This window comes from Lygodium microphyllum, chromosome 22 (assembly GCF_053477565.2).
Source record: "Lygodium microphyllum isolate KBCC chromosome 22, Lygodium_microphyllum_v1.1.10, whole genome shotgun sequence".
NCBI classification, from domain to species: Eukaryota; Viridiplantae; Streptophyta; class Polypodiopsida; order Schizaeales; family Lygodiaceae; genus Lygodium; species Lygodium microphyllum.
This window is the reverse complement of record NC_141156.1, coordinates 117,565,374-117,637,462: the sequence shown is the minus strand read 5'-3', so window position 1 is coordinate 117,637,462 and position 72,089 is coordinate 117,565,374. Positions and strand designations below refer to the sequence as shown.

At 41.8% G+C, this 72,089-nt stretch overlaps 1 protein-coding gene across 5 annotated transcripts; it reads right to left on the bottom strand.

The window, feature by feature from the left end:
* Positions 1–15,814: 15,814 nt before the first annotated feature.
* On the bottom strand, positions 15,815–70,754 carry LOC148017545 (B3 domain-containing protein Os07g0679700-like). 5 transcript variants are annotated; one of them, XM_087663490.1, is made up of 13 exons: positions 70,149–70,754; positions 69,806–70,018; positions 34,411–35,230; positions 34,093–34,189; positions 33,751–33,925; positions 33,435–33,511; positions 32,907–33,332; positions 19,688–19,737; positions 18,496–18,612; positions 18,102–18,169; positions 17,001–17,873; positions 16,356–16,439; positions 15,815–16,220 (listed from the first exon to the last, which is right to left on the bottom strand). In XM_087663490.1, exons 3-12 carry the CDS (start codon positions 35,166–35,168, stop codon positions 16,432–16,434), a joined length of 2,649 nt encoding a protein of 882 aa, XP_087519616.1. In that variant the 5' UTR covers positions 35,169–35,230; positions 69,806–70,018; positions 70,149–70,754; the 3' UTR covers positions 15,815–16,220; positions 16,356–16,431. The 5 variants fall into 5 exon arrangements, with proteins under 5 accessions (XP_087519616.1, XP_087519613.1, XP_087519614.1 ...); XM_087663487.1 differs by having other exon boundaries at positions 15,815–16,179; XM_087663488.1 differs by having other exon boundaries at positions 15,815–16,179; positions 69,806–69,902.
* Between the last annotated feature and the right edge of the window lie 1,335 nt (positions 70,755–72,089).

Below are 72,089 nucleotides of genomic sequence, written 5' to 3'. Positions count from 1 at the left end.
AGGATGCTTGAGCTCGGATCTCGAATCATGGAGCTACCGGTGTACTTGAGGGAGGAGGTAACTCATTCGGGCATCGAGGTAAGCTCACTACACCCAGGTAGGATCGAAGGTGTGTCGGCTAGGTGAGAGATAGCCATAGGTGTTCACTTGAAACGCTTGAACAATAAGCGGGTCTTGGTGGTTGAGCGTGTCAGCTCTACATTTGTGCTACATAGAGGCACGTTTGCTTCTTTTTCTACATGTTGAAGTAAACAAAAAAATATGTGCTTTTGAATGTACCGGTAACTCGGTCATAGGAAGTTTACAATACTCATTCTAAATAGGTGTAAACTTTAAGCTTTTTCCCAATCCTATATAGGTTTACTTAAAGGATAAATGCATCAAGTAGAGTTTTTTCATTTGCTAATTTTATATATATATATATATATTCAAATTCTTGTATTTGAATAAAAATAAGCTTTAACTTAAAGTTTCTTTTACTTAGAGTTAATATTTATAATATTTTTAATTAATTTAATTAAAGTTTATATTATTTATTTATTTAAAAATAGCTTTAAAATTATGCAATCATGATATTTTTAATAATTAAAATTAATTAATTAATATTAAATTATTTAATGAATTCAATTATCTATTAATTTATTTTTTTACATGTTTTATTAATTGTCTAAAAATTTAAAGCTTATTATCAACCTCATAAAAGGTCACTAAATTGAATCTTATAACTAATAGCACAAAACCTATTTTTAAAATTTCTTTCCCTTCGTCAGACATGACATGAATAGTAGAATCCCTATTTTTATAGGGGAATATTCTTTCGTATAAAAGAAGATATTTCCATACAAAAGACTTTTTTTTTCCAATTATCTTCTTAATCCAATATGGTAATCTTCATATTTGTTGATGTATCTTCATATCATATTTTATATTTTTAGGATCATTGTATAATAGTCTCATATTTTTCAAATGATGAAACTTCTATATTTGTAAAGCTAGGTTTTAATTGGGAAAAGAGAACTTGACTTGTTCAGAGATTCCTTCGCACAACCAGCTAAGACAGTGTGAGTGCATTTATGCCTGCTGAAGTTCTCTCTGACATGTATAGCTATGAACGAGATATTGGAAGGCTTCCTTCTCTTCTACATCTATTCATAGCTCCTTCATATACATATACATATACATATACATGTACATATACATATACATATACATATACATATATGTATGTGTCCATAGATAGATAGGTAGATAGATAGAGAAAGGGGGGCTTGGGGGGGGGGGATAAGGCCGTTGAAGGTTGTGGTAGGTGAGGAGGCACAAAATCACAATGAGGTATTATTATTCGTTTGAGCCAAATGGCATTGAAGTGCGAGTGTTGGTGTCGGTCGGCGCATAAGATGCAGGGCCTCGTCTGCTCGATCCCACATGCACAACGCCCGAACGCACCTGGTCGCGAGAGCTTTTTATCCCTTGCAGTTTCTTATAGCGGAGTCTACTCTTGTCAGCACCGCATCCGTAGCCGAATCAAATACCCCGTTATCCGGGTGGAGTGAGACATATGCCTTTGCATCCTCACCCCCAATCGACCAAATCCGTTGTCACTTTATGTATCTATCTAGTGGTCTAAACAAAGGCCCCTCAACACGCCTCCTTGGAAAATTAGCTACAAGTTTGGGTTTGGCTTAACAAGGGGCTTGTGCATTACTATTTCTTGACTTGGCATTTCAACACTTCTTCTTTTGTTGTAGCATCACAATCAATCGATATATGGGGACTACTACTACCATGGAACTCACACCATGCATCTAGTAGCCCCTATTTATCTGTTCATTGTGGCTTAGGCTACATGTTTTGAGCAAGAGACATGGGCTGTTGCTAGTTATTTGCACTATACTGGACAACACTTTATGCTACTTATTTGCACTATGATGGACAACACTTTATGCTTGTATAGCAATGCAAGCTTTATGGAAATGAACTCATGAGGGCATGTAGTGAGTTGCATGGTTTTGGTCTTTATCATTGTCTTATCAGGCTAGTTTCTTGGAAATTAGTTTTGCTTTACACTTTCTATCGCATCGGTGGTTTGTAGCTTGGAGGCTTTTGGAAATACACAATATCCTTGCACTTTGAGTAGGCCTTTGGATGCCCATCATGACAAGTTATGCCACCATTTTTTGTTTCTCTTTTGTTAGATGTCAATTTTCACTTGTGTTTCATAGCCTTAGGAGGTCGGGATTGTGATGGTCTTTGATCCTCCTTTTGGTTTCCATTACTATTTGATGGACTTTATTCTTTTGTTCACATGCTCGAACTTGCTTACCAACTATAACTAACTCTTGTGCATCAATCAACTTTCATAACAAGTTCTTACCTCCTTGCTAGTTGTTTTTGTAGTGTGTTGGGGTCGGGGTTTTTTCCTTCTTATTCATTTTCTCCGATTTAATAAAACTAAAGATAGATATAACTCTTGCTCTTAGAACTACCAAGTGAATGTATTTGTCAGCATAGTCAATGTTGCACCTAACTTGATCCTTGAAAGATTGTCCCAAGAGGATCTACTTCCTAAATTTTTTCTATTTGGGAGAACATAGAAGAGGACAGGGATTCTTTTAGTATCCACAATCATCATTAGCTAACTTTCCTAGACAGGTCTATGGAGTGCACCCACCATAGGGATTGAGCTTCATATATTTGGATACTGACTTAGGTTGTGTGACTTAGCCCAAAAAATAATAAGGTATTGTATTGAAGTCAAACCCTTTGTTAAGGTGAGATTCATAATTTACTTATGTCTTTGTAGTTATCCTAATTTAAAGGTATGTAGGTTGAATGACTTATTATTCTTAAGAGTCGAGATTGGTGATCGTAATTGTCCTACCGTAAAAGAACTCTAATTTGGGACTCATAGTCTAAATAACTCAGTCAAGTGTGTTGTGTGAGTTTAGCTTGTTATTTTGATTTCGCATACCAAGTTTGTTTCACTACTATAATGGAATTGTCTAGAATGTGAGGCTCATCCATAGGGGGTTCATGTTTGAAGTGCCCTAGGAAGTAATATTTCTTATTTTTGCTTCCATTGAAGTATCCAACACTTTCCCATTCTAAGGTTTGTAATTCCACTTGATAGTGCAGATGTGATATGGTCCAAGTCTTTGAATTTCATCTTTTGTTTTGTTGCAATGTGCAAGTTTACACCATCTTTAGTTATCTAACTCAAAGGTATGTAGGTTGAATGTTTTATTATTCGTGAGAGTCAAGATTTGGTGATTGTAATGACCCTATCATGAAGGTTTGATGCTCTAGTTTGGGACTCCGAGTCTCAATAACTTGGTCAAGTATGGTGGGTTTCAGCTTGTTCTTTAGATTTCTCATACCAAGCTTGTTCCACTTTTGTAATGGATTTGTCTAGAATGTGAGGCACATCCATAGAGGGTTCATGTTTGTTGAAGTGCCTTGGGGCATAATAGTTCTAGTTTTGCTTTCATTGAAGTATCCAATACTTTCCCCTTTTAATGACTATAATTTCACTTGATAGTGCAGATACGATAAGCTCTAAGGCATTTGAATTTCATCTTTTGTTTTGTTGAATACATAATCTTTAGTTGCATGTGAACAAGCCTTACTACCAATGCATTAATAACATAGGTCAAAGCAATAATAAGTTTGTGATGACATACGATCACAAGAAAGGTCAAATATGATATATGTAAGGTGTTTTGTTATGCATATGAATGAAAAATGAAAAGTATCCCTCCAGCTATGGAGATAATTGTGAGAGAATTTCAGGATCCATCTTTTCAAGTGGCATTTTTATAGAGTAGATTCTCTTAATCCATACATCAACTTGCCAAGCATTGAAACATGGAATGTTGTTCTCATTATGCACTATAATAGCACCAAAGGGCTCTTGAATATTTGATTTATACATAGAGATATCGGTTACCTACTAATAGAGCCACATGTGAAGTCTGCACAATTCCAAGACAACCACCTACTTGCACAAATCAAGGAGATGCACCCAAAATCAAGGCTTGGAGTGTAATAAAAATATGCTTATCATGACTAAGAAATGCATCTACCTTCAACAATCATCACCTTACGTGATTAATCAATACCTACAAATCCTTCATGCTTGTGAGCACCCATTCTCATCTATTGTGGAATTGAATAGACGCAAACTAGTATAGGACAAGGATCCCCAACAATCAAAAGAAGTAAATCAACAAATCGAGAGTAGAACCAAAATAAATATTTGGAGATAAAGAACCAAACTCACCATAAAATGAGTACGTCTAAGTCAAAGCCCCCAACCAGTATAAAGTCTACTTATGTTCACCACTCAATCTATAGAATGGTTGGAGAACTTGAAAAGAAAATAGAACTTAGTGTGACAAAATGCTTTACCCAACAACTTGATGCCACATTGCAACTCTAACAAGCCTACAAGTTGATTGATATGGGTATTGCAAATTACAATGTCATTGAGGTAATGTCTTGTTGGTCTACAACCTAGGAAGGCCATGAACTCATCTTTCTTAAAAGCATGCTAATCCAAGAGGAATTTCTATAGACCTTCATAAAGAAGGAGGCATGAACTTTTTAACTTATACCACTTATGCACCTATAACAAAGATTAAACATTAGTCTAAAATTGAGGGCCTCAAACATAAATCAAATTCAAAAAGTTCACTCCTAAGAGAATGTTATAGACATTGGGTAGAAATCACTTGTGCTGAAAAGAATAGAAGTGGATGTGCAACAGAAGGAGCTATGACACTAGATATGGAGGCTCAAGAATACATCATCAGCAATGAGAATGGTGTTACATTGTCATAGAGGCATATGAGCACGCTTGGTTTGCATTCCACTACTCTTCTTCAATGGAGAGGGATGATGTGACTCATTTTCCATATCCAAGGAAGCATCATTTTGGTTACAATCTATAAGAGGATGAGATATATAACTTAAAAAATCCCAATGTATGTGCCACAAAATCTAAAAAGATGTATTTATTCCAACTAGACAATCTAAAGGAATCCGCCAAGATCTAGTCTTCATCGCCACTTGCAACTAGTTGAGGCTTTTAACCAAGTTGTGAAGCCAACCATGTATAAAGAGATAGACAAACCACCAATGCTCTTCTTTGATATCAATGACAAGATCAACGAGCTGCAATTGCATGGCTCTATCTCTTCGAGCATTTCGATTCTTTTCATACTACCTAACACTGCTCAAATATGTTATCAATAGAAAGTTCACCTAATGTACATATCCGTTCTTTCAAAAGTCATCCCATTTTGATGTGGGAATTATACAATTAATACTTATTGAACTCAAATTTATTGACATAAACTTTGTAACCACTCTTTGAGATATAATTTCCACTTTTATTTATTTGAAAGAATAATGATGATGAGGAATAAATACAAAAAGTTAAATGATAAAAAGAGAGCAAAAGTTGCAACTAAGAACAAGTGCACCCATAACCATTGCATATATGGGTCCTCAATTTAGGGATGCCTAATGACTTAATCAGCTAGCTTCATCTCTAGCCCCCTAGCCCCATCCCCTCCCCCCCTATCCACACATTGCACAAATTCAAGGCACCTCAATGGCAATACATCTTAAGCTCATTTGATGGACATATTACCTTGGATTACACTAGTCGACCCACTCTTCCAGCACTTGGGTCCTCAACTATAAGACATATCCCAACGAGGTTTGACGACTTCATGTAAGAGACCCATCTCCTAGTTGCAGTTCCACATTCACCAATTCATTTCATGGTTAGGTTAATACTCTCGGCTCGCCTAGGTTAGTCCTGTCTCCCTAAGCCACTTGCACTTTTTTCCTTTCCACTCCATTTCATCATAGTGCCCGCAACTCAACTCCAACATAATGAAAAGGTTCTTCAATCTAGAAATCCCAATTGCATCAACTACCATGCGTGATTAATCCAACTGAGAACCATGCACTTCAAGAGCATATTGGATTGGACTCTCTAGCTCCTATCCCACTCTCATCATTGTTTTTCCATCCTCTTCATCAACAATCCCTTTTTCCTCAACAATGGCAATTCTTCCCATTCTCATCAGCTTAAGATTCCTTGCTTCATGTGCCAACATCATCAGAAGCACCCCTGAAACAAACTTCTAACTATGTATTAGACTATGTATGCACGTGCACTCATAGTATATTTGCACCATAACCTATTCGATTTTGGGTCCTCAAGTGTGGGACAACACTTCAAGCCTGGAGTTCAACCCATCTCCCCAACCAACAACATCATATGTCCTATACACGAACAGAAGACTAGCACTTTTCCTTAGGAAGTGATTCCACGTGAGGCTTTACTTTGCAAGTACAAAAGTTCATGGAGAATTACAAGCCATCACTTCTAGCTCAATATTAAATCTCCCATCTTCTGTAATATCCCAGTCATTTCCAATGACCATTCCAATTGTCTCCATCACCAGGATTAACCCTCAAGTGTATCTTCAGAATCACCAACTTCTATAGGGATTGTCATCAACAACAACATTAGTCACCATCTACTACTGTACCAGCAACATCATCTATCCCAACGACAATAGAAAGAATATCATGATCTTTCGCAACCAAATTTCTTCATTAGCAACCTTTGTACTCCTCCATCAGGACCACTACTTCTTCCCAAACTTCTCCCATCATTCTGCGTCTTCGGTGCAAGCTACCACATGCTACCTACAACATGAGTGCCATGGGATTGGCACTTGTCTAGATGGGAAATGATGTTAACGGTATTTTGAGAAGGCTGTAGAAAGCACAAGTGTCAGCTACTATTTTGGATTGTAGACATCATCATATTATCATGGATGTATTTCTTTGTGAGAGTTGAACTCACTCCCGTACATTGTATTTTTCTCGCGTAGTTGTATTTGTCGTACCCACAAGTGTTGCGTGGGGATTGCACACATGGCTTTGTAATTAGATTAGTATAGGCTTGGTCTATTTAGGCTAAGGTTGAAGCATGCAATGATGTTTGACCAACCTAAAACCCATTAAGTGGATAGGACGCCCAAGAGAGGATACAAACCCTAATTCACAGTTGTGGAAACCCTAAACAAAAAACACAAACCCTAACCCTAATCCTAATTCTTGGTCTATATAAGGGTGGAAGGTCTCAATTTTATTTACCCCTTTTGCCACATTCATGCTACGGAAGCTCTATTAGTGTGACTACTCAAGCTTTCTATTCTATCTTTCTATTCTATCATCTTGCTTCCATTGTGTTGAGAGTGATTGAGAGGGAGAGAGTAAGAGGTGGGTTGAGTAAGGGATTGAGGGAGGTGAAGGTCTTCGCCATCATCTTGCTTTTCTTGTTGTCTCTACTAGCTCTTCGACTCATTGGTGTGCTTGGTTGTGGATGTGAATAAGCAACAACATTGAATCGTGTTGATTGTGGTCGTAGAACCATCTTTCAACATTCGAGTCATTGTATTCAAGAAGGTAAGTTAAGTGAGTTCACTACAACTTGAGCTAGTCTTGTGTTCTTACTTCTTGGGATGGAGAGGAGGATGTTTGGATAATTAGAGCAGAGTGTTGAGAGACAATGTGAGAGATTGTGGTGGCCGACGTGAGTTGCAGCTTTTGAAACAATAGAAGTCCATCGAAAGTCCCGATTGTTGGTGTGTTTTGCTCGACATGAAAAAATCGTATATATTTATAACCCAAGATAACAAAAAACATGGAACTATAAGAGACATAATTGCTAGTTACTTTCTAAAAGAATGAATGATTCCCATAATTTCTTCCTCTAATATTTTGATTGAGTTAAAAAAAATTTCCAAACAAATATCCTTGCTCTTTGCTTAAACCCTATTGTGGATCCAATAGACTTTGTAACTTTAAATATATATATTTCAAACTCCATAAATAGATCCAATTTCAATCAAAGTAGTATATCAAAGTCTTTGTCATTGGAAGCTTTGTTATTCCTACTATTAACCAAACATGCCCTAAGTACAAAGCCTACGGCCAATTACAGATGGGAGGAAGACCATAGCTTTTATGTTTTGAAAGTATTTTGTAGCTTAATCTAGTAGGGTGGAAAGGCAAGATGCATTTATAAATCAAATCAAAACCTTGACCTTATATTTGCAAAATATCCAAGATATGAGTATCTTTTGTAAGGTCCATCTTGTAGAAGATTTTGACATAACACAAATCATGAACCAAGGTTTACGAATTAGTACTAGCATAAATGTTCTCTTCATGTTGTACTCTCTTACCATTCATTTTCCAATCAGATGAATTACAAGAGAGGACAAGATTTAGTTTTATTTTTTTAAACTCATCTTCTTAAAACTTGGTTTAAAAATGGAGTATGTATAAGTATCACCAAACATTTCGATCCACACTTAGAGAGGGACTAGAATTACAATGTATGCATTACCTTCTTATTGTCCACTCAAAAGTACGATCTTTTGGCAAGTCTTCTCTCACATAAAGAGTTGTATTTGAATATATTTCCATGTAAATCTTCAACACCAAGGGCATATTGTCATGATCAGAATCAAGAGGTTGAATTTGTAATACATTTTGCTGACATCATCTTTGCTATGTGATACATAATGGATGACATGCCTACAAGTATGAAACTACAATGATAGAGTACAAAGTGTTGAGTAGATCTAAGTTAGTCTAATAAAAAAAGTAAATTTAACTGAATCTAGTTAACTAGTATTAGGGAGGAGGGTATACTATTCGAGAGTGGTGAGATGGGCTCTCTTGTGGTAGTTAGAGTGAAGAGCTCACAATTAAATTAAGGTATAGAGGTATGGTGGCTAGCTCCTATGGCAAGTGGTAATGTCTTGGATTACTTAGAGACTCATAGACAAGGGCACTTGATACACTATATGTCTATAGCTTGATATGCTACCACCCTCCTCGATCAACTCTCATGTCTATGGAGTTAAATGAGGCCTATGTGGCTCTAGTTATGAAGAGGTGCTCACCGGTTTTGTACTCTTTATGGATTGTCGCACTATTTGCCTCAATAAGGATTCTCTATGTCTATGGAGCTCTAAAAGAAAGAGGCCAATTCATCTCTATTCAAGGCACTCTGTGATCCCAGAGAGGACCAAACTGATCTTGAAGAGAGTGAAATGTCCCTTGAATCCAATAGTAACATGGGTATCTACAAGCAGAATGCTTCTCTCACTCAACCTCTACATTGCATAGTTCTCCATATTTGGATGTGTGTACCCTACAATTGGTGGAATGATGTGTGGATCTAGCCAATCTTAAATCTCAAAGCATGTGACGTGTGTATCCATGTAGTGCAGACAATGAAAAACCCATCATGTATGAGGTGGAGAAAGAGGCCATCTTTGCCAGTAGTGGTTGGACTTTTTGTGCCATGTCCTTTGGGTATGTAACCTGATGATCTTTGCTCAAACTACCCTCTTCAGCTTGTGTGGATAAGGTTGAGAGAAGGATTAGAAGGCCATGTAAAGCTTTTTGTCACATTCTTCAAGATACCCACTGAGCTTGAGCAACCTAGACATCAAATCCTTATAGAAGACATGAGAAGTGCAAGGCACCTAATGTTGCATAGCAATATCATGTGAGAAAGATTGATAGTAGTGCAATAGCCACAATGATTGTGTGCAAGAGGTTGGGCAGCAAGTCATCATGTGTTTGTGATGGGCAAAGTTGATCATAACTTGATTGGCCCCATTCCGTTGAAGGCCAAACTATCTAATAGCATGATAACCACAATTAAAGTTGTTGGAGCCAATAGCAAGGTGGTTGGTTGGGTTTTATGATGGCTATTTAAGGTAGCCTATGTGGTGGAAGTCATGATCACCAACTTCAATAATGTATTTTGCTCTCCTCATTCATATCAGATCTATTCACAAATTTGCAACAACGAGATCGCAAGTCCAAGAAGGCAAGAGTATGACGAAAATTTCAAGTTCTAAATTTGATGAGATGCCCAATATTTCATATGACAATCAAGTTTTTGAACTACCTTTCATTTATCTAGATTAAGCCTCAAGCTATCTAGAAATTCAAACATGTTATACATAATATCAATGAGAAATGACAAGCATCATCTTTAATAAGATATATCATTTGATAGATGCAAATCATGGACAAATTAGCCAAAAACAAGAATGAAAGCCATCACTTAGGTCAACTTTAGGCCTTAGGTCTTGGAGGAAATGGTTCAAGGAGCATGTGTTGGAGTGTTCATGGTTGAGTGAGACCATGGCATCACGCACATGTATCTTGATAACCCCCACCAAATGACCTCAATGAGAAAAGCACTTCCTTCAACACCATTGAATTGGCTTGGAGTGGAGATGATAATGGAAAAGCCTAGCCTATACATGTAAATGCTATCATGTAAGCACAAACAAAAAATATAAGTGCCAACTTACATGGATCATCAATGATTGATGGTTTGGCCATTGGGAAAAAGCATGTGAAGAAGAAATGAAGGAATGAAGCATCCAACAAGGTGCTCTTGGAAAGCAAGACAAGGCTACACAATTTAAGCTTGAGCTTGGTCTTCTTGCCCTTCTTTTTCTTCTTGTTGTTTTTCCCCTTTTGTTGAGAAGATTGACCTATTAACATCTTCATCTTGGGAGTGTTTTGACCTTTGAGTTGCTCCTCTTGGTCCAAGACTATCAGAACCAACTCCTCCTACTTGAGGGTTTTCGTTCACCTTGAAGTAATTAAGGTAGAATAAAAAACACTAAACTGGGGTGGTAACTGCTGCAAGAGAAGAGTTATCACCATATCTTCTAAGATAATCGCCTTCCCTACATTCTAGATCTACATCTACAATTATCGAAGCTTATTGACATGCTCTTGCATGGGAGTAGACTTGGATGGTACAATGTCCACATCTGTACCTCCAAAGACATCCACTTCATCGTAGTCATCCAATTATACAACTAATCCAATTCCAGCCATATCTCCCAAGCAACGGTAAAATGTTGGATGTGAGCTATCATGGTCGGAGTGCATGAGAGAAGAAGGAATGATCAGATGCGGGCATTCAGTTTATCCCAACGTGTATGTATCTTTGCCAACCTAGGCTCTTTCTCATTAGCAAAAAGCTTGGATCATGGCTGGAGTGCATGAGAGAAATAGGAATGATCGGATGTGGGCATTCAGTTTATCCCAATGTGTATGTACCTTCGCCAATCTAGGCTCTTTCTCATTAGCAAAAAGCTTAGATACATCATTGGTTGTAGGATAGTCTATAGCCTCGCTCACAAGCTGTGCCAAATCATAGGACTCCAAGCTGGCAATCATCATTACCCACCAGATCCCATAATTCTCCCCATCGAGCTTCTAATGTTGAGGATGGGCTAGTAACACAAGGACCTTATAGTCCATGATAGCTTGAAACTCCACATCGAGCTTGGAAGACATTGTCACCTAAATACCTGACACAAAAACAAGGGCTGTCCACTTTAACTCCGAAAATCCAACCTGCTAAAGCTTCCTCCAATTGTTTGAAATCTATTTCCACTGCGAAGGTGATGAAAATACAAAATTTTTAGCGAAGGGTTGAAAATTTAGACTTCTCTCCTTTACAAATAGCAAAGTCATGCAAAAAGCAACAACATTTTTCATTTTCCGTGCTTCACAACTCATCTCAACCAATGAACTTGGAGAGAAGAGGAAGAGAGAAAGAAAAAATAGAATATAGAAATCTACAATGAATGGACACTGAAATGAAGGAAGCAGATATGTGCAACAAGCTGACGAGTGTATCTCTATTGAGATCTCTCTCAACTTGCAAAACTCAAGTAGGAATGATAAGTGTTGTGTGGTTATACATCCAATGAAGAAAAACCAAGGAAAAGACATCTATATAAATATTCCAGATATATGCTTTTGGGATACGTACCTAGGATGCAAACAGGTTTTTCAAGGTTTAAGACTGGTCTACAAAAATATTAAATCATATTAACTTAATGATCATTTTCGGTGGATAAAAACATATGCAAGGAGTTATCCTGAGTGCTGAAGGGCATGCTAAAAGCAAAGTGTTCTAGAAAAAGTACAATTTTTGGCTATTGAGAGACAATTTTCAAAAATCTCCCCTTATTGGCTTGTAGATTAGATCTATTTCGATAAATTGGAGTACTAAATATCCATATTCTAAGTTCGAAGGAAAAAGTTAAGAGCAAAAGCAAAGTGCAACAAGTTCAGGACAAGATTGCTAACCTTAAGGTTTTGATACAGGGTTTCTTCCTTAAAGCTTGCTGACCTCAAAATTTTGATACAAGATTGCTGACCTCAAGGTTTTGATACAGGGTTTCTTTCTTAAAGCTTCTACTTGCCTATTGTTGGCGGACACTTTGGGGTCTCAAAAGAGTGTTTGTAATCCAAGAGGGTGTCTACAATGTATAAAGTCTTTTGTAAAGTAATATACATAGTATTATTTGTTCTCTCGATTCTTCCTTTCATTTTGTCTATTCTCTTGAGCCCCTATGGTTTGTGGCTTGACACATCCCCCCCTTGACATCTGGTGAATCCGATGTGAAAAGCTATATCCAAGCTATGACAAGATGGGAGATTCAATAGTACTTTCAAGATCTACATGATCTACAAGATTGGGAGATGCTTCTCATGATGTAAAATAGATGTTACAAGCTTTCAATACATACATACAACAACAACAACAATAGCATTATCAACAACTACAGCAGCAATTACTACATCAACTACAACAAATTCAATTAGAGTCTTATGTGCAATATGAAGTTGGAGTGACCAAAGCAATGGAGGCTGAAGTGAACCAAATGAAACTATTTGGTGGTTAGAATATTTTCAAACTAAAGTTGTACGAAGCAAGGATGGAATTCTTCGAGGTCCCTACTTGCATGATGGATCAATAGTTTGAATGACTTGTGACTCTTGTATTGAAGTAGTGCATCAATGAGGTCTATGTGCAAGATTCTAGATGGTTAGAATTCAAAAAAGGCTTTAAAGGAAGAGTATTTCCTTGAAGACTTAGGGATAAGGCTTTCCAAGAGTGTTATAAGCCCAACAAAGGGCTAACGACATCTAAGCTTCTATAGGAGTTCGAGCTTAAATTTAATCGGTTAGATGTTGTGGAGTAGACGACTTTGAAGCCTGAGAAGAGTGAGCTATTTCTACATCCAATCAACCCTTTGCTTTAGATGGAATTAGTGAAGTTACTTGAAGATGGGAACCAAAGTGATGGGTCTAAAGATAGAGTGGCAAGATGTCAAGAATGTTTTCACACTAAATAAGAGAAAGATGTGGTATACTAGATTGTAGATTGGCTCTATTACTCTAGTCTCTTCGTCTATACCTTTGTTTGTATCTGCTCTTGTATCTTCTCCAACAACTACTCCTATGCATTTACCTATTTCTATGGTTAAACCACATGTTTCTTTGGCTTCTCCTACCAAGGACGAGGAAACAGATGATATAGTTAAAAGTATGAGGGAGCTAAAGTTGAAGATGTCAAGGGTGAAAGAACAAGTGAAGACTGTAGGTTTATCTACAGTACCCAAGAGTTCAAGAAGAAAAGCCTTTATGCGTAGATGCATATGGTACCATTGCACCGAACATGACTACAAGAATTGTGAGACCTTTAAAGAGACTAATAGGTAGAATTTGGTTTTTTTGGCACGATGGAAAGATTTGTTCTACTGAAATAAGACAACTTATAGCCATAACTTCGGAAAAGGAGGCATGAAGAAGACCCTTATATAAGTAAAAATAAAATAATAAAATATGTAGGTTGGCCAGCCAAAAACTATTACATTAGAAAAAATTATGAATAATAAATAATATGCAGCAAAAATGTTGCTAGCATGCCAGATGGCACTGACCGACTGCTGCACACCTGGCCAACTCCTCCGAATTGCTAAAAATCAGCTAGCAACTGCCTGGAATTGTCGGACCTGATCTAAGAAATGCGTAGGTCTACCCAAGAGTAATAACTGTACAACTATACTCCATCTGTGCCCATCCAAGGAATGACTAAATCTCTAACACATTGGAGCTTTAAGATGAAGAGACTAAGGCATCTTTGGTCCTTGTACTCCATGACACAAGAAATATGTTTAAAGCCATTGCAAAATAGGCAATGGTATCATCCTTGTATGTCATAGTATACTGTGCATCTGTATGTGCAGTGCTCCATCTCAAGTTCTCAATCATAGAGCTCATGACTGAATAGTGAATCCATCATCAGATAGGCATAAGAAGTGGCTCCCATAGAGCTTCATCCTCGATCCTAGATGGAGTGGTGGGTGGATCCGTGACCTCATTTGTCTCAACCCTCAAGATGACTTTAATCACCTGGTTCAACTTTGATCCATTGAGAGAACGTTTAGGGCAATCAAGACTATGATCAAAAGGTGGAAGGTGGTCAATATCTAAGCCATACAGCCTCTTCCAAATAATCATTTGTGAAAACCAACAATCCTTCCCACCCTCTATTATTAGCTGTCTAGATGAGGTCAATGTCAATCTAGACCATCTTTGATGTGGAAGCTCCCATAGTTTGTACAAAAAAAGTCATTGCTTTGAAGAGTGCCTCCGTGACTATAGGTGCTACCCCAAACTCTACTCTAACAATGGGATGTGGGGTGGAGGGCTTACTCCTAGCAAGTGGACTTGAGCACCTATGCTACGAGCTGCAGCCCCATGTTTCCGCTCCATATAGTAGTACAAGTCTTAAGTAGGATGTCAAAAAACCATAGTTTGGTGAGAGGCTCTTGGAATTGTATGTGAGCGCACTGACTCTCAAGCGCTCCTAGTGCTGCATAGCCTCACGGTGACTCCCAAATAAATATACTCCCTCACATGCTCCATTATATCTCCTTCAAATGTAGCCTAATACATGGATCTGGTCATCCATGTTGTTGAAGTGTTGAAGACTATGGTTTTGGTCTTCCAAAGGTTCACTTGAGGTCTCTTTCTCTATGAAAGGCATGCAAAGCATCTAGATGGCAGTGCAATCTCTCTAGTGAATCTGAAATGAGAAGAATGTCATCTATGTACAATAGTATCAGTATCCCCCTTGCTAGGCTGGCTCTAGCTCCTGCTCCTTGATCAATGTAATCATACACCTCATATATCACCCATACAATGTGTGTGGAAGCGGCCATCCCTGTTTCACTACTATTGTACTATCAATCCTCTCTGATAGCCTCCCCAAGCACTTGTAATGGCCACTCATTGTCTCATAGAATGCATAAATACCCCACTGTATACCCTCTGGTACCTGCAATGTCTCCATGATGTGTGTTCAACACATTCTGTCAAACACTTTGTGGAAATCCATAAGGCAGCAGTAGATCCACCTGTCTACATCCGGGAACCTGGGAACTGACAGTTAAATAGCTCAAAGGGTAGGCCAAACAAATCATCAAGTAATCACAAGATTGAACAAATCACCAGATCCCAGATTTAAACCATCAGAACAGAGCCTAGAGCTATTTTAAGCTCAGCCAATTATGTACCACTGGTCTAGGAAAAAAAGCAGGGAACAAGCTGCCACGTTGCTGTGCTACAGTCCATTTTCTGCTTTGTTTAGGATCTTGTTTGCGCCGCCCCATGTTAAGCCTATTGTTTGGAAAGAAAACCAAGCTAGGCATGGAATAGAAATTAAGGAGTTGATGAATCCATAAATTCCCTTATAACATCATCGGCCGAGCCCAATGTTGTAACGCATCACTACAGGTCTCAGCATAGGATGATTAACCAACATGATGCAATAAACAATAAGTTCAAGCTACTGGAACATAGAGTTGGAGTAAGTACATTTGGCTTTGGAGAAAGAAGATTTTGTGGGCATAGAGGCAACAAATAGTAATATGGATTTCTTTTAAAAGATCAAATGCTTTTAAAGCTTGCATGTTCATCCTACATTTCCTCACCTCTATAATGCCAGTCACTATTCCAGGTAATTGGTAACAGGGAAGGCCGGAAAGAACCAATTTGAAGTACAAAACTTTTGGACATAGGAACCTCGGCTCACTCATGATAGCATTCTACAGACAGAACTGTTTCTCCATCACAAATGTGGATACTGAAGCCTCCCCAACATGTGACTCATAGGTGGATAATTTTGTACCCAAGATACTTTATTGAACCCGAGTAGGTACTGATGGAGCTCTCAAAATCATCCTACACAGAACACCACTAGTTTGAGGGAGCGAGATGAAAACCTAAGTACAAAAGAAAGAACAACAGTTTTGCAACAGTGCTGAGATGAATAAGATTAGCTGCAATCCCTTCCTTATAAGCAGTATGTTAAACATGGTGCATGAATCTGTATGGCAAATAACTAGTTGCTATATTACCAGTCAGCCAAGTTGTTGCAAAACACCATGATGGTGTTGCTGGGGGCCAGTTGTGCTGACATCCTTTGAATGACTTTCAAATTTCTGCAACACTCAAATGCCACAAAAACAAACATTTCAACTAACATTTAGGCATGACATTTACTGAACTTTTGTATACCTGGGACATGCATGAGGATGGATAACTAATATTAGCTTTCATATTTGAGTGGAAAGGGAAGGAATGATGTAATGCGATGCACTACTGTCCATGTGATTTCATCTATAAAACAGTTAAAAGCAATCACCAACAATTTCCGCAACTCCAAGACTCATGACTGAGAGTGAGGATCACATTACTTGGCCATGCCAATCACAAGTGTATAAGTTGAACATCATGGCTGACCTGATTTTCTCTTGCATAATGTTGATCAGTTCAGAGACACAGTGGATTCAAAATAACCTAAGCTTGCACAAGATCAACAGCACTTCCAGGTTAACTTTCAAGGTGACTATGGAGCATTGTAGTTGGGAACACATGCCTGCAGATGTGCATGTACAAAACAATTTGTTGACTTTCTTTTGCATGCATGTGCACATGCACATATATACACATGCATGTGCGCGTGTGCATACACAGAGAGAGAGAGAGAGAGAGAGAGAGACCTGTCTCCATGTCGTAATTTGCTCCACCTAATCCCATGCATGACTCATCTTGAAGTCTATCTGAGGTCATGAGCATTGACATTGGGTTTTCATTGCAGTTATCAGCCCTTTTATCCAATGCATTCCTAGAAAAGCTTGCAGATGGGATGTACATCTGTGGAGGGCCAAACAGGCTTGTTAAACCCTGCAGCTTTAGGTATCTATCCAATGGATAGCTTGCCTTTTGCACTAAGTTCATCATGCTGACTTTGACTGGGCCTCTGGTTGCTTCATCATCCCTTTCTGGTTGACTATTAAGGTCGATCTGTGTTTTGCTTGTAAAGAACTCATCAACTCCAGAATCCCTGCTCGTAGCTGCATATGACCCTGTAAAGGTCAGATTAGAAACCAATCTATTTCCATTTAAGGAAATGTCATTGCTCCTCGACACTGCACCAGGGAAGGCCAGAAGCAGACTGCCCTGCCGACAAACATTCTCAGAGAGACTGTAAGCACCATCCTGCCATTTTCCACCATTGCTCATTTCCACTTCATCCTTTATCCATGGTTTCTTCTTTCTAGCAGCATTCTCAGCTTCTCGTTCAGATTGTCGCTTTTTCCGACGCATCATAAGTGTCTTAAATCTGCGTTTTACTGTCATGCAGACATTACAATTGCATGTAGGTTTGTGTTTAGGACCTTTACCACTAGGAGGCTGTATACAAACTATACATGTACAGCCAGGCCTATGGCGAGGATGTTTTGTTGTGGGGGCAGGAGAAGAAGAGCATGCCATATTGTTCTCCCCTCCAGTTGCGGCATTGGCTAGCGCATCAAGCCCAGATAATGGTTCAGTTGCCTTGATTGAGTCTACTGCCTCCCGTTTGTTATCATCTACGCAATCGTGACTAATTGTTTAATAATCAATGTTGGCATTGAGAAAACCCTATGGATGCTCGTTACCTAAGCATCAATCTTTCAGATCTACTACTACACCCTTAGATAAGAATAAAGTCTTCTTTTTCTAGTCCAATAGTGTGCCAATTTATTCATATCAACAGAATCTTGATATGCATCAGGATGTGGTTCAGTATAAAACATGATAAAACGCTTAGGGTTTACCTTTAATGTGTTGTAGTAAATGTTCAAACTCTGCATTCTCAAGTTCTTGCGGCACATTACAAGAGCTCCTATAAAATCACAAACATCCTCTCTTAAAACATAGACTCTTTTAGAGTTAGGAGTTCACCAGCTCCTTAAAAAGGACAATGTGCTGAAAGGCAACAAGTACAATAATGTAAACAGAAAAGCCATAGTGGAAACATGTTCAAGCCAGAATATTTAGACAATGATGCTTTACAAGGAAACTTTAAAACTAAATCCTAAGATAAGCTGTAACAACGCGACATAAACATACAACCCAGCAGCTATATATTATGTCAAGCTAAATGGTATGTTATGACATCTTCATAAAGATTGGTATCATAGAGCAGAGATCACAAAACCATTACTCTACCTTTCTGCATCCCAAACATTGTCAGCACAACTCCATTTTGTTGGTAAAAATATGTTGGATGGCACTTTGCGCCAACTTCCACATTTATCACACTGTGCCCATTGGTCTTCACCAGGTCTGAATTTATAACACAGTTTCTTATGAGTAAACATCAAGCAGGAAACTTGATAAAGTAGCAGTATAATGAATGCATCACATTCAAGCAATTTGAAGTGTTAGCTGTTTTCCTATTTTTAACGATTAGTTTTTTTTCCTAGGAGAGAATAAACAAAGAGGAGAACATGCACTGGCAGTTCACAGTGTACTGAAATGATTAAAAGTCCAGGCTATACCAGAGTGCCTTGGAAACAACATGTTTTACTAATCTTATTAAGAGGTTCATAAAATTATGAAATCTTAAGATCTATATAGCACAAGTTTCTGTTGGAGAGAGAAAGCATTGCATTAGTTAACAAAAGCAGTATGCAATAATGGAAGTAAAGGCAACTAAACCCATTTCTGTGAGATGGCTGGTATATACAGAGACAGACCCATGCCAAGTCAAGTGTAGGTGGTGGGAACTATCACCAAAGGACCTAACAATATCATCTAGCTGACCTTTGAGAAAAGGACCTGTTATGAATGTGAGTAAAAAAGCTCATTGATGACTAGCCACTCACTCTGATGTGCTCTGCATGTGACTCCAATGGCCTCTAAGATAGTGAATGATAACACCCAAGCCACTCCGCCTAAGGCAGGTAAATGTGTTCGGATAGGAGCTGACAGCAAGACCCACTGAAATGCCAAAAGTAATATTGTGGAGTCTTGGAGGGAGCCTCACACACAAGGCATTATGTAGATGACACCAGCCATGCTCCTACTTAAAAGCTATGATGAGCCACCAACTAGCAGAACATGGAAACTTCACAAGGACTGGACTGTGCTATAGATGTCTCAAGAAGTCTTAAAGATGTCAAATGGTGATTACAACTAACCCAAGCTATAACTCATCATGGATAAACAAAATAAATAAGAAGAAAGAAAAGCTCAGGACAGTTAAAATATTTCTGAAGGACCGCTAGTAGCTTTGCATGTTTATTAAAACAAGGGGTGTCTTTCTTGAATATCTGGCATTCTAAACACCATCAATGTCTAGTAGCCAGCATTAGTTCCATTTCCAACCAACTGCAGCTGAGTATGTTCCAACACTCACCCAAAATTCCTTGTTGTGAAGATGGTTCTCTTCCCAAAAACAGGGGGCTCCTGAAAGGAATGCACAAAAACATAAGGATTAGTTTTCCTATATACATTTCAAAGACATTATTGAACACTTTTAGATGTATAGAAACATGAGATATGAAAACAACATATTTATGGGTTCATACCGACTTCCAGGTAGTACTTTGGAAGATTCAGGACAAGCCTATAACTCTACTTAAAAACTTCATTCATACTCGATTCTAGTCCTTAAAACATGTGTAGAATAACTCAGGTGCTGTTGAATAATTGGACAAATTTTGATAATTTACAAGACTCTCCTTTTAGTAAACACCCAGGGCTAATTTGATTTGGCACTGCTATATAACCAAATGAAGAGGAAACCCAATACTTTTTTCTTGGCATACTCAGCAAAAGTGGCCGTTCCTAGATAGACCTGCTTCTAGGGTGCATCTCTGCAAGTCAAATAGTCATCCTTCAAGTACTTCATTTGTGATTTTTCACAATGAGACAGCTGAGTAATTCATGCAAGTTCTGGACCTTAGAGCTTGTATGTAAAAGCATCAACATAGCAAGACCAGGAAACATCCATTACCTTTAATGATAGCATGTCATTTAGTCTATTATTTTCACATTTCACAAGAATGATGTTTCAGACATGTGAGAGAGAAGGCCTCATTCCAACATGTCACACAAACATTTGCATGTCGGATAACTCACACTATCACTAAATATATCAGCTTCACATCCTCAACTATCACACCCTCACAGTGCCCCAGGACAATGCACCAGCACCATGCCTCATTCCAGGATGAAGGGAGGTGGCAGACCTCTTCCTCATAAAAGCAGTGAGAGAAGAAGAAGACGAAGAAGAAGAAGATGAAGGGAGGTGGCAGAAGGTGGCAGACCTCTTCCTCATAAAAGGAGTGAGAGAAGAAGAAGAAGAAGAAGAAGAAGAAGAAGAAGAAGAAAGAGGAGGCAAATATGTTAATGTCTTTAAAAGGCCACAAAGACCTATGAGACCTGAGTTTGTGGTGCATTTACAGATGTCATCTTGTCATGAAGTGCTTAAAAGGTGATATGCATACAATCTGAAAGTACAAAATGTCAAAGAAAAGAACTAATCCATATCTAGATCTAAAAATAACACTGTTATCCATGAGCATCCAACTGTAGCATTTGGTGTTAGGGCACCCCTCTAGCATAGAGTATATCTATTATGAGATGGTGTCACCACCATTCTATCTCATCCATCCTCAAGTATCTAAGTGGGCACCTCATGTGTCGAATGATGATGGATCTCATCTGGTGATAGAACATTCCATGAGCTCATCTCCCTTGGGACTGGGCATTTTGCATCATGTAGCACAATGGCTCGCTATATGGTAACCCCTCAAGAGGATGGTCTATCTAGGGCTATCAATGTGGGGGAGAAGGGTGTGATAGTTGCTGGTGAATGGATGGGTTTTTTGACAATGGCTATAGTGAATAAATCTTTGAGGGCTTGCTCTCTAGTCAAGTGGACCTAAAGGTGGTAGAATTGTTTCCCAATCTCTCAAGAATGTCTCTTTATGCCTCCTCCACTCCGTAAGAATAGGCTAAGCGCCTCTAGTCCTCATATTCCATGACTAGCCATAATGGGTCAAAATCATGAAAGAGACAATGGTATCTCCCCCTAATCTTATAGAAATGACAATTGTAATGCTCCTCCACCTCTGCTTCCTATCCATAGCTGGAAAATGTGGTCCATAGTTGCCTGCGCATGACGTACGGTACTGTTCATACCGTACGATCCATATGGTAGCGTATGGTATGTATCTGTACGAATTCGTACAATATTTTGGGCCTATTTGGGCCACCTCGCCTACACGTCCCGCGTCCTGCGTTCCCTATGCCCCCACCTTTACTCTTGCGCGTTTTGCCTGCCTGCGTGGCGCTTTTTGGGGGGGTGGGAAGCCTTGGATACCTCATCCCACCCCCTTTTCCAGCCATGCATTCCCCTCCCCCCCCCCCCCCCCCCAAAAAAAAGCCCTCTTTGGATTCCTTCTAGCTGGCAGCCCTCTCTTTGACCATTGACCCCTCTTTGACGGTTTGAAATTTGACCCTTCTCTCATCTACAAAAGATACTCCTATCCTCCATGCTTCCACACCAATTCAGCAAGCACTGACCATTCTCAACTTCCTCTCTTGGATCTTGATTCTTGAATGGACTTGTGATTTGTCATTCTCGAATCTCATCTCCCATCCCCTCTTTCCCGCACCCTATCGAAGCATTTGCCATTCTCAAACCTCATCTCCCATCCCTCTATCCCGCACCCTATCAAAGCATTTTCCATTCTCATCTCCCATCCCCTCTCTCTCACTCTTGCGCTTTCAACTTTACCCCAACCCTCGGGCCTCTGGAGTCTCCCTCGCTTTCAACTTTCAAGACACAAGTTTCAAGAGTCAAGACTCAATCATCTCACTCACTCTCTCTCTCTCAGGCCTCTTTATCTGTCATCAGCACCATGACTTGTGAGAAGCACGAGACCTTCAACATGTGATCCATGTGGAGAGGGATACAAAGAAGTCCAACTCCCACCATTGGACATGCAAGTATTGCAGGAAGCGCTATACAAGTGGTGCAACTCGGCTTCTCCAACATCTTTCCAAGACGGGGGGGCAAGTTGCTCCATGTAAGGAGATCCCTCAAAACATCGCGGAGGAGATTCTCGCCAAGATGAGAGGGGGATCCACAAGAGGAGGAAGTGGCTTATCGGCACCAACTCCTATGCCTACTAACAAGGAAGCATCAAATGTGAGCCTATCTTCAATCGATGCAGGAGAGGCCTCTACCATTGGTGGTGGGGGCTTCACATCCGCATCCGACTCCGGTAAAAGACAAAGAGTGGAGGCTCATGCGGTGCCGGAGAGAGAATCCTTTCTCTCTCAAGCTCCCGGTCATGTGTGTGGATCGGTTGCCTTTCTTAGAGGAAGTCAACGACTTGCGGACATTGAAATTGCACACATAATGATTGAGTGCAATCTTGTATTCAATGTCCTAAAGCAAGAGCAAAGAAAGAAGACGGTAAAAGCCATTGCCAATGTGGGTCCATGTGAAGGATGGACCGGTGTTACATACAATGACATGAGGATGAAAAAGATGGATGAAGAGGAGAGGATTGATAGAGCCCTTGATCCTATTCGGGCCGCATGGATAAAATACGGTTGCTCCATTCTCACTGACGGATGGAGTGATCGTAAGAAACAAGGCATCATCAACATACTCGTCTCATGTCCACTCGGGACTTACTTTTTGCGAGCCGTAGATACTAGCAAGAGGGGGAGGAAAACGACAGGTGCATTCATCTACCACCAAATTGGACAAGCTATCATTGAGGTATATGTTGTCTTTTAATTTTTTAAAAATTTTCACTTTCTTTCACTATGATAATTGATTTATGCATAACTATCTATCTCCCTATTCTAATTTCTCTCTAGTATCTATCTCGATTGTCTCTTTCCCCTGGGCCGCAAGGCCCCCAATCCCCATCTCTCTTCATTCTTGAAAGTTGAAACTTGAAATTTGAAAGGCTCAAGTTTCAACTCTCTCTTTCTCTCTCTAACATCCAAGTATTGTTAGTATACTTACTTGTAATTTGTAAATTGTGGTTGTAGGTGGGTTCCTCAAATGTGGTGCAAGTTGTTACCGACAATGCATCAAATTGTCGGCGCATGGGCCGTTTGCTTGAGGCCAAGTTTCCTACAATTGTGTGGACTCCATGTGCAAGTCATTGTTTGGACTTGCTCATGGAGGACATTGGGAAGCTCAAGTGGGTGAAGACAATGGTCTGCAAAGCTACATCAATTGTCACATTTTTCACGGTAAAGGTAAAGGTGCTTGCGATGTATCGTGAGCATAGCACACTGGAGTTGAAGAAGCCTTCTTCAACTCGCTTTGCTTACATGCGGTTATTGCTGGAGCGCCTTTATGAGATGCGGTCGACAGTGGTGTCCACTCTATGGAATAAGTGGGATGAGCATGAGACATAGGAGGCCAAAGCCATACAGCACTTGTGCCTTAATGAGTAGTTTTGGCAAAAAGTCCGTACCATTGTCATTGTCGTGACTCCCTTTTATAGGGTGTTACGTATGAGTGATTGCGAGGGGTCCACCATGGCCCTTCTCATTCACTTTTTTAAAGCGGCATTGATAGAGGCACATGCTTGTACAATGATCACAGAGACAGGGTGCACATGTTTTAGAAATAGCAGAGAGAAGATGGGCATGGATGCATAAGCCCATCCATGGTTTTGCTGCATTGGTACATCTGGCCTACAAGTCGCCGGCGATCATGGATGATAGAGAGTTCCATTCGGACCAGCTTTCTTATTTGACTTGTGTGGTCCCTGTGGATAACCACAATGAAATGCCGGAGGAGCTAGGATGCTATGCAGATCAGAGAGAGCATGTGGCTTTTGCTTCTCCCACTTGTTGGAGGATGGCAAAACTTTGGATACGCATTGGAGACCCTTTAGCCCTTAGCCATGAGGGTCCTTGCCCAGGATTGCTCTTTGGGCGCATGTGAGAGAAACTGGAGTGCCTATTTTCTTATTCACACAAAGATTCACAATCGGCTTAGCATACGACAGAGTGAGCGGCTAGTCTATTTCCACACTAACTTACGCATGATGAGGGCTATGATGAGCATGGGTAGTCCGAAGCAGGTAAGTTTAAACACTTAACCATAACATTTAAAATTTCTTGTTTTAAGCATTGACATTTGAAGTTTATACTTTACAATTTAGACTTTAGCATTTACAATGATCAATCTTACATGCATCACTGCATTGTGTAGGTGAATGTTGATACATTCAAGTTGACGGACAACACTCTCTGGGGTATACATCAAGAGGTGGACGAGGAGGAGATGATTTTTGTAGAGCTCTATAGAGAGCTTATTGCAGCAGATACTCGTGACACTCGTAGTTAGTGTGCTCGTGGGCGAGAAGTTTGAGTAGGTAGTAGAAGGGGCATGGTTATTCGATGCCCTCCATCATCAAGGAGGGGTAGTTCAAGCGGCTTGCAGACATATGTAAGGCAGGAGCTCACATCCTATGCCTCATGATAACATCTCCCCCTTGCCTACACAACCGCCACCTAGGGAGCCATCATTTGATGATGATGGTAACCTCATCAGTGAGGATGAGTATGAGTGTGTCTCATTATCCAATGTCAAGGAGTCCTTCAGATTCTCTTGATAAGCACTTAGATGGTTCTGATGATGATGATGATAGTGATGCCTCATTATAGATTCATAGGTCTCTCTCTTTTTTGTATCAAATATACTAGATTCTAGTTGTATCGCATGTTTTACGCAGCCCATGCGACCGCGATGGTCACCCTTATGCATTCATCTTATTCTATAATGAAATGGCTATTTCCACTTTAAACATATGTTCTATGATCTATCATTTAATAATTTATGATTATCATCTTAATTTTTTTTCATATTAATATCATACCGTACCTTATAAAATCATAAGGTACCATTTAGTACCGTATTCTATCGTACCGTACCGTATCATACCTTTCGTACCTGACAACTATGATGTGGTCCCATATTGCAATGTCCTCGTATCTTCCAATCTCTATCTTTAGTTGGTATGATGGAGTGTATCACCTGAATAAGAAATGGATTTCATGATTTAATTAAAATGAACTCTAATTCTGATAGCCCTAGCTCTTGGCATGGTGACCATTGCACCAACAATGAAGGATTTAACATTGGGCATACCATGGACAAGTGTATAAGCTATGTGGTGTAAAAAAATGGCAAAAAAAACAAGATGCAATGTGAAACTTTCATTAAACTGAAGGCTTGCAAGTTAGAATAAAGTTATATTGAAAGTTTCACCAAGTAAGCAGCTCACTTAGGGTACTAAGTTATTAAGCAAGCCCTGAGCTTAAGTTTGGTCCAATGAGCAGCTCACTTATGATTAATGATCAAGTCATTAATTAGACCTTGATTAAAAATGTGATCTAATTAAGAAGCTGATTATTCATTTGGAAACTTGATCTTGGCTTTTTGGGGTTCTTTTTCTCTCTGATTTTTGGAGCAACCCAAGTTTGGAGAGTTGTATCAACAAAAGAAAATGTATGCTTGCTTATCTTTCACGATGAGCAACAAGAAGAGAGTGCTTTGTAGCCATACTAAGGTGCTTGACAGCTAGGAATCAATCTTTTTCTTATACTCTCTCTCAGGCTATGCAAGTTTTGTTTTATAGTAGATCAAAATTAGGGTTTGCTGTTTATAGCAGATTTGTGACTAAATTTACGGAAATAAGTCATTTTGGATGTAGAATTGCTTGTTGAAGGCATTACAACCAAAATCCCCAATTTGCCCCTTGTTTTGGGTCACCAAATAATTGAGGATTTGGGTCATGACATTGGGGAAAATGTATTTAGACATGCAGAACTGATTAACTAGCCACTAAAAGCATTAAATTCAGCATCCAATCTTAGGGAAAATGCATGCAGAGATTAGGATTTATGGACCGCAGATTTACAAACTGAATTACTTTAATTTGCGGAGTGAATTGAAGGTGCATTTGTTTAAGATTTTTGGACAATCTGGGCTAAGGCCTCATTCGACAAATTGAATCGTTCTAGGACTGAGATTCATGCAAATTCCTCATTGATTGTAGTGTGGCAGCTGTGAGAGATCATGGATGCATTTCTCAATGTCATGTTGGTGAACATTGGACTGATTGCAGCTTTGTATGCTTGAAGACACACTAGTCTAAGTGTATAATTGAGAGAAGTTCAAAGTTCATTGGTCAAGGTTAGTGAGAGCAACTAATGGCATAGCCATCGGAGTGAATTTGGTCCATTGGAGAGCCAAGAACACGAGGAATTATGAACAAAAAGAGTGCTGGTTTGTGACAACCATGTTGATCACACGGGCATGTCACAAGTGATTCATGTAAAGGCTCATCTTCAATATTAAAGGAATACCATAAGAGGTGCTCACCTTGAGGGCCAATCTAGTGTTGTCTACTATGCAAGAGCGCTCTAGCTCTCAAGTTCTTTGTGTGATTTATTTTCTTTGCCAAATTGCATAGTTGTGTGCTGTAACTTTCTTTGTTCACTGCCTTATAGATCAGAACTACAGGCTGGTCTCAGAGTGTGAATGTGGCTGACAGCACATTTGAGACCGTGTGATATGTATGCATCTAGGTATGCTTAGTGTACGACAAATCCATCTAAAGAAAGGTTTACGAAATGTGTCACTAGAAATGAATTGGTATATGGAATGTAGAACATGCTGAATTGTGCGTTTCAACTACTTGCTATTGTTGGCCCTCGCCATTGTGCACCTTCAACTTGTGCCGCCATGTATTTGCCCGCTCCTACTGTCTATCCCTCCACCACTACATCACATGTCCCCCTATTTTCTCCACCATTCGCATCGCCTATTCCCCCCGTCTTCTCCCACGAACTGAACCATTTGCCCCATGCCATCCAAGTCACCTGTCCCCCCGTCTTCTCCTGCTAGTCTCCCCCTCCCATTTATATCCCATTGCGCTTAGCTGCTCCATCGCTGCGTCTCGCTATTTCTACAAGCAACCAGAGCCCTCTTGGCCAGTCACACCACATGCTTCCTTTCCACTAAACCCACCGAACTCCCTATAAAGAAAAATACCCTAACACAGAAACATAAACAGAAACCGTACGACAAAGCACAGACTGATTAAAAAAACACAGTTAGGGTTAGGGTTAGAGTAACTCAAAGACAATGAACAGTGTAAATGAAATGATATGACTGCTAATAATACGATGCTCATGCGACAAACACACTATGCAGTGAATGAATACTGAACCTCAAACTCCTGTATCTCTAGGATCAGGGCAGGGGTAATGAGCTGGAGAGTGTGTCGTACTCTGAATGGATCCCGAATCGTAGCAAGGCAGCCTCCAGATGTCGAACACCAGCAAACGCAGCAATGAGAAATTGGATCTAATGCAGACAGCAGTGAGGAGAGAGAAAGACTAAAAACGGAGCCTATAGGAGAGAGAAAGACAAAAAACGCAGGCAGGACAGCCTGCAGGAGAGAAAGACTAAAAACGGAGCCTACAGGAGAGAGAAAGACTGAAAACGCAGGTAGGACAGCCTGCAGGAGAGAGAAAGATTGAAAATGCAGGCAGGACAGCCTGCAGGAGAGAGAAAGACTGCAGCGACTGCAGACAGGAGAGAGAAAACTGTCAGGGCGGCAGCTGGAGCTTGCAAATGCAGCAGTTTGCTGGCGTGGCAGGCTGTATGACAGCAGTGCAGATGAACAACAGCCAGTCGCCAGGCAGAAACAGCAGCAATCATCGTGTGGAGGGTTGGAAACAGGCGCCAGACTGTAGGGAACACTGATGGACAGCAAGGGTTGAGATGTCCTCCGTGACCGAGGTGTGGGCAGCAAGCTGGTAACACCTAAAACCTACAAAAACAAGATTGTAAAAGAGTGGAGGGCTGGCTGCCAATTTATAGAAAATTAGGGTTCTAGATCCTCTCCCACTTAACTTTCTCGATCCGCTTCCCGTTTTAGGGTTTTGGCTAAAATAAGCCTAAAATAAGCATGTTTTGGGGCTGTTTAAGTGGCTAAGTGCATTTCTTAGCACAACACTCCCCGCCTTCCCCCCCCCCCCCCCCCCTTCAAAACCCCCTTTTTCTATCACTAGTTGACTGCTTCGCAATGCCCTATTTGCCCATTGCCACAAGCCAACCTGCCCACCCCTCCACACTGCCTCACCCTCCTCTCTCGTGGCTGCTACAAGTCACCGTCAACTACCTCATTTTTGTAGACTCACGATGGAAACCTTTGGTCCGACATTGGAGGACTCTACGCGTGGCCCCCAATGAAATGCCTTGCATGCCGCCCTCACTAAGGAATAGCTCCAATCACTCCACACCATGAAAATGGAACTGGAGGAGACTGCAATCATTGGACACAAGTTGTGGGCCACTCTCCATCCAAGACACAACTTCGACATTGGTTGCATTCCACCTTGCACATCGGCACTTCATGAATAGCAAAGGTAATATTGATGGGGCAAGGCATCTTCATGGTTTGCCTCATCTCGATGGATGCAACACAGAAGATTATCAATAACTCCCTAAAGCAGACTTCACTCTTCATACTAGATTCCCTAGATATCCAAATACTCTCCTCTTCCCTAGGCTTGAAATCAAGTACTGACAATTGGAGGAGGACTTTGGAACAATCCTTCCCCCCTTCTTGCTAATGCAGTGATGGGGGTAGGGGTTTCCAAGGTACGAATAGTGGTATCAAACCCAAAGAATATCCGTAAGTTCTTGGAGATCGAGGCAAGAAGACACATGTTTCGACAATAGATCATACTGATATGGCAGCCTAGACAATATCTTCATTGCCATGAGTCTAGGTACAGAGCCTTGGAATGTACACACTTCAGGGCTAAGGCCACGGAGCAAGTGACTACACAAGTAGAGAATGGTGGCTTCATCAAAGTCCAATGACATTGCAACAAGAGGTAGCCAAGCCACATAGCCCTAGCAACTTGGTTGAGGGCGAGTGGTTGCATTGAGGCACCTGCTAGCAAGGTCCCTTGCGGCAGCAACCATCCCACAACACTCCATTCCCCCACTTCACCACTACACATACACACCTTCATCCCCACCCCTATCCCCTACTACCACACCCACTCCCCCCCGGTGCCCTTTCATCCTCAACCCATCCCCACAAGAAGTGATAAGCCTCACACACCCTTGTCCTCCCCCAAATACCAATTGAGCAGCCCTTCCCATGATGCTTCCAACACCTTTGTCCTATCAACAAGCCACACCTTTACGTGACACGCTCAACTCCTACCACAAGAGTTCTTTGGTTGTAGCCCCTGGATGTACATGCAGGTTACAAGTCACGAGGAATCTCCACTTTCTTTGGAGACGGAGATCTTCATAATTCATTTGTCCTAGAGTGGAAGGACACATCTACTAGCTCCAAATGGACTAAACCACTACTCCTTCCTTCAACCTTTCCACTATGGCAATTGGACATAGCATAGATGAGGGAGGTCTTGAGAGACAAGGTGTTTGGGCATGTCTTTTAGTGGCTTGGAGAGATAGGGTTGGAAGTTAATTTTATCAATGGCCTAGGTACATGATGGACATTGACTAGCTGATGGGAGCAAAGAGCCCACACTTCAATATCCTCCTCCGTGCCTCACCGCAATGGATCCTACCTTTGGACATAATCGAGTGGCCTTTTGTCTAATCTACCGATACTACCAAACCTATAAGGCACACCTATCAATCTAACTCTTTGAGGCATTTGTAATTGGTTCAAGAAGCAACCATCGCCCCCTCCTCCATCCCCATACCACCATGAAGGAGTGGAGCTCGGCCTCTCAGCCAACTACCAAGTGTCAATGCACACATAGCCCCCTTTCTCTTTGTCTTTGACCATGTTTTCTTATGCGCACACATATCATAAGAATGTGAAAATTTATTGCTTTGCTTAGCATTTGATTAAAAGTTAATTAAATGTCAATGTGACTTGCACTTGTGAAATGCATGTCAATTATTCACAATGTGGGACCTAGGACCTCAAGATATCAATTCTACAGTCTACCAAAGGCAAAAGTTATAATAAGTTATGCCTAATAGGTACTAAGTGGTAACTGGCATCAAATTTGGGCCTAGACCAATTAATTGGCTACTAATGTCAGTGATGACATTAGAGACTAGCCATTGATTAACTAATTAATGCCGGTCTAAGGACTCAAGGTACTAAGTGGTACCTGGCATCAAATTTGGGCCTAGACCAATTTATTGGCCACTAATGTCAGTGATGACATTAGAGACTAGCCATTAATTAACTAATTAATGCCGGTCTAAGGGCTCATAATTGCTTAAGCATACTTGGGAGATAAATTGTCCTAGCGAATTTAACTATTGATTGGTGAAATTAATTTTTTGAGTACTAGAATAATTATTAAATTAATTTTCAAAATTAATATTTTGAAAAATTAATTTAATAAGCTGAATAATGCTAGAAAACGGGATTAGAAGGCACAACACTTGCCCATGCAAGTGGGAAAAACGTTTTTGGAGACTGGTGGAAGTCTACTCCAGCCATTGTGAGAGAGAAAGGAGGCTGTTAAAGAGCAAGGAGATACTATTGATGTGACTTGCAACTATTGGGAACCAGTCCTATAGCAGGCAACAATAGTTTGGAGCCCTCTAGATGCAGGTGATGGTAGCCCAAGGTTCTTTTGGTGCAAATGACAAGACACAAGAGGAGGCAAAAGCCTTTCTAGTTGTTTTAAGCTGTAGGTGACAACTTCCATGGCTGTTTGAGCAGGGCACAAACAAATTTTCAACCTTTCTCGTGATAAAACTCTAAAATTTCTCTCTCTGCAACATTTTCTCTCATCCTCCAATCATGTCTCAAGCTTTCTCAGCGAAATCTAGTCTTTTGTGTCATCAAAGGAAGAGATTTTAGTAAATCTCTACTGGTAACCCTAATTTACAACAAAGATTAGGGTTTTGATAGTTGCCTCAAGATGCATGCTCAGAATTGAAAGCCTAGGACTTGAATTCCAACAACTAACATTGAGAAATTTCAAGGCGATGCAAGAGGCCAGCCAACCAATATTAAATTCGGGGCTTAATTTGTCTTTCAAGGAGCAAGGTAAAGGCCAATCCCCCTAACAAACTAAGGGGAAAATTCGTTTGAAGGCTTGCTAGTCAGTTTGACAATAAGAGACACTTGGATTAGTAGAGGAGATTAAAGAATCTCAATTGCACTCCATTCATTTGCAATAAAAGCTAAAGAAATACCACAAGGGGCACCAATTTTGGGGCCATAGTCTGTCCATTGTTCACAAATTTAAGTGGTAAAGTGTGCATTTCAGTTTATGTGAATTAATTACTTGTAATTATTGTTAAATTAAGTTATTACCACCCTCTCCGAGAATAAGGCTGGTTTCAATACACATAGCATCCTAGAACATGAACAACCTCAACTTGTTAGAGATTGGCATTCCATGGACAGGCAGGTGTAGATCTGAGCAGTTTCTAGCAGCTGTACCAGGCAGTCCACGTGGCAGGCAGCTCATGTCAGCAGGCGACAAGCAGAGCAAGAGACACGTGGCAGGTCGGACAGCCTACAGCAGGTCGCACTGTACAGGTCGGACTATTTTTGTCCAGTCACCTGCATGCAGCCGACTTGCATTATTTCACGTATTTTTTATGGCCTATTTATTGGCCCCAGCCTCCACACTCTTGTTCAATTCTGTTCTCAGTTTTCCAAGCTGCAGACCGTTGAGACTGCCCTCGAGGTTCACGGACTGTGAGATCTTCAAGGTGGAGACATACACAAAAATGCTCTTTGCACCCATGTACATATCAGCATCCTTATACAGCATTCGTCACTAAAGATTTTCTGCATTTCACTCTCTCTTTCTCTCTCTATTCACTCTTTGTCTTGGTCGTATGCTTTTGCACTGCTTCACTCTAACACAACTATAGTGGGGCAAGAGGTCCAAGAAGCTGATAGTTCAATAGAAGCTATAGCCAGCCTTTGCTAGACGAATTGATATTCTTCTTCTACAAGAGCATAAGCTCACCCCCGCCCAAGCTAGCAGGCTGGGGAAGGTACCTCCAGGCAGTTCCCATACCTACTGGGAGTACTCTATTTGCACCCATGGTAGGTAGTGGTGAAGTAAGTACTTTGATTGGCCCCAGTCTTCTATCTTGTGTGTGGGACCATAGGATGATCGTTGCAAGGTGAGTCCTATGGGTTAGGCTAGACATTATGGACTTGTGCATTGGGATCCTCAATGTCTATGCACCCATAGAGTGTGCACGCATAGGTTTTTGGCTAGAGATTGTGGTTGGACTGCCAAAGGTGGACTTTTGGATTGTTGGAGGTGACTTTTAATGATCTGGGGACTTTAAAGGATCGGTAGGGCTGAGATAGGAACTTCCAAGGCATGGCAACCAAAATAATCATAGATTCTGCTCCAATAAATCACATGAATGGTACAGCTTCTAAGACTAGCTTTACAAAACATATAAGCATCATTTAGATTATAATTTGCTGACTGTAAAATGTGATAAATATTCCTTTTTTCAAACAAGAAAAACAATCAGGTGTCACAAACTCTGAAATCATCCATGTTGATGCCTTAGGAACAGAGACCTCATACTCCTCGAACTCATAGCCATCAATTGTGACAATGCTGGGAACAACATTTGGTGGAGACCGCAGTAAATCTTGTGCTTCTTCCCAAGTAATTCTGAACTCAGCAGCTTCTCCCGGATATATTTGTGGTTTCTTGCTTTTAGAGTTGATGTGCTTCAGCCTTTTTTTGTCACCAGCAGTCAAAGGAGTACACAGGCTTTCTTTTGATTTGACTCCCCCCTTCTCAGATTTATACCAACCATAGCCTGTGTTGGACATATCTAATTGTCCCTGTAAACCATGCACTTGAACCTCTGCAGCATTTTTCATTGATTGCGAAAAAAGACCAGTGAGACTTGCAAATGTTGGAATATTATCCCTGCTATCAATATGTAACGTTGAAGTAGTTGTGGAGGTGGCACCTAATGCAGACACTTGATTTTCCTGGAAAGTAGCCAACAAATCAGGTCTTGCAGAATAACTAAACATTCTGCAGAGCTCTCAAGAGTCAAAACTGAATAACATGAGAGTTCTATAGTACTGTACTTGTGCACTTAAGGAAGATGGTGCTCTCCGATATCCCATTACAAGCTTCCCTCCAGGATCCAGTCTACTGAAAGTTACTGTAAACAGTAACTCACACAGCAATGTGTTAGTTGTGCACAGAGACAGAAACAAAAGAAGTTTATTAAATAGGGACCTTTTTATAAGGAGCAATGAAATCTCAACCACCATGGGCGCTATAAGAAGCCACCAAATTAACAATATATTCTGTTTACTATAACAAAATGAACCATTTCAAAAGCCTGTAGAAAATTGAAATGTGGGCTTGGGACAATAAGCAAGCTAAAAAGAGACACACCTGTATCCCCAGCTTGTAGTTGCATTGATTGTATGCAAGGTGTAACACCCTCTAAAACATACATTCGGCTGTTGTTATTGGGCCAGAACCGGAATTGAAAGACCCAGTCTTTTCCAGACACATCTTGTATTTTCAATGGCAAGCCTTCTGGTTGTGATATGGGTGGGAAATATGCCTGTTGCAAAACTTTTACCACATCACTCAACTACACAAGATCTAAATCCCTTGCAACATCAGAACATCTAGCACACACCCATTGGATTGCTCACATATTGTATGTACCAAATCAAACAAAAAACAAATGCATGAATTAGTGGCTAATTGCAGAAAGAAATGGCTTACTTCTGCGCAAGCTTTGGGAAGAACAAGCCGCCCTATTCGGCCTGCATCACTTGCACTAAGCATTTTCTCAAAGAGAGGGGTGATAGTACAGTTAGAGCTGTACAGTGTCAAGGACACAATTTATGAACCCCAATACTCATTGTGAAGCCGTTCATATGTAAAAATGATTCGGAAACATTTAGAATCTAGATATCTGAAGCATATGAAGAAACATTTGTTGTTTGGAAAATATTTAGATATCTTAGCTGCACACCTCCAACTCTAAGACCTTCTTGTTCATATATAAGACAACACATATTCCACAACGCATAAAGATACAAAGGTGCTTGAGGATACTCTCCAGCTGTTATTTGTTGGAGTTCCTGGTCAGTGATTCGTGGCCAATATCGTGGAAGCAGCTGATTTCTTCCTCTGCCCTCTGCTGGTGGCCGAGCAACTCGTAATGGTGCTTGTGAAAAGGTCTCTTTCACGCTACTTGAACGATTCAATTGGTGTGTTTGAGGTTGTTTAGGAGGTAATTGCTTTTGCCTATCATGTACTAAGTCTGATGCAGGAGGTACTTTTGCATCTCTTTCTGCCCCATTGTAACTGAGAGAGTTCACAAAACTTGCAGAAGAATGCAACCCAGTAAAATTTCTGAGATCTGTATCTGCTAAGCTATACCTACCCAATGACATGGTCAAGTAAGCATTGCTAACTTGGCCAATGTCTTCATTTACTATCATCATTTTACTTGTCTCACCACATGGTTCATTTGTGTTCTTGTGACCTTTTACTACACATTCCCCATCCAATGCTGTGTGTGGCTGTTTCACACAGGCTCCTTCATCCAGACCAAAACCCTTTGAAATTGCATACTCATAAACCATCTCTTCTCTGGTTGATCCCATAATATGATCCTTACTTGTTCTCAATTCCTGTTGTTCTGCATTTATGGTCATAAATACAACATCCTTTATTTCCTTACTGTCAGCTTCAGCAGTTGCTAGATAGTTTGTCTCAGGCATATTTGAATCAAATCCAGAGAATCTCTTTTCAGCACTATTCCCTCCAACCATGTTGTTTGTTGCCTCCATTCCTTGTGAATAATCTTAGAAATTGCAAAGAAGTAGAGGGTAATCTTGGTATAGAACAGGCTCTGCATACAACAGTGGAACAATTAGATGAAGGAGAACCATAAATATTGAGCTTCAGTTATGGTTTCAAATGTTTTTTCACTTAACCATTGCAGTATCACGTATCACGAACTTGACCAACATTTGTGAATTAAGGCAGGACAAGCTCATAGCACTCATTAATGATGCACAGAACAAATGGAAAATCCTGCAAAGGCTTATGATTATCTGACAATAAAACTGCTTATTGAAATTTAGTTAAGCATAACATTAGTGCTTGCTTCAAGTTTCTCTTTGTCTCCCACTTATGCATAGACTGGTTAGGTTGCAGAAAGAGTTCGAATTCATGGCCAAGTTTAGATAGTACTACAAATAATGTGAATTCCAAATGGGTTTTGTTACCTTTGAAGTCTAATGATACCTAAAAACTTCCTGCAAGCTCACTGGCCAGTTGCCTGGAATCTTCACCTAAGAAATAGATAGAAAACGAAAATTGCGGTGAGAGACAATAAGATTCTTTGTTATTAATGTCAATTTGGGGGTAAATTTGTCTTGTAAGGAGCAAGGTGAAGGCCAATTCCCCAAGCAAGCCAAGGGGAAAATTGTTTTGAAGGCTTGCTGGTCAGTTTTAATAGCAAGAGGCACTTGGATTAGCGGAGGGGATTAGAGAATCTCAGTTGTACTCTATCCATTTGCAATAAAAGATTAAGAAATACCGCAAGAGGCACCAATTTTGGGGGCAACAACCTATTCATTGTCCAATATTAAAGTGGTAAAGTGTGTATTTCAATTTATGTGAATTAATTACTTGCTGTAATTAGTGTTAAGTCAGGTTAGTACCACTCTATCCAAGGAGGAAGGCTGGTTTCAGTCATAGCCTTGGGTGGTGAGTGACTTAGTGCAAATGCATTAACATTTTAGGGTTGAGGCAGTTGAGTCTCATTTATAGGACTTAACGTCTGTTTGTGAACATTTGTTGTGCAATCACTATTTGGACCCAATGGCCATTGCATCATACATTGGGACAATGTGGATTGGTGGTATATGACATTAGCTCTTGATGAAGAAGAGAGTGGTATGTACTCTACTAGCCCCATGCTTGAGGGTGAGCCTATTTTGGCTCTATGACTAGAGGTGAGTTTGATGTCCATTCCCTAAATATCAAAGCAGCAATGATTGGATTTAGTGGTGCCTTGACTGCTATCATCAAAGATTCCCTTAGTGAAATCAACATGCACCATTGAGTATGGAGGATACTACACAATGTAGAGAGTCCAGAGAAAAAGCACCAAGAACAAAACATTAGTAGGAGAAAAGGAAAGAGGTGAGTTTGATGTCCATTCCCTAAATATCAAAGCAGCAATGATTGGATTTAGTGGTGCCTTGACTGCTATCATCAAAGATTCCCTCAGTGAAATCAAAATGTACCATCGAGTATGGAGAATACTACAAAATGTAGAGAGTCGAGAGAAAAAGCACCAAGAACAAAACATTAGTAGGAGAAAAGGAAAGACGCTAAAGAAGCTAGGCAGACCCGAGGAGCAGAGTCAAAAAGAGCTTAACAAAAAAAGCTCAAGTAAATCAGAAAATCTAAGGAGTTTGAAAAGGGCAAAGAAAGGATTGGCCCCTAGGAGGCTGATCTACAAATAACACTAGAATTGTTAAGACAGGAAGAAGAGACTACTCTAGAGCTCGCAAAGGAGGAGACCGAGGACTATGTTGTCGGAGTGTTTGGGGTCGAAAGTCTACCATGGGAGTAAGAGATGATAGAATGAAGGGAAATTCAAGGAGAGTAGTAGACGGAAGAGAAGGGATTTAAAGAAATAAAAGATGTAGAAGAATACTGATAGAGGTGAAGCGTGTCGATTTATTTCTACATCCTAAGAAGATAAATCTCTTGTAGAACAAAAACGTGTATAAAACAATAGCCTCTCTGCTGCTCAGACCACCAATCTGATGCTTCCGTTGGCTCTGAAAGGGGGGTAAAATACCAAGATACCTGATCAGAATTCTCCCTGATCACTCCTTCCCCCAGTTCGGAGTGTTGTTTGTTGCCTGTAAACTGCGATCGCGTGTCGCGCGATTTCACAAATCCTTCTTTTTGCATAAAATTCCCCAAAACTAGTTGAAAGCCACTTACTTTTTTTAACATGTCATCCTATTCTAAAAGTTGTCTACAGCTTTTGGATATTTACAAGAAATAATATCAAAAATATCAAAAATAGGCTAAACTTGTTCAAAAATCTAGTATTTTTGAACCATCCACACTACAGACACTGACACTAATTACTAATATGGCATTGGCTCTCTAGATCAATAAGAAAGCCGAATGACGATGCACTCTAGAGTTTTTCACACTGTGTCTGTGTAGCGGCACGACAACGTGACCATTGAGTTTCCCGAGCCCAAATGCTACAATGTAGCAAGGTTTTGATGAGCAGTTGAGACAAGTTAGAGCTCAACAAGAGGCATAATCAAGCGAAGGGAATGAGCTCATAATGGAATCCATAGTCACCCCCTTGTTGCCTAGAGCCTACTGCCTAAAATCATTATCATCTTGTACACTTAAGCTACAATAGTAAGCCAACAATCTAGTAGGTGGACAAGTTAGAGAAAAAGTCATCTCAAGAGGGCATGGCAGTGTCCACCACCTTAACCAAGAGACCAAAATGGATCTGGAAACTAGGATAGAAATCCACACTCACAAGCAAGTGCAAGAGAGTTCTTCAATGTATGAGGATCTCATTTAAGAACTTTGGGAAGACAAGGAGAAATCCTTGCAAGTGTTGGGAGGCATAAAGGCTATTAGAGGAAGAAATTGACCACCACCAAGAAAGCAGAAACTGGTAGTAAGAGAACTATTGAAAGCACACTAGGAGCAACTGAAGGCCACAATAGAAGAACAAAGCACGCTGAAGGCAAAGTTAGATGAAGCAATGAAGCAGTGTGCTAAAGAAAGATACAAGGCTCTTAGAGTAGAAGATGCAATAGAGGAGACTGAGTGATCACAAGAGCATATGCTGAGGCTAAACAAACTTATGAGACTGTACAGGACCATTTCTAATAATTGTTAGAGTTTGGCCTTTTCAATGAGTAAGAGAGTTTATTATCTATAGGATGCAATAATAGCATGTGCTTTCCTTATTAAGCCTAGGTGTGTTTATGAATTAAACAAAACTTAAGCTACAGAGAATAAGAGAAGTCTTAGCTTACTACTTCAAGAGCTACAAGATGCCACCAAAGTCTCGAGAGATGTCAATAATAATGGACAAGCCGGAACAATTACAACAGAAGACTAAAGGCCTCACTAGCAAGGTTGGCTCAAACTTGACATTGACCATGTACAAAAGGGATTTGCTGAAGGAGCAACGAATAGTCATGGAGCATGCCTTGACAATCCAATAGCAAAACTTCTTTCAGAGCCATAAAAGTTGTTGTGGAGCGAATAGAAGATAATGATATTGGGAGCTCGAACTCAAACTACAATTAGTTCCTTCTACTTTTGGATACAACTTTGAGACTCTACAAATACATATGTTGCCCTCCATTCAGTCTACAATCTCTTTTTTGCAGATTTCAGGTGTTTCAACTTGCTGCCGACACCCCGTTCGCGGAGGGCATCTCAACCGAAGCTGTCCATTGCTGTCTACATCAGTTGGCACCTGATTTCCAGCCCTCTTCTTGCAGTTTGGAGCTGATCCCAGCCAGGCAATTGTTGTTCCTGCACAGACCTGCTGCGTACTATCTGCCATGTCATCTGCAGCCTGCGTTTGGCAGTTCTCTCTCTCCTCTAACTATCGCCTAGCTTCTGCAAGCTGTCTTGCCTGCGTTTTTAGTATTTCTCTCTTGCAAACTGTCCTGCCTGCGTTTTTAGTATTTCTCTCTCCTCACTGCTGTTTGCATTAGATCCAGTTTCTCGTTGCTCCATTTGCTAGTGCTCAACATCCGAAGACTGCCTTGCTGCGATTCGGGATCCGTTCAAAGTATGACACTCTCTCCAGCTCATTATCCCTACCCTGATCCTTGAGATATAGGAGTTCAAGATTCAATATTCATTCACTGCATAGTGTATTTGCTGCATGAGCATTGTATATTCAATAGTTATATCACTTCAGTTATTTTCTGTGTTCATTGTCTCTGAGTTACCCTAATCCTAACTGTGTTTTTTATCAGTCTGTGCTTTGTCATACGATTGTTATTTGTGTTTCTGTGTCACAGTATTTCTTTACATGGTATTAGAGCCTGGTACTCTCTGAGAAACCTAGACCTTTGATCTGAAAGCTCTCCGCAAGAAGCAAGAACAACAGTAGGCTCAAATGACTTCCAACACATCAACACCAATTCAATCTCTAGAACAACCTATGACGAGAACTGAGCGAGAGTGGGTAGAACAACTTGCTCCACAAAGTTTCGACATGGTGAAAGCCACTTCTGACAAAACGGAAGAAAGGCTCTACAAGCTTTCTACTAAAGAATATCATGTGATCATGGACGTTAGACGAAAGAAGATTGAGGTGCTCGATCGAAGGATTGCCCTTCAATAGAAGCTACTCAATGAAGGTATGCATGAATTTCTCTCTTTAGATGTTGCGCATAAATCTGATGATATTGTAGGGTCGTTGAGACCTCTCTCAGGGATGGGCCCCCCTGTTGGAGAAAGAGATCCAAAGTATGTTCCATTCTTTCATCCTCTTCCGTCCACTCCGGTGCAAGGTACTTTAGATTCGTCTTTTGTTCTTTTGTCTTTTACTTCTTCTGCTTTGCAATTTACTGGTAGAAATCATGAGGAAGATAGAGTACAATCTATTGACTACGGAAAAGGTTCTCTTGAGGACCAATTCTTGTATGCTAACACACGTCGTGGGGATTATAAGAAAAAGCTAGGTACCTCTTCTTCTATCCTTCCTTCTTTTCAGTTTACTTCTCAAAATCAAAATGAATTTGATGTTCCTATTTCTACATTGCATGGTGCATCATCATCATCATTATCATTTCATTTTCAATCATTAAATGGTAAAAATGAACAAAATGCATTTGCACCTTTCACACCACAAATTTAAAACCCACCCATCCCACCACATTCTTCCGCTGCTTCTCCACTTCCCTTTATACCATTTACATTTCCCTATCAAACACCTCATGTTGCACATCACACCTCACCGCGAAGTTATGAAAATATAGGCACCACCTTTAGGACCTCATCCTTTCCTCCATTGGGTGGTGTTCCACCTACTTCTCACACACTTCGGAATCATTGCAACCTGGGAATCCCTCCCAAACTCTTTGGAGTGTGGATCAATTGGTACCACAACTTGCGTTTATAGCATTACCTGGTGGACCTCCTGGTCATGCTGTTGTGCCCCAACCAAGATTTGGACACGGCTTCCGTGTCCCAGTACCTCCACCTCCATCGGCACCTTACAAAAACATTCATGTTCCAATGCCTCCGCATCAATTGGCACTCATTGGACACTCCCAACCTATTTCTGCCTATCTACCTTTTCCCCCTCATTCTTCCTATCAGACACATCCACCACCACCGTCTTACCCTCCACCTCCATCTTATCCCACTTTCCCGATATCCCATGGTTCCACCTCATCTTCTACCAAGCATGCTTTCAATGATAAGACTCGTTTTAACGCGTCAAACTTTATCACTTGGTCAAACTTAATGAAACATGTCCTTGACTCCCAGAACCTATGGAATCTTGTGCAGGGGTTGGAATCCCAACCCGATCCTACACTTATTCCATACGAGGTTGTCCGCTCATGGAAGGCTAGGAATGCCTCTGCTATTGTGGAGTTGATGCAAGGCTTATTGCCTGAGTTTCATTCTCCGCTTCAGCACTTTGACTTAGCGTCAGAATGATAGGCACACTTGACTGACCGCTATGCGGCTCCGGATAGGACCCAATCTTGACCATGAGCTCCAACTTTTTAAAATCACTGACCGGGAAGACTTGAAAGTCAAGTTGGCTAAGTATCAACAACTTCTTGCCGAATTCTCTACTACGGGAACTCCCAAGTCTTCTGACGATCAAGTCACATTGTGTCTAAACAAACTCCCCAAGAAATAATTTAATTTTGTGAAAGGTATAGTTTCAAAGCCTACTATGCCTACTTTCTATGAATTTGAGTGTCAGTTGTTCCGTTACGCATGGTTATTTGATCAATTTCATATGAATTCTTTCTCAGAGGGAGCTCTTGTTGCTCATTCTCTGAAGGGGGAACAAGGGAAGAGCAAACAAAATCAAACCTTCACTCAAAATCAAAAAAAAAATCAATCGGGGAATCAAAAGAAAGCTCCCAGTCACAACTCAAACAAGGATGGGAGAATATACCTAAAAAGAATAGGTATTGTCAACATTGTCAAAAGGCTGGTCATTTTAACGACGAGTATCGCTCAAAGGCCAAAGGCACTACACCCAAATCTAAATCTCAAACCCCTGCTCCTCAGTCGGGCAATCCCCAGCAGGGGAGACAGGGTGATGGCAAGGGGCAGTTTAAAGGTCAAACTCATACTGCCACTGCTCAGCCATCTCAGTTGACAACATTCTCAACTCCGAAGGGATTGTTTGACTGGTTTGCAGAGGCCCACATCATCTCCATAGAGACATCAGATGCGAGTCTTGTCCACATCTATGAGTTGCCTCCCGACGAGGTTACCACAGAGGCCTACTCATCAAAGCTGAGCACTTCAGCTCTTGTTTGGATTGTGGATAGTGGAGCTACACATCATATGACTCCTATAGAGGACGTTTTCTGTACCCGAGCCCCTGCAACTGAGCGGTTCCACGTAAGGAAACAACTCCTCAGTCAAGATTCATGCTCAAGGTAGCGTCAATTTTGCCACCGACAAGGATCCGGATCTAGTTTCGCTAGACAATGTATACCATGTCCCCCAGCTTGGGATGAACTTGTTATCTGTTCAGCAGCTTTGCCAGTTGGGGCGAGCAATTTTCTTTACAACGACCACAGTCGAGATCCTTGACTCTCAAACTGGTTTAGTGATTGCTCGCGGTGAGGCACGGCCTAATGGCGTTTACCACATGACTCACTTTCTGACCAAGCCGACTGCCAAGGGCTCTGTGTTCCACAGCTTCCAGGCATTAGCTACATCTCGCGAGCCTATGAACAATGAGCGTCTTTGGCACTTTCGCTTAGGGCATATTGGTTATGACTCTCTTTATGAGTTATCTCACTGTCAATTGGTTGAGGGTCTTCCCCGCCTAAAACTAGCTCATGATGTCTGTAAAGCTTGTCAGCTCGGAAAGCAACACTGTACCCCATTCCCTCAGCAATCCACACATCGTGCTGAGGAGCCTCTTAGGTTGATTCATGTTGATCTTTGTGGGCTGACATCCACCGGTGCCTTAAATGGCACATTGTACTTCTTTTTTATTATGGATGATCATTCTCGATACATGTGGGTGTCCTTTCTTAAGCATAAGTCCGATACTTTTACCTATTTTTCTGCTTGGGTGCTGCTAGTTCATAACCAAATTGGACATCGTGTTGGTTGCATGAGGAGTGATAGCAGTGGTGAGTTATCTTCCACACGTTTTCCGAGTTTCTACTGAAGCATGGCATCTCTCGCCAGCTCACCTCTACTAACTCCCCCTCTCAAAATGGAGTCGTAGAGTATAGAAACTGGACAGTCATGGAAATGGCATGCTCTATGGTATTTGCAGTAGAGCTTCCTGAGCGCCTTTGGGTCGAGGTTGTTAACACTTCAGTGCACATCCTCAACCGGTGCCTGACTGCGACTCTTCTTCAGAAGACCCCGTATGAGGCATTTTTTGGCTCTTGGCCTGTCATTTCCCACTTCAGAGTCTTCCGGTGTCATTTTAGGGGATGCATTTTTGTGTCACAGCAGAAGTACGCACTTCAGCTAGTTGAACAGCACACTTCGAATCAAACACGGCCAGTGTGGCCACACCTCTTGATCCTACTGTCCACTTGTCAAATGATACCCTAGGACAGCCCTTTGACGCACATACCTATCGCTCTGTTGTAGGAAAACTTCTTTGGTTAATTCACACTAGGCCAGATGTAGCTTACTCAATCAACATACTCAGTTAATATTTCACGACACCTAGGATGTCACATTGGATTACATGTCTTCATATATTGCGTTATTTACGGTGTACTTATTCTTATGGCCTGACATATGGTTCTGGTTTATGTTTGTAGGGATACACTAATTCTAATTGGGCAAGAGATCCCAACACCCGGCGTTCCCATGGCGGTTACCTCTTTACCTTGGGTATGGCTCCCATTTCTTGGTCAAGCCATAAGCAAGAGACGATGGTGGCTTCCACGACCGAGGCTGAGTACTAGACTCTCTTCGATGGCATCACCGAGGCCATCTACCTGAGGAGTTTACTGGCAGCACTTCATTTCCCATGCGACTCTTCCACCGTTGTGTATTGCAACAACTAGAATGCCATTGCCCTTGTGGGAAATCCGATCATTACACCACGGACACGGCATGTGGAAGTCCACTTTTACTTTTCCAGAGAGCAAGTTGAGCTAGGCACTATCCGCCTAGAGTTTGTGCCTACATCCGACAATTTTGCAGATATTTTGACCAAAGTGGTCAACCAACCGGTTCTTCAGTACCTGTTACCTAGGATCGGTTTGGGTACACTCTCCCCTACTTCTTCAACTTGACGGGGAGAGGATGCTTCCCTTTTTCTTTCCCTTCTAGTTTGAGAGGGGGTGGCTTCTACTCTTGATAGTGTCGGTGATGATACTTACAATTTTTAGACATTCATTCCTTTATTGTTTTATGGACATTTATAATTTCATCCGCACTGTCTGGATGATATGATTGTAAAAGGGTGCTTGGGCAAGTGAACAATTCCCCTGCGAGGGCACTATCCAAGTGGCACCGTTGCATTGCATCTTGCGTGCGCATGACATCTTGCATTGGCATTCTGTTCATGTAAATATGCATATGTGCGCATTTATCCCTTTTTGGTATTTTGGAGTGGTTAACTCTAGATCCACCATATTCGTGGCATTACCCATGGCAGTCTCCAAGGCAGTTTTTCCTTAGCTTGCTTGCTTGCTTTGCTTGTCTTGCTTGCTTCACATATTTGCTATACCCATAGCCATTTTCCTTCTTCACCAACAAACAGTCATGGTAGGGATAGTATGCTTGTTTTGTGAAGGTCTTGGGTCTGACCATCCTTATCATTCTCCCATTTAGAGCATGGATACTCAATAGGACAAAAACTTATTTGAACCCCCACTAAATGCTAAATCTATCACATTTTTTTAAAAAAAGTAATCCATAGCTAATTCCATCCACCTTTGTAGAGCTTGGTAGGCCACTGGGCAGTCAGCGTGTACCCTTTGTCCGATGCCCTGTCCTCTTTGGGGTGATCACTTGGAATCCCTTGGTAAGATAACCATCACCTCTATAGTCTTAGTAGGCCACTGGGCAACCGACGCATACCCTTTGTCCAATGCTCTGGCTACTTTAGGGTGGGACGCCTTGGAGTAAAAGATCTTTTTCATGGCACCGTTGTTGGGCCTGAGAGGGGTTGTTGAGCTAAAAATGCATTAGCTTTACTTAAACAGCCCCAAAACTTGCTTAATTAATGAAGAAACCCTGTTTATTTAAAAGAAACGCGATCCTAGAGAGTTTCTGTGTCCCATAAGCACAAACCCACTTGGGAGGGTCCAAACTTTCTATAAATACGTATGCTGCCCTCCATTCAGTCTACAATCTCGTTTTTGCAGATTTCAGGTGTTTCAGCTTGCTGCCTATACCCCGTTCGCGAAGGACATCTCAGCCGAAGCTATCCATTGCTGTCTACATCAATTGGCACCTGATTTCCAGCCGTCTTCTTGCAGTTTGGAGCTGATCCCAACCAAGCAACTGCTGTTCCTGCACAGACCTGCTGTCGTACTGCCTACCACGTCATCTCGAGCCTACATTTGGCAGTTTTCTCTCTCCTCCAACTATCACCCAGCTTCTGCAGGCTAACTTGCCTGTGTTTTTTGTCTTTCTCTCTCTTGCACGAGGCTATCCTGCCTGCGTTTTTACTCTTTCTCTCTCTTCACTGCCGTCTATATCAAATCCAACTTCTCACTGCTACATTTGCTGATGTTCGACATCCGGAGGCTACCTTGCTGCAAATTGGGATCCGTTCAAAGTACGACATACTCTCCAGCTCATTACCCCTGCCCTGATCCTTAAGATACAAGAGTTTGAGGTTCAATATTCATTCACTGCATAGTGTGTTTGCTACATGAGTATTGTATATTCACCACTTATATCACTTCAGTTATTTTCAGTATTCATTGTCTCCAAGTTACCCTAACCCTAACTGTGTTTTTTTTATCTGTTTGTACGTTGTCGTACAATTGTTAATTGTGTTTCTGTGTCAGAGTATTTCTTTACAAACTGTCCACCTATTCATCATCTTCATGCTCAGTTGCAGATGGTTTTGTGGTTCCATGTGAAAGATCGAGGGCAAGATGCAAATGTCGATATTGATGCTGCTACGCATAGTTTTTCTCTGCGGATTAATGCGTGTAGCTTCCTCCTTGCCTTATCAACCATGACGAGGTACTCGTCACTAACTTTGGGATAGATCTTTTCCATGATAGCCTACGCCTGTAGTAATATTGTGGCTAAGAAGATAAGTAGACGAGAGAAAATGCAAGGTTTTGGCCGCACCAGCGTGTTCTCCTTCTGCTCCTCTGCCTGGACTCAATTGCCACTCAACTTGGCAACACGTTTACTTTTGTGAAGAGACTTGCACAACAGAGCATGTTGTCCAATGCGTAATCCATTGATGGAAACAAACTGCCATGGCCGTGTGCTAGGGGGCTTGATCATTGAGGCTGGCACCATCCTTGTGTGCATAGACCTGAGCCATGACAGTAGAGAGAAGGGGAGAACAGGTACGATGCAGAGAGGAATGTGATCAGGGAACAAAATGTAGAGAGGTTGATGAGAGAAAGGGCGTGAATAAGGTCGAAAAAATGAAGGGAGGATATACGAAGCTTCTGAACAATCAGGGAATATACAAGAATATGGAACAGGAAATGCAGTAAGAATATGTATAGAAGAGGGATTGGAGATGACAAAAGAAGAGATAGTATCAACCATGGCGGGTTGACAATACAATCTGCAGGTTTACACTTTCTTACGAACAAAAGTCTAAAATTGGCATTTGAAGAGTTCAAGAAGGCTCTTGCAATCAATCAGAGGATTGGTGACCCCCTTAAGGAAAGAAAGCAATCAAGGGTCTAGGTGTGTCATGCCAGCGGCAAGGTCAGTATCGTAAAGCCATTAACTATCATAAAATGGTACTTGAAATTTCTAAGAGAACTAGCTGTTTTGGAAGGCCTAGAAAGCCGGTTCCATGCCATTTTGGAGGCTAAAAATTTTGTAGAAAAATTCCACAAAATTTTTTGTGTAGCTTCAGCTTGATTGGGACTTCATTCCTGACACAAAAAACTGCAAAAAAACAAGGAAATTGGTTGATTTTAAGCTCGTATTTTAATGCTTTTTGGGTCATATGAGCACCATTTGACCTCTGTTTTAGATGTCTCTTGCTGGACAGTCAATGTATGATGTATGGGCATCATGTAATGTAGCAGCATTTGAGCTTATGTATAGAAGCCATTCTCTTGGAAGGGAATTCACATAAAATTTTGGGCTATTTTAGTGCATTTTCGGTCTCGGGTTGACCATTTGAGGCAGTGGATTGGTTCATGTTGCTGAATGCTTGATTGGGACAGCACATATTGCTGGTTTTTCTGAAACTGCAGCTATCAAAATGTCAGAAAAAGCTCAAATTACCCAGATCGTTGGATATAAATTGACCAAGGACAACTATAGTGTTTGGTCATACAGGATGGAGAACTTTCTGATGGGGAGAGGTCTTTGGGACCTCATTACAGGTAATGATGCATGTCCAGAGCTTCTTGAGGAGCCCATGGAAAAGCAAAAGAAGGCATACAAGGATTGAACTGGAAAGAACATGAAGGTTTTGCATTGGATCTCTATATGCATATCAGAGACTTTGATTCCTCATATCAAAAAGGCAAACACTTGTAAAGAGGCATGGGAGATCATTGAGAAAATGTATGGAACATACGCAGAGGCAAGGAAGATACAACTTAAGCAAAGATTTCATGGAGCATGGAGAGAAAACCGCACTATCAGTGACTATGTTGTAGAGATCAAACAGGTTGCAGAAGATCTTGCATCTATAAATGCACCAGTGGATGATGATGACTTGGTTTCAGTCACACTTAATGGACTTGGCCCAGCATATAAATCTTTGGATACCTCTATTTCAATTAGAGGAGGCTCTATGCCAAACTTTGAAGAATTGATTGCTTTGCCACTTTTACAGAAGAAATAAAGTTGAGTTTGAATGCATCTAGCAGCAGCAAGAATACAAGTGGAGATAGTGTCTTTTATCATCAAAGAGGGTGTGGTAGTCCATCTAGAGCTCAAGGCTGATCTTATGGCCATGGTGGTGATAGCTTTGCATCTGGTCGAGGTACCTTTGATCATGGTGGTTTCATGTTTAGAGGCAGGGGGAGAGCTTACTCTAGAGGTAGAGGACGATCTACTCCTCCACATAGAGATGGTGCATGTAATTATTGTGGGCAGTATGGACATTTTGAAAGGGAATTTATCACAAGCAAAATGCGATGCCTAGGGGTTGAGGAAGGACTCAATATAACCATTATACAGGTGGCTATGGAGATGCAAGTTATGGACCTAAAGGTGGCTCTGCTAGAGGCCATTATTTGTCATGGAACATGTATTAGGGAGTATGACACACCCTCCCAGTGAGAATGATTGGTTTTTGGACTCCAGGGCTACAAATCACATGACTCATTATGTTGAGTGGTTTGACACAAAACAACAAATGCAGAATGAAGAATATGTGGCTACTGGGGATGACACTTTGCATAAAATTACTCATATTGGTAGTGTGCCACTTGTCACTAGAGATGAAGTTGAAAATAAGCTTGGGGATGTACTTTATGTACCTACAATCACTAAGAACTTAGCATCAATTTTTGGTCAAATGGCAAACCAAGGAATGCAAGTGAGATTCAATAGATATGGATGTTTCATTGAGGAATTTCGAAATGGAAGGCCTAAAAGATTGATTGCAAAAGGAAAGAAGAAAGGCAGGTTATTTGCCTTGGATGCAAGTACTCCTGTCATTCAAAATTCTATGTATGTTGAAAGTGGACATGGTCAAAATAAGGATGTTGAATTATGGCATGTGAAAATTGGTCATATAAACCTGCAAAGATTGAAACAAATGCAAACTAAACAGATGGTTCGTGGTTTGCCCCATTTTGGTTATGTTAATTATGATCATGTATGTGAGGCTTGTCAATTTGGCAAGCAAGCTAGATTACCATTTCCGAAGAGGGGGAGAATCAGCAGTTATCCTTTGGAAATGGTACATTCTGATATTCGGGGTCCATGTCAGAATGTCTCATTGAGTGGGAGATGTAGGTTTTATATCACTTTTATTGATGACTTTAGCAGAATGACTTGGGTGTATTTCATGCAACATAAAAGTGAAGCCTTTGAAAGATTTTTGGAGTTTAAAGCTATGGTTGAAAAACAGTTTGGTTGTTACATAAAATGCTTGAGGTCTGATAATGGAGGAGAGTACATGTTATATGAATTTTCAAATTTTTTGAGAGATCATGGAATCAAAAGACAGGTGGCATGTAGGTACACACCTCAGTAGAATGGTGTGGCAAAAAGGAAGAACCGTATCATTGCAGAGATTGCTAGGGCAATGATGAACCAAATGAATATGCCATTGACATATTGGGCAAAGGTAGTGCATACTGCAGTACATATCATGAACAAGACACCTGCAGCATTGACTCGTCATGTATCACCATATGAGAAGATATATGGTATGGCACACATTGTTGCCTACTTCAAGGTTTTTGGATGTGTTTACTATATTCATGTTCCTAATAATTTGAGAAAGAAGATGGAGCCAAAGGCTATAAAATGTATCTTTCTTGGATACCCTGATGAGAAGAAGGGTTATAAATGCTATGATCCAGTGACTAAGGAAGTTTGCATTAGCAAGGATATCAAATTTAGTGAGTATGAATCATGGTACAAGCCCAAGATTGCAGTGGACTTGGATTCTTATGAGAGCAATGATGATGATGCTCATGGGAAGAAAATTTCAGCAAATAGTAAGCTTGGAAATCAGCACTTAGAAGATATGTGTGGACCTCAGGAGAATGCAGAAAGCAGTGGCAGCTATAGTCCATGGAGTGGCAAGTTGAGGAGTTCACAAAAGAGTGCGGAAATTGCAAAAGGCAAGAAGCCTATGGCTGAAAGTTTAGAGGATGAATCTATCGATAATGAGTATGTCATTCCTCATGTAAAAACTCCAAGTACTAGAAGTGCAGGAAAATATGTGCCACCACATGCAAGAGCAATTGAGACTCCAAGTAGTGCACCTCAGTTGAGGAGATAAAAAAGGGTTAGGTATCCCATTGATAGATTGACATATAATGGGTTCATGAAGATGCATTATGCTTATATGGTTTCTTATGTATAGCATGTGGAACCTACTTACTTTGAGGAAGAAGTGGAAAGCAAAGAATGGAAACAAGCTATGGATGAGGAGATGGATGCATTGAAGAAAAACATAACTTGGGATTTAGTGCAATTACCTCGTGGAAAGAAATCAATTGGTTGCAAATGGGTGTACAAAGTCAAGTACAAATCAGATGGTTCTCTAGAAAGGTATAAAGCAAGACCGGTTGTAAAGGGTTATGCACAAACATATGGATTGGATTATGAGGAGACATTCAGTCCAGTGGCAAAGATGACTACACTGAGATCAGTGATTGCTTTAGCTTCTATATATGGCTGGAAATTGTATCAAATGGACGTGAAAAATGCATTCTTGAATGGAAATTTAAAAGAGGAAGTGTACATGGATTAACCTGAAGGGTATGTGAATCCTAAATACCTACATTATGTTTGCAAGTTAAACAAGGCATTGTACGGACCGAAGTAAGCACCAATAGCTTGGTGTGAGAGGATTAGCAGATTCTTGTGCAGCATGGGATTTTAGCAGAGTATGGCTAATTACTCGCTCTATGTCAAAACAAATGACCAAGTTGTTGATATCTTTACCAAAGCATTAGATAAAGATAAGTTTGAGTATTTCAAGAGTGCACTTGGAGTATTACCTTTGCAAGCTCATTCTGAGCTTGAGGGGGAGTGTTGAGAAATAGAGCAAAAGCCTAAGCTTTATCCATGGTTGTATTAAGTAAGTGTGTGTGAGAGACTTGTAAGAAAAGATAGAATGAGAAGAATAATGAAGAGGAGGTGAGCATGTAACTCGTGACCTCTACTTACTCCATCCTTGTCTTCCTCTACTTGAAGTTTTAAGGCTTGGCATTGCTATGAAAATTTGATTCTCTTTTCTTGGATGATTTACCTCAAAAGTTGCTCCCTTTGCAACCAAAGGATTTCAAGATTGAATTAGTTTCAGGAGCAAGACCTCCCTCAAAAGACATCATGCCAAATGAGCAAAAAAGGATCTTGAGGAGCTTTGAGTATAAATCGAGGACCTCTTGGACTAAGGACTATCTATTTGGGTTGTTCAAGTTTGTGGTACTTCCTTTTGGGCCATCCAAGGCACCTACTTACTTTTCTAGGCCAATGGCTAAGGTATTGCAACCTCTTCTTAAGAGGTATATTTGAAACTGGCCTTTCTTTTTGAAGAGGATGGTAAAACTTGATTAAGCACTTAATTACAACAATTAACAAATTCACAAAATTGAAAATGTACACTTTACTACTTTAGTCTTGGACATTGTACACCCTATTGGCCCCAAAACTGGCACCCCTTCCGGTATTTAACTTATATTGCAAATGGAAGGAGTACAACTAAGATCCTCGATCTCCTCCACTAATCCAAGTGCCTCTTGCTGTCAAAACTGACTAGCAAGCCTCCAAACCAATTTGCCCCTTGGTTTGCTCGGGGATTGGCCTTCACCTTGCTCCTTGAAAGACAAATTTAAGCCCAAATCTGACATTGGCTAGTTGGCCTATTGAATCTCCTTGAAATTCCTCAATTTTCAGCTGCTGGAATTCAAGTCCTAGGTCCGCAATTTAACAGCATGCATCCCGAGGCGGTTGTCAAAACCCTAATTTCTACTATAAATTCGGATTTACAACAAAGCAACCTCTCCTTGCTCTCTAACAACCTCCTCCTCTCTCACAATGGCTAGAATAGACTCTACCAACCCCTAAAAACGTTTTTTTCACTTGCATTGGCAAGTTTTGCCCAACCTTCTAATCCCATTTTCCAACATTATCCAGCTTATTAAATAGATTTTTAAAATATTAATTCTGTAAATTAATTTAATAATTATTCTACTGCTCAAAAAATTAATTTCACTAGCCAATACTTGAATTAGCTAGGCTCACGTTAAATATCGGCCTACTATGGGCTATCGCCCGTAGACAGGCTACGTGTCGGTGACCCTGCACTTTTTAGGGGTCACATTTCTTTTTTGAATATATATATCTAAGAAATTTACATGTTTTCAACTATCGCGCATGGGTGAGATGGTAGGGTGCACGTTTGCTAGCCAGTGGATGTGGGTTCGATTCCTGACAGCAACGCAGTTACTTTTTGGCCCAAAAGGAGGGCTCTTCATTATCACCGGCTGCGACCGGGTGCCACATCACCAGGCAGGCCGATATTTAACGTGAGCCAATTAGCTAGGCCATTTTGTCTTTCAAGTATCCCTAAGAAATTATTATCCCTTAGACTAGCATTAATTAATTAATTAATATCTAGTCTCTAGTGCCACCACACTGACATTAATGGCCAATAAATTGATCTAGGCCAAAATCTCGTCACCGAGTACTACCTAGTACCTGTTAGATATGACTTATTGTAACGTTTGCCTTTGGCACCAACCAATATCTCAAGGTCCTAGGTCCCATACTGTGAAATAATTGACTTGCACCTCGCATATATGACAGTATTATTGTTTTTCTAGATGATATATTGGACTTCAATAAGTCTCAAATAGAGCCTTATAATCATTTGTGAAGGATCTTATAGTTGTTGCAAAAGAATCTGTATCTCTTAAACAAGAAGTATGAATTCTACATGGTGTTGGTCTCTTTTTCGGAACATCATTCTGCAAGGGTGATTTATATGGTCCTTGAGAATGTCAAGGAAATCATGGAGTGGCCTAGTCACAAGTGGCATCGGAGATGTGCATGTCCTTGGGATTGACAATGTTCTATCACACGTTCTTGGAGTACTATGCACAAGTAAATAGTGTCTCTTTACAAATGCCATGAGACTAAAGTTCTAGTAGATGTGGGCATAGAATATAGACCAAAATTTGAAGGAGTTGAAGACTATCTACTCTTTGGATCCCAATGAATCCTTTGTGGTGATTTGTGGTGCCAATGGGCATGGTGTAGTAGTGTTGCAAAATGTGACCATCCAATGGTTTACAAAAGTCAAAAACTCAAGGCAGTTGAGTCATAGTTTATTGATTATTCCATTACTAATATTTGATAGTTAGTTGTTGTTTTGCACAAATGGCTTTATCGTTTGCAATGGAAAAGGAATTGTATAACATCAAAAAGCTTGATGGTACTAGCTTTAGTTTGTGGAAGGAGCAGATCCAATATATTTTTATTTAAAAAATGTAGCTGAGGCCCATAAGAGACATAGATGCAAAACCAACAAACATATCTAAGGAGGATTGGTTGGAGCTTGATGCGTTGACGAAATCCATTATTAGGCTATAGTTTGGCAGAATCTATGTATTTTACATTGTGAATGAAACCACTGTACATGACTTATGGAAGAAGCTATGTGATACTTATGAGAAGAAAACTGCCTCTAATAAGGTGTATCTCATGAAAAAGTTATTTGAGTTGTAGATAAAAAAGGGCACTAATATTGCCTCTCACCTTAATAAATTCAGCATCATATTTAGTAAAATGTAAGCCCAAAAGTTGAAGTTCAAAGATGAGGTTAAGGCAATCTTTTGTTGTACTCCTTGCTTGCATCATGGAACACTTTTAAAATAGCCATCAGTAATTCAGATCTAGATGGTGAATTGAAGTTTAATGATTGTTGGGTTTGACTCACGCCTATGCTCATAGAGGACTGTTGGTGATCCTCCATAGGACACTGGGGCATTTTTTACTCTCCTTATGAGAGGTTTTTTCCCCCAATTATATTCTTCTTTATTTTATGTGCTTATGTTACGTAATTCGAGCACTTATCGTATTTTACACCTTTCCGGTGTAAATGCACATTAACAACCCTAAGTTTTAAGGGTTGTACTTTGTACTTGCACATTACTCTTTGATAATTGCATTGGGAGTTTTGTCTTCACTCACACTCTTCATTGTCAACTGTGTATTCTCAGCTGAGCTTCGATCTGTCCTCTCCCCCCCCCCCCCCCCCCCCCGCTCTCTCTCTTTTGTATTAATTACGAAAAAAGTACAAGATTACTTGATTACAAGAGACTTGACGACAATCTAAGCCATCATGTGAAGAGGTTCTAAGTACTACAAGTTACAACGTCATGGCAAAGACGCAGAGGAAATTGCCATATGCCAAGGACGTGAGTCCTCCCTAGAGAGCAAATCAGAATGCTGGAGAAGATCTAACTGCCAATACAAGAGGCCCTTAAGCCTCGCAATATGCCGCTGAACATTATAGGCGGAGTCAAAAAGAAAAGCATTCCGAATGGTCCAGTTATGCCAACAGCCCCAATATCGAAGAAAATGATACATGAGCTTCATATGTGGCTGTGCCGGAGTGGGGTATTTGGGCTGCCCGAAAACCCAATCAAAGGGGCGCAGGGTGAAACCAACCACCCCTTGCCAAACCGCCGACAAAAATAACCAGACTTTCTTAGCGATGGGGCAACAAATAAATCGGTGGCGGGCGGATTCCACAGTAGTAGTGCAAAAGAAACAGTTGCCATTGGAGATTCGTCGCTTGAAAAGAGCTGAAGCAAGCGGAAGACCACCAATCATCACTCTCCAAAGAAAGACTTTATATTTGAAGGGTGTCTTGTTCAACCAACCCTCCATCACAGTCGCCCTCCACCATGACCGGGATTTACGCAATCCCCAAAAAGCTTTCGCTTTAGTGACTAGCCATTGATGATATTTAATCAGAAGATGATACACTTGGTTAACAGAAGCTTTGCTTAAAGTCAGCCGGCCTTGTAGGTCCCAATCTTGCCAAGGATGATCCGAAGCAAGGGCAGGAAAGGGCTGTCGGCTCTGGAGCACCCTCAAAAGCTGTTCCCATAAAGGCCTATATCCACGAGGGATCCTGAAGAGCCTCCTGGCTGTACGAAACGATATAAGCACATTGCGACTGGCAAGGGTGGCATCTGCAACTGAAGACAAGCCCAAGCGTGCCATCCGGTTGAATTGTGGTCTAAGCTCATGTTTACCTTCCCATGAAAGTAAACGCGAGACTGCCAGCAATTCCAATTGAAAAGAGTTAGTAGCTAAGCGATCCTCCGCAGGATGCCACTGAGCCTTCTGGAGGACCTGTTTCCAGGAACATACCGAATGAGTAAGCAGCGACGAAGAAAAACTGGAGAACCACGAATCAGCATTAAGAACATGCCACCAAGAACTCCGGATTTGGGTATTGCCATGCAGAAGGCCATGGCCCTCAAGGAAATAACGGGCTATATCGACCCATGGATGATGATCCGAGCACATGGCGCGGAAAAGAGACCAACGGAGTGCCTGCATGTGAGTTTGGGCATCTAAAATAGCTCCGCCACCCATGCGTTTGGGGGTGCACGCATGTGACCAAGAGATCCAGGAAATACCTGCATGCAATGAGTCCTTCTTCCATAGCATGAAACGAATAGACTGAGTAAGAGCATTCAGAGTCGTAGCAGTCCAGGGCAACAATGGCAAGAAATATGTGAGCGTTGGCAACATAATTGTCTGGGCTACTTTGAGGCGAACATGGAAGGGCCAGGCTTGAGACTTCCAATACATAAACTTATCCACCATTTTCTGAGAAATCCACCGCAGAAGCTGCTTTGGGGGAACATCAACACCCAAAGGGTACCCAAGGTGCCTGACAATGGAGCCACGAGGAACAACCAGACCCTGCCAGTCCAAGGACTGCAAATCCGACTCCGTGCAGCTGAGAATGGCTGATTTGAGCGCATTGACATGAAGGCCGGACGCCTGACCAAAGAGACCCCAAACATCCAATGCTTTTCGAAGGTTATCCTTGTCCGCACGCAAAATCATAAAACTATCATCCGCCAGGGATTGGCTAATGAAGTGCTGTCCTGTAGGAAGCGACAGTCCGGCCAACTGAGAAGAGGCTGCCATATGAGATAACATCAAAAGGATTGGATGTGTCGCAAGGGCAAAAAATAGAGGGCTCAAAGGGCACCCTTGTCTGACAGAGCAGGCAAGGACAAATGGCTCAGTAACACCTCCGTTCAGCATGACTCGCGAAGACGCTGCATCGCTAATGGTGTAGATTAGACGAGACATCCGAGCACCAAAGCCCATAGCAGACATAAGTTCAACAACGAAAGACCAGTCCAGATAGTCAAAAGCCTTTTCCAGGTCCAGTTGAATCAGTACCACCTCTTGATTAGAATGCCTTGCATAATCAATTGCCAGTTGAGCATTCAATACATTGTGCAGAATATTTCGGCCCTTAATGAAACCATACTGTAGAGGGTGCACAATGGCAGGGAGATGCTTATGGAGCCGATTCGCCATAACTTTGGAAAAGATTTTGTACATTGAACCCATCAAAGAAATTGGGCGCCACTGTGTCAACTTAGATGACGAAGGAACTTTTGGAAGCAGTTTAATAAGACCTTGTTTCCATGAGGAAGGCATGATCCCCGTTTCCCACACCTGCTGAAACAAAGCCTGCAATGGTTTCGCCAGTTGGGTAGCAAAAGCTTCAAAGAACTCATTGGTGAGACCATCCCAACCCGGACTTTTATCCTTGGGCAAGTGTAACAAGACGTCCATAACCTCTGCCTCACAAATATCTGACTCCATAGTAGCTTGCATGTCCTGCGGAAGCTGATTGCGGACCAAGTCATAAAAAACCGAACGGGCCTGATTAATTTGGGCTGAAGGTGGAGAAGTGGAACCGAGAAGGTCACGGAAATAATTTATGCACATATGCACAATAGTCTGCGGATCCAGGATAAGGTGGCCTTCTGCATCCTCGAGTCTAGTCATATTCTCTCGAGCAGGAGAGGCGTGGAGAGCTCGAAAGAACTTATGGGTCTGACATGCACTATCTTGCAAAGTCTCCGTCAGATGTTGCAATTTGGCCTGCTGATATGATTTCAACTGGAATTCTTTAATAAGATCAGCCACCCGCATGGCCAGTGCGAGCAGAAATGCATCATCCGGAGTGTCCACCAGCAGAGAACGAACCAAAGCCAGCAGGTCCTCTGCTGCCTGGCGACGCCGCCGACAAAGAGAGGCATGATAGATCCCATACTGCCGAGCAACCCGCTGCACATTAGAGAGCAATCTTTCAAATGACGCAGTGCCCTGAGAGGAGAAGTCCACGAAGAATCTGTCAATCAATCGCTGCATATAGCCCTGAAAGATTGCATGCTTCTAATAAGACGAATTGAAACGCAAAGGGAGTCTCCCCAGAAATTGCTTGAAAGGTGCAATGGGTTGTGCAAGGAGCTCGAGCTGCAGCGGGAAATGGTCCGACAAGGCATATTGCTGCAACACTTTTATTTCGAGCATCTCGGAAAGAAAATCATCATTCTGCATGATATATATACGGTCCAATCGCGACCATGTTGTTGCATACTGGGCAGAATGGAAAGTAAACCCTGTAGAAGACGGGTGGAGCCAGGACCAAAGATCTTGCTTAAGAACAGCAAGAGCCAACTCATGCCACATACGACTTTCCGGCGCATCCATTACCGAATGCTCCGATGTGGACTGGAAAGAATCAACACACATATTGAAATCCCCCATGAAGAAGCCCCGTCTACCAAGTGACAAGGAGGTCTGCAAAGTCTGCCAAAGCTCCCGACGAGATAACGAATCATTCGGAGCATAGAGGCCAAGTAACCATAAGATTTCCCCTCCGGCGCATCCATTACCGAATGCTCCGATGTGGACTGGGAAGAATCAACACACATATTGAAATCCCCCATGAAGAAGCCTCGTCTGCCAAGTGACAAGGAGGTCTGCAAAGTCTGCCAAAGCTCCCGACGAGATAACGAATCATTCGGAGCATAGAGGCCAAGTAACCATAAGATTTTCCCTTCGAATAAAATTTCAATCACCAAGAAGCGGCCATGAACATCATTTTTAATAAGAACCGGCTGATATTTGTCATGTACAATCATGAGCACACCCGAATAATGCATGGCCTGTGTCCCTGCATAAAACAAACGAAAGCCATGGCAATCCACAACTTTTCCAGCTTCACTGTGACTCTTGTGCTCAACAGCGCACAGGACATCCCACTGATTCTCATACAATACAGTCCACATGGCATGTTGCTTGTGTCGAGAACAAATTCCTCGCACATTCCACGTGGCTATTTTCATGTGTATTCAAAACAAAATCAGGTACGAGGCACAGCTCGCCTCAATTTGACTTTGTCAGCGAGAATGTCCAGGACTCCCTCGTCCAAGAAATCTGCCAACACCGAAAAGAGTTCTGCGGACCAGATTTGGAAGTAGACGGCATATCTGCTGGCTTGGGGTTGGAACGGGGATAACGACGGTCCCACGGGGTAATGACGTTGCCTCTGGTATCAAAAGCCAGCTTAGCAGGGGGACCCTTTGGACGATCCGAATACATTTTCCTGGCGGGCTGAGGACGGGGGGCAGAGGAAACCATAGCAGGAGCAGAGCGCTCGGAAGACAACATTTCCTTCCTGCGCATATATGTATGCATGGAATCTTGTGAGGTAGTAGGCACAGTATTCTCCATGCCAGCAACAACCCTGTTGCCTTTTTTTGCATGTACTTCAACCCAATCAGTGGCACGGGAATCCAGACCCGAAACCTGTTGTTTACCTTTGGCCAGAACTTGGGGCTGGTGGATAGTATCTAGCGACGGAGCATCACACACCATATCTTCCATGGGCGGCGCAACATGGCCAACATCTGAAGTGTGTTGCTGTTCCGGGCATTCGGCCATAAAATGCCCCAACTGTCCACAGGAAAAGCAATGGCCTGCAAAATTGCCCCATTTCAAACGAAAGTGTAACGGATGCATGCCAGAGCAATTGAGGCGTAACCAAGCAGGCCTTTTTCTTGCAGTGTCCCATAACATACACAAGCGGTTGCAATTCACAACCCTGAGACTGGGAGGGACCAAAACAGTGCCCACAGCGGCCATAGCATCCTTTAATAGTGGCCAATAAACAACCGCACAATTTTTCACTTCTACCCACACAGGGCATTCACGTTGCAGCAGACGCTGAAAATCTGCCATTGGGCGCCATGGAACCACATGAACCAACCGGCGATCAAAAAACAAAGGCAGTTTAGACAGGAGAGCAGCACAGTGTGTCTCCGATTTCAATAAGACCTCAAAAAAACCTCGGGACCCAACAAAAATCTCTTCAACACATTCCCCTTGTAGCAGACTGTGCAGCCACTGGCGAATACGGGAAAGCAGCGGGATTCGACCAGTGAAGAAGAGTATCACAGCGCGATCATAAAACACCGAAAAGGAGCGTAGGACAGTTTTTGGGTCCACGGTGGCTTCCGGAACATCTTCAGGTGCAGAGTCAGAAAAGACTTCCTGATTATGTTGAACGAAGCAACCTGAGCATAGGAACGATCCTGATGAACACCGATCTCTTCCGAAGTATGCTTGGTACGTTTACCCGCAGGCTGGATGTCGGGACCAAGGGGCATCTCTTCGTTGCACGGAACCATATCCTCAGGTTCCTCAGCATCAGAATCCGGGCCAAGTGCTGCCACCGTTTGGTCTATGAAATCCAGATCCAAACCAGCCATCGTGTATCACGATCTGATCTCGAAGGAGGACTGACCCTCTCTCTCTCCCGCTCTCTCTCGCTCCAGGCGCTTCACCACAAGATGCTCTTTGCAGGCACCCACCGGCAGCAGACCTTACATAGGGCAGACGGGACAACAGCGAGAGCGTACCGGGTGTCGGGATAGGTGGCGCAGGTCCAGGCGACCTGGTGTGCAGCAGGCGACGGCGCAGGTCCAGGCGTCCTAGTGTGCAGCAGGCGACGACGCAGGTCCAGGCGACCTGGTGGGCAGCAGGCGACGGCGCAGGTCCAGGCGTCAACGGGGCGCAGGTAAAGCGAACAGGTGACGGCTCTCTCTCTAGGCGGATGTCACGCGCAGGAAACGGGACGCCAGTGGATGGCGGGGTCCCGCCCAGCACGCAGCAGAGGGCGACCTCTCTCTCTCTCTCTCTCTGTGTACAGAAGCAGGGCTGCTCTGTCTCACTATGCAGGGCTAGATTGCACGTGCCAGGCGCGAACACAGGTAGCAGAAACTAGGGGCGCAGGCCCAAACGCTTGATGTTGGCTCTCGCTGAGGCAAAGAAGAAATCTGTTACCTGTGGCGAGCTGACAGGTGACAGCGCCCAGGTCTGACGGCGACAACTGCGACCAGGACCCGCAGGACAGACAGGCGACGACTGCGACCAGGGCCCGCAGGTCAGACGGCCGGCGGCAGGGCGGGGCGCTCAGGCGGCGACATCTACTCTCTCTCTCTCTCTCTCTCTCTCTCTCTCTCTCTCTCTCTGTGTCTGCGTGTTCTCTCTCTCTCTGTCTGCGTGTTCTCTCTCTCTCTCTCTCTCTCTCTCTCTCTCTCTCTCTCTCTCTCTAGATTGGCACAGACCCCCCGCTCTCTCTCTCTCTCTCTCTCTCTCTCTCTCTCTCTCTCTCTCTCTCTCTCTCTTTTGGTATCAGAGCTGAGTTCGGCTCGGTCTCCTCTCTCTCTATACCAGTAGCATTCGATTGCCCAGCTCCAGCTCCAACCTAGTCAGCTGCTGCCTCCGTCTACACAACAGCCCTCAGCTGCCTGCAGAGCTGTCTACAGCTCCACCACCACCAACAGCACCACCAGCAGCTGGCGGCTGTCTGGCGCCCTACCTTAGATGCCAGCACCTGCAATGCCTTCAGTCATCCTATCTGCCAGTGCCGCCCCAGCCCTCAGCCAGCCTGCGCCTCCTGAAATCAGCCTGCGCCAACTGCGCCCTGGTCCTAACGCGCCGCCAGCCTGGTCTGCCTACCAGCTCAGCTGTGTGCCACCTGTTCCTACTCCACCATCAGCACCAGGCCTGCCTGTCACTCTTCAGCTTTGTTGACCCATAAAGGAGGTAAAAGGGAAAGTTTATTCATCTTTTATTCAGATTTGAATTTCAGACAGGGACTTTTGCCCGGGCAGGCTACTTCTGCTCCTGCACGTGTCTTGGACACATTTATTGCAGAAATTTCTTAATTTTCGGGCCAAAAATTTGGGGCTTTTTGGTTCAGTTCAAACATTGGCAAATGTACATCAGGGTCAGTCTGAAATAGACTGAAATTGTGCATTTTGGACAACAAAATTTTGGGGCTTTAGCATTTTTCGTGCTGCTGAGCACTATTTGTGCATCGGACAGCGTGTACATTGGACGATTTTGACAAAGTGTGATCAGATTTGTTAATTATGTGTGGTGCTCACTGTAACTTCTGGAAATTCTCAGATTTCCAGGTTGGTCCACCTCTAGGTCTTGCTCTTGTGCTCTATGAAAAGGGAACATTTGCCATGGGAAATCAGGGACAGAGGATGTATTCACATATGTATCCAAGGATGATAGATTGGATGACAACAACTACTCTCTATGGTCTTTCATGATGAAAAATGTACTAATTGCGAAGAATCTTTGGAATTATGTTAGTGGTGAAGAAGTTCATCTTAGAGTTGCGGCTCCTGCAACACCTCCTCCAGGAGGACGTGGTCAAAGGCCCACTCAGCCCGCTCCAACTCAACCACGTCCCAAAGATCAACAGCACAAAAGGCTTGCGACACACGGGATGCTCAAGCATTGTAGTTGATTGCATTGGCAGTTCAACGGTCTATCATCCCGCACATATGGTCTGCAAACTCTTCACAAGAAGCATAGCTAACACTTGAGCAAATGTTTGCTGGAAAAAATGAGACACGCATCTCTTTCTTGAAGAAAGAGCTTGAGAATGTGAAGATGAATGAAGGTGATTCCATGCAAGATCATCTTAACAAAATTCAAGACTTGCATGAGCAAATAATGAATGTAGATGAGTATTATTCGGATGCATAGTTGATCTCTACTACTATAAATTCATTGCCGCCCTCTTATTTGGCCTTTCATACGGCCCTAAATCTCACCATGAGAATTTCCCTGCAACCACTTACTTTCCTTCAGTTGGTTAGTTTGCTCTTAGAAGAAGAGCAAACAAGAAAGAACACTGAGGTGGATATAATAGCCTCCGAGCAAGCTTTTATGGCAAGGCAGAAGGGCAAGGGCAGCTAGTCTAAAAATGCTCCACAGAGTTCTGGGAGTTTAGGTACTTCATAGATCAGCAAGAAACAGGGGGGCATGCAAGCCAAGAAGGGCAAGAGCCACTATTGCAAGAAGTCAGGTCATTACATCATAGAATGTAAAAAGTGCATAGCCAAGGAGAAAAAGGAGGAGTCAGAGATGTCTGTTTCTAATGCACCTTCTACTGTTACTAAGTCCACATCTTTTATTGTAGACCGTGACTATTGTTTCTACATTTGCAATTATGACTCTTCTTGGGCTAATAGAGCATTTAGCTCTACTGAGGATGCTAGTACTTGATTTTTTGATAGTGGTGCTTCTCGGCACATTACATCCCGCAAGGATTTGTTTTCCTCTATTATTGCAGCTCCTGTTGGCAAGTCAATGCAGTGTAACAACAATGCATCTTAACCAATTAGAGGTATTGGGGAGATTGTGTTGACAGCCATTGATGGCTCTATTCTCTGTTTACAGGATGCCTTATGTGCTAGACATAAAGAAGAATTTGTTGTCCATTTCTTCTTTGGCAAAGTGTGGTATGCATATCACATTTAATGACGACAAATGTATGGTCAAGGATAACGAATTCATGACTTTGGTTTTGACTGGCACATTATGTCATGGACTCTATGAGTTAGATGCTTATTCGGTTTATCAATCGGTCTATTTAGCATCTGCTCTTACTCTTGCTATGTCATAGGCAAAGTTATGGCATGCTCGCATGAGGCATGTCAACTATGGCAATTTGATAGTCATGCAGGATACACAGACGCTAGATAGCTTATCTCTCTTGGAGAGACCTCCTGACCATATTTGTAAGGGATGCATTTTGGGAAAAATGCATCAATTCTCATTTTCTCGTGATGTTGCTTTTAAGGCAACCGCCAAATTACAGATTGTGCATTCGGATGTATGTGGATCTATGCAGACAAAGTCATTGGGTGGCTGGTATTATTTCGTCACCTTCATTGATGACTTTACTCGTTTTTGTTGGGTCTACTCATTGGTGAAAAAGTGAGAGGTGTATAATGAATTTTTGGCTTTTGTTGCACTTGCTGAAAATCAATCTGGCTGCAGGATTAAGACTTTTTGTTCGGACTGAGGAGGAAAATACATGTCTTCCATGCTAAATCATTTCTTGAAGCAGAAAGGCATTGTCCATCAAAATACTACTGCATATACTCCATAGCAAAATGAGACTGCAAAGAGAAAGAATTGGACTATGCACCAGCTTGATATCAAGAGTCAAGACTGCATTTTTACATGGGGAACTTCAAGAAAAGTGTATGTACAACAGCCCATTGGTTTTGCAATTGAGGGATCTGAACACTTGGTATACAAGCTAAAAGAGATTTTGTCTAGTTTGAAGCAAGCTCCCCGAGCTTGGTATGAAAAATTTGATGCCTTTTTACTCAGCCAAGGGTTCATTAAGCGCCAGATATTCAATTTGCAGTTTCAGCCTTGAGCAGATATATGCATAGCCCACGCATGTCACATTGACAAGCTATGAAGCGTGTTTTTCGTTACTTGCAGGGGACTAGGACTCTCGGATTGCTTAATACCAAGGTGGGACCACTGCAACTACATTCTTATAGTGATTCAGATTGGATTGGTGATTTTGATTCATGTCACTCTACAAGTGGAAATTGTTTCTTTCTTGGCTCATCTTGCATCTCTTGGCTCAGCAAGAAACAATCCATTGTTGCCACATCCTCTTGTGAAGCTGAATACAAAGGCAGCTTTCACTACCATAGTTGAATGTGTATGGTTGAGACGTTTGTTGGCTAATCTTGATGTATCTATCACGAAGCCTACTCCTTTGTTTAACTGACAGTCAGAGTGCCATTGCAATGGCATGGAACCCAGTGTTTCATGCACGCATGAAACACATAGAGATCCACTATCACTTTGTCAGAGAGAGGCTACATGCAAGAGATATCAACCGCGTCTACTGTCCTACCACTAGTAATGTGGCAAACATCTTCACTAGAGCTCTTCTTCGTGACAAATTTGAAGCATTCCGCAATGCTTTAAATTTGATCTCCTTTGGTGGATGATCCTTGTATGCTGATCACTCTTCACTCCATGGGGGGTTTGTTAGGTTTGACTCACGCCTACGCTCATAGAGGAGTGTCGATGATCTTAGTAGGACACTGGGGCACTTTTTACTCTCCTTATGAGAGGTTTTTCCCCTAGTTATATTCTTCTTTATTTTATGTACTTATGTTACACAGTTCGAATACTTGTCGTGTTTTACACCTTTCGAGTGTGAATGCACATTAACAACCCTAAGGTTTAAGGGTTGTACTTTGTACTTACACATTACTCTTTGATACTTGCATTGGGAGTCGTATCTTCACTCTCACACTCCTTCACTATCAATTGTGTACTCTCAGCTAAGCGATCTGTCCTCTCTCTCTCACACAATGATATTATGGGTAGTTTCTTGTTGAAGAGATATGCAAGAAATCCATGAACCAAAGTAAAAAGGGTCAAACATCGGCAACTTAAGAAGAAAGGCAAAAAATAGTATAAAGGCGAGAACTAGGACTGTGGGCGATTGTCAAAAGTAGGTACAACAATGGAGGCATGGAAGATTACTTTAATAGATTGAACAACGCAAGAAAAAAGAAAAAAGAGAGAACAAAAAACATTGCAAATGGAGAATTCAAAGATATGCTCCAAAAATGAAATCCATATACAAAAAATGAGACAGTCACGTACAACAATGAGTTGCCAAAGCTAAGTGGAAACTGGCATTGGCTCCCTCCCCCTCTCCGATAGAACCAACGAGTAATTGAGTATGCTAACAATGATTGAGGAGGAAATAGTGGCCAATAAATAGACCACAATCAACAAAAAGTCAGCCAGCTAAATAATAATAAAATAATCATGTTGGCTAGCATAAAATGACCAAAAACTCATAAAATAGGCGCCAAAAAAATGCATATATAAAATGTTGTGCCAAGCCCACTAAACCATACACAGACTCACTCGTGAGATGACTAATCTACTAACACAACGTGATACAATGATGCAATAATAATGACTCATCATAGTCCACACAACAAAGACCATCAGTATAGAACCATGGATACCCAAGCAATGGGTGATTGGGCCACCACCAAGGTGCCTCAAAGAGAACCTAACATCGATATTGATCATACCAACTCCTGAAAATAGAGAAGAATCATAGCAACACCACCAAGGTGCCTTGGAGAGAATCTAATGTCGATGTCAATCATACCAAATCCTCAAAATAGAGAAGAATCATAACAACTCTCAAAGCCTGTCAACAATGCATGAGGGAATATCCTCTTTGCAACTCTATACTCAAGATGAGGCTCAACTATCCAACCTCACCACCCTCTCACACTCCCTCTTTGGAGTTAGAGAGTCATGAGTGATGACTACATCACTAGCACTAGAATGCAACGACAAGTGATGCTAAACCGAAGTACAAACCAAGGGTTTTAAGCAAGAAAAGGTGTGGACTTTGATGAGAACTTTTCACCTATGATGAAATTGACTACTCTTCGCATTGTGCTTGCCTTGGTGGCTAAGGATGACATCAAGATACAATGTGCTCGTATGAATGAATGATATGCACTAGAGGAGAGGCAACCAATAAATAGGCTAGATAAATACATCCTAAATAACAAGACAACTAGTATTAAATGCACATCCTCAAAAATGAAATGAACTCTAGTTATGAGCCCTATCACCCAAGATACATATAATACTAATACAGTTGGTTCTTTGTGGTTATTGCAGTTCTATCAGCTTTGTCTCTTTGCTTCCATTGCTCCACACCATTCCGGCAGGGTATAAAATCCCAAGTATCTTGGTTTTGGTGCTGGTTGCTGTTTCAGCTCTGAGCCCACTTCGTAACTGCTCTAAAGTCTACCTCATCTGAATGATCTAAGTGTCAACTTTCATAGCTGGATAGCAGTTTTCAGCAGCTGGGCGCCTGATTTCTCTGCATCTTCAGTGCTGACCCTGCATTATTTGTCTGCTGCAGCCTGTGTTTTCACTGTCCAGACATCAATTATGCTTCGGTTGCTCATGTTTTGATCTTGTGTGCACCCAGTTTTCTTTGTCTTTTTTCTCATGGGCATCAGCTTCTTCATGCCTGTTTTTTCAGCCAGATTGACATTGTGAAGGGAAGGATTACACGTGTTGGTTTCATGCTTCTATTCATTACACTCCACATTCTGTTCTCTCTCTTGTCTGAACTACTCTCTTTTCTTGAACAGTTGAACTCGTGGTATTGGGCTGTCCATCATAAGTGCCTATTCTCTCTCAAACCTACTTATTGGCTGCCTCTCCTCCACTGCATATCATTCATTCATACAAGCACATTACATCTTATTGGAGGGAGATTGGAGCACTCTACTAGTTGCCCACACAACCCATGCCTTTCTTGTGGCACTCATGAGAAGCTTGAAGGCCCTGACTATCTAACCTCAAGATCCATGATGAAAGCTTGGTTTGTGTAGAAGTGACCTTAGTATATCAATTTAAGATTTTCCTTGCATCCCTAAAAACCATCTTAGTTTCCATCCAGTGGGATGAAGACAACTATGAGGAAGCAATCCTTGATTGGGACAATGACAATGCCAAGGCATATTCAGCTCTTCTTTGATGCATCTAGAAGGAAGCCTTACCAACATTTACCTCCTGCAAGACATCTTTAGACTGTGGGAGAAGCTCCAGCTTATGTATGAGGCTCCTTTGACCATGAGAGTTGTTACCCTCTCTGGTTTGAGGTGATTGATACAATTCAAACATTCCTTCTCAAAATGACATAGATCCAAGATCAGCTTCACAACCTGCGATTTGCTCTTCTCAAAGCTCATCCCTATGGGCAATATTCTCTACAAACGGCTTCTAGAGTTTGATGGTGTTGCAAATGCCTTATGAGCTCAAACATTGACTACACCCATCAATTTCCATCATATGACCTCAATGCTACTTAAGCATGAATCAGGCTTGGTATGATCAACATCAACATCAATGTCTTCCCATGGCACCTTGCGGGTGGCTTGATCACCCACTGCTTGGGTATCCATGGTTCTATCTGATTGTCATTATTGTATGTACTATGGTGGGTCTTTCATCATTGTATATTTTATTGTACTTAGCAACCATGATCTAAGAGAGGGTATTAGCATTGCACATACCTCGGGTGACAAGGCTCATAGCCTAAGGCATTTCATTTCTAAGGATGCGCACTCATTGCTAGGAAACCTGAATTTATGGCTACATGTAATGCTCATCAGCATTTTCTTTATGATGCATTTATTTACTTGGGCATTATAAAGGTGTGATTTCATGAGTGCCATGGCAACCTAAATTTACTTGGCCATTATAATGAATATGTGACTAAATGTTGAGCCAAGCCATGCCCAAGTAAATTTAGTTGCGCAAGTTCACATAGTCAAGTTCAATAGTGTGTGGCTGGTTTATTTGACAACTCTTAACTTAGAGTTGAGAACTTTAGGGGTGCAGTACCTCTAAAAATGGTAGTACTCCATGAAGTTACTGAATTTCAGACTTGGCAATCATTCATTGTTAGAAATCATATTCTCGCTCCTCAATATGCTTTTCTCTCTCTAACTCATCTCTCTCTCTCCTTTGTTTGGCTCTCTCACCTCAAATACCCTCTCTCTCCTTGCTGGTATAGGTGGGGTCCTAGCCTAGTCAAAGTAGGGGTGGCACAGCCCTCAAGGGTTGAACAAGCCAGCTTACCTTCCTAAATGGTCAATTCAAGAACAAACTGCATGGAGGAACATAGGGATTCTTTGTTCCGCACGGTATCACCATGTAGAATGATGCTCTGATAACCTGATTAGCTAAACCATCACAGCCCAAAACCAAACTTAGTAGTATGGCCACATCCTACCTATGAGCCATCTTTGAGTTGGTAGGACATATCAGGAGCTCTATTCCACTATGTTATTTTCTTTGGCACAAACTTACCCTAGGCAGTTTAGGCAGGCCCACTTAGCTTTTGGCATGGATAAACATAGCCAGATGGTTTCTTGGCAGACGGATCTATCATTATCCTTCCTACTACTTCCCTAGCATTATCTTGGAAATGCGCTTTGCATACTCTTGAACAGATTGCTCAAGAACTCACTCGTCCATGCAGCTTGGTTTTGTGCATTTGCATTCATGCTTATATTGTTTGCTAATTCATGTACCCTGCACTCCAACAAATTGATGCATGATCACCACTGTGATTGAGCTTGTGTGAGCTAAGTTTTGCTGTCTTTCAAACTGCTATAGCTGCATTTTGGGCCTGAACCTTCTACTGTGCTATTTACTGCTGCATTTGGCTGTTCTATGTTTTCCTATTGCTACATTTCACTGGTTCCTGGTGCATTTTCATAGCCTCCTGCCTCACCTTGCACTTTTCGTTTATCCCATAACAGTCTCCAAAAGTTGGGCCATTTGGAGCAGTCCCAGACAGCTAGGCAACTGGCTGGAGATCTCTGGAGCCATGAAGCAATCAGCAATCATTTTGTCCTTCCCTATTGTCTGCTGAGCTTCCTGTTCCAGCCATTTGCAGCCTGGCATTTTCACTAGTATAAGCTTCTACTGCAGCATTTTCAGCATCCACACTCCCTCTTGCTTCTCCGGCAACAACCTTGGAGGATATAAGGGTCACTTTGCTGACCTGTGTCACCTTCAACTCGTGGGCAGTGAGACCATCGAGGATAAGCAGACTAGAGAGCCTGTGCAAACATCAATCATAGGGGCATGGGTTGTGAAACCTTACCACAATGCTTGCAATAGCTAGAGCTTCATCCACTTCAGGGCAATTATGGCATGCCCACTTTGGACACCTTCAAAATTCATGCAGGCTAGTAGGGCACGAGTTTGCTATCTGTCTAACGTCAATCAATTTATTCATTCTTTCCAAGATTTCCCAGCTTGTTGAGGAATTACCCAAAACAAGGGCACAACCTCCTTTAAGTTGCAAGAATTACCTTAGGGGCAATCAAGCCTAAAAACCATTCTCAAGAAGAATGCCAGGACAGCCACTACCCCCTTAACGGAGCCTGTCCACACAGATTTGTGCTGTCCCACGTACACACTATCTCCTTGGACAAAGGCATTCGTTTGACGCTGATTGTTAATGGCTTTTCTGGGTGTAGCTGCAGCTTCTTCTTGAAGCCCAAGTCTGAAACTCTTAACAGGATATATGATTGTTCCCACATAGATAGGACAGCTACAGTTGTTCTTACTGGTAACTTTAAACTTTACTTGTCTGCCTTCAATAGTTTTGCTCTACTTGTGACATTCATAGGGCATTAACTGGTACTGGCATGCTGCACACACCATTGGAAAACGGTGAGGTTATGGGGGTAAGACAGCTTATAGAGATGGTTTTGATGATGCTCGAGCATAGGGAGCTGAGGCAGTAGCAACTCTGATTCATGCCCACAACAGTCTCTCAGATTGGTGCTCCACACATGACACCTCACAAGGCGTTCATGGGCAGAAGCACTGTGGATCTCAAAGTGTTTGGATGCCCCTTTATATGTGTGCTGAGGTATTGGAGGGACAGTAAGTCCAAACACCACATCTTCATCAGTGGCAATCAAGTAACCAAGGAATAATAGCTCTATGACTTGGAGATAGTAGGAAGTTATGGGCAATAGAGATGTTTGACTTACAAGACTCCCTATAATCCAATTGGATAACACAAGCCACCTGAAACAGAGCAGATACACCTACAAGCGACCATGAACGGCCAGGCAGCCAATTGGTGGGCGGATCAAGATCGCTGTCTGACTAGCTCCCCAAAGGTTAGAATTTAAATCCTAAATGGCTCCTGTAGCCCATACAACTTTGATTTGTAGAAGCATTCAGGCAATGACAAGTTTTAGTGCAGGCTTTAGATTGAACTATTATCTCCAAAGGGCCTACAAACGCATGAACCCATGACACTGCAAGACACGGTTTTACAGTAGTCGGAAGAAAAAGAGTGATAGGCTGCACTGACCTGTCAATGAATGCATGCAAGTGTCCAAGCAAAACTCCATTTGTGAGGGGTCAAATGAACGTATGCAAGTGGACGGTTATTACTTGATGAGCAGCACCTGAGACAGAGAGCTTTGAGTCCTGATTCTTCCTTGTATGGGGAAAACAGCATAATTCAAGTGACGAGGATGATGAACGTTTGTCCCTCTCTTCTTCTTTTTTCTCGTAAAGGTTGCTGAATTAAAGAATAATCAGATGTACTCTCTCTCTCTCTCTCTCTCTCTCTCTCTCTCTCTCTCTCTCTGTGCATCTGTCCTGTCTATGTGTGCGTGTGAGTGTACGTAGGGGTGGTGGGTGGATAGTACCTTATTATCATGCATCTCATCATGAGTCATAGGCATGGCAGCCCCAGAAGCGCAAGGCACGCAACAGGCGTGTGCATGGACCTTCTCTCACCACACACGCCCAAATGCATGTACTGGCAAAAGCATATGTGCCAATATGCGTGAAGCTCATAAGTTCCCTTCAATGCGATCATATAAGGTACCATGCCACTTCACCGGTGAGTGATACTAGCTGGGTACTTCCATTTACATAACGGATTGGGGGACGGGGAGTGTCTCTAGTCCTTGGGTTGATCACTGATAAGCGATGTTTGTAGCTTCTTGCAAATGGGAATCAATCGACCCCTTGGGGCTTGTACGATGGATGCGACCCTTGTGTGTGACGAATCGCTTCATCGTGTTGGCATGCCGCAGAGAAGGACAAAAATGCGGGGCGCAGAGGGAGAGAGAGATACATGGGATTCGGGAAGAACAGAGGAGAGAGAGAGAGAGAGTACATTTGCCTGAAGCAAGGTCCACTGCCCGATGACGCACAAACCACCGTCTCATCTGTAAATGTACTCTCTGTCTCTCTCTCATGATCATGATCATGATCATATCATCATGACAGGGAATTGACCTCCCCTTTCGTGCCTAGAGAGAGAGAGAGAGAGAGAGAGAGAGAGAATATAATAAACTCCTTGTGGCGCTTGTTGTCTGCCCTGCCTGTTCAGCCGCCAACGTGTGAAGTTCCGGATGACGTGTCAGTGGCCCGGTGGATGGTCGCCGGCTACCGCAGGTTGCCATCCTAATAGAGCCACCCCCCACGCTTGGTCCTCTCCTCGACTTTCATGACTTGTTACAAGTTAAGTCACAACAAGTTTTAGACAAATCTATCAAAGAACAAAGGAAAAGAGCCATTTTTCCCACATGGGAAACTGTGAAAAACTTCTTGTAAGTGAACATAAAACTTTGGCCCCTACCATGATAAACCCAACAATATATCGATGATGGGAAGGGCACCTAAGGCAGATCGGGAAAAGACTCTGGCCCCGATTTGGGAAAAGATAAGTTCGTCTCATCATATGGAAAAATTCAAGTTAAATTTCGAAATTCCTTGTCAACATGAAAGGAGAAGAATCTATGTATAGTTTAACTAAAGTACTTCTTGAACCCCAACTAAAATTACTTGTTTGCAAGACTTCTAAAGAAAAGCCAAGCCAACCCATAGCATGGGCCTACCTCAATCAATTGTGTCACCTCCCCAAATTGTACCTCCAAACTTTGTTAGATTACTAGTTTGGTAAGATGTCATTGGCTTATTTGTTTTATTGGCTTGTGAAGGAACTTTGAGAGCTATTCCCCCATGCAAGTGAATTTTACTTGCATGGATTAAAATAGTCGAATTTCACAATTTACTTTTACAACATGTTTTTCGAGGCTAAGTAGCCAATAATCCTTAATGAATTTGCATGTGCATGGAATGGTTGTAAGAACTTCTTGTACATGAATGTTGATATGCAAGACTATTACCTATATGGAAAATTCTACTTATATGAAGCTATTGTAACGGGGCTTAGTTATCCTTATTATTACCCAATTATCTCAATAATGATGGGGTTTGAAGACCACTAGGAAATCGAGTGTTTTTAAGACCATCATCGGATTTTGATAAGCTAGTAAGATTGTTTTCTCTAACATATCAAAGACAAACTTAGTTTATGATAAGCTAGTAAGATTGTTTTCTCTAACATATCAAAGACAAACTTAGTTTATGATAAGCTAGTAAGATTGTTTTCTCTAACATATCAAAGACAAACTTAGTTTATTTCTACACTTTAGCACAAACATGTATACCTCAAGCCATCTTGTCCCACCTCTACAATCCTATGGTGCCCACAACCTCACACAACAAGCTTCCATTGAGTCACACAAGCACAAACATGGGTATCTAAGGTATGAGCACAACCTTGCATTTGGACA

What these genes read in the sequence shown, in the direction of transcription:
- LOC148017545 (XM_087663490.1), bottom strand. Translation starts at nt 35,168, where the DNA reads ATGGAGGCAACAAACAACATGGTTGGAGGGAATAGTGCTGAAAAGAGA. An exon ending in GAGTATCCTCAAGCACCTTT is followed by an intron (nt 34,190 to 34,410) that starts GTATCTTTATGC and finishes GACACTGTACAG; the next exon opens with CTCTAACTGTACTATCACCC. An exon ending in TTTACTACAACACATTAAAG is followed by an intron (nt 17,874 to 18,101) that starts GTAAACCCTAAG and finishes ACGATTGCGTAG; the next exon opens with ATGATAACAAACGGGAGGCA.